This window comes from Rhinolophus ferrumequinum, chromosome 26, assembly GCF_004115265.2.
Source record: "Rhinolophus ferrumequinum isolate MPI-CBG mRhiFer1 chromosome 26, mRhiFer1_v1.p, whole genome shotgun sequence".
NCBI classification, from domain to species: Eukaryota; Metazoa; Chordata; class Mammalia; order Chiroptera; family Rhinolophidae; genus Rhinolophus; species Rhinolophus ferrumequinum.
The window spans coordinates 19,608,025-19,680,113 of record NC_046309.1 but is presented as its reverse complement, the minus strand read 5'-3'; positions in this window follow the sequence as shown (position 1 = coordinate 19,680,113).

The following is a 72,089-nucleotide window of genomic DNA, read 5'->3' as shown; positions in this document are numbered from 1 at the left end:
TCTATTCTCAAGTGAGAATGATAAAATAATTGCATAGATAATTATTATACAAAATAGTTTATAATAAATGTGTAGTAGACTTACTTTAAGCCTAAGCTAGGATCTGTACATGGTTGAGCTCATTAAATAAATGTTGACTTGAGGGACGAAGAAGCCTCCTGAAAGGTAACTCATCCCAAGTGCAATGGAAGCAGACTTGATGATTTCAACGTGATAGATAATTTAGGTTGGAAGACAACAGTGACGCTCAATACTACTGGGTATTTGTCATCTCATTCTTCCATAATAATGAGGTTTCAGGCTTCAGCATACTCTATAAATAAGTATGCTTCATAGAGCTGATTTGGGACAGTTGGTCAAAATGGAGATAATATGGCAAGATGGAGGAGAAATAATCCATTGATTGCTTCCAGATTGCTTCATCCTCATGTTTAGAGAAGAAGGGGATATTTGACAAAAAGTAAGAGCGTTGAACATATGTGAAAAAGTGGTACAATCTTTTGCTTCCATGTCTTAAATTGTTTCCCATGCAAATTACATTTTCCCAGAATTCTTATAATAGGTATGGCCAGTGAGATGGGAGCTTTCAGGAAACCTTAGAAATTATGACTATAGAAACATGAAGTAGAGTGATGGGTCGTTAGGAGATTGTTCGCTAGGGGCTGGCAACCAGAAAAAAATCTGAGTAAAAAGCAAGGATGCATACATGTAATTTAGGCATCAATGATTTAATATTTTTCTTTCTGTGCAGTTCAACACAATTAGTCTCATACATCACTGCTTCTCTTTAGCAGAGGGCCTCTATCTGCAAGGTCTTTTTGAATCAAAGTACATTAAAGTGAGGTCAAGAGTTAGGATGAGACTCTTGTCCCCAAGTTGATCACTTCCTTAAGTTTGGGGAGTACTTTGATCCTGAAGTTCACTTGTACAGAATACGTACCTCTGTGACTGTGGTTATGAGGCAGCATAGGGTAAAGACCAACGATGTTCCCACTGAAGGGAGCATTGCAGGGTGAGAATATGTATAGAGTATTGTCATTATAGAATGGGATTCTATGGTAAATTTCATTGACTTGAAGGGAAAGTTGTTCCTATAGGTTTCAGTAGATGATGCTTATTTGCCACTCGCTCCAGGGATATGAATGAAAGGAACCCAAGTGTTAGGAACCCAAGTAACAGCTGAGGATGAAGCACTATATCATAAATGTAAAGTCAATCTGTTCAGAATGCTGGAATATTCAGAAAATCTGGCCCGGACATTATGTAGTTTCCTTAGAGTTCTTCACAGAATGGTGTCTACGGGGTCATAATTCCAGAAGAGCTTTTTGGAAATGAACCAATATGTCCTACTGTGGGTCACTGTCTCTTTCATCTATCAGACTTTCCAAATGAATATCATGGGTGAATATTTTACTGCATTGGTAGTGCTTCTGGAAATCCCAAGTTGTCATCTAGCAGTAGAATGTGTGTGAATGGGAGAGGCATGGACTTTCTTCTCCCCATTCCAGTAGAAACCTGGACATTAGAGTCCCCTGGTACAATCACATGTGTAGGAGAAGGAGGGCTTGTGCCTCAGAGTCTCTAGTATATGCTCCCAAAAGATGAAACGTCTGTGTTGTTGGCCATTGGTAAATGAGAATGCTGGGTTCTGAGATTCAATTAGTTCTCCATTATCTGTACCCCACTGCTTACAGCTGGAGGTCCCCCTTACATGGAAGAGGAAGAAGCTATCACTGTGATCTCCAGTCTTGGCCCTGTAGTGTCCTGTGGGCACTATTTTTGTCTAATGCAAGATTCAGAGTGGATTGCAAGCTTTCATAACAAGGTTCTGAACCCGAGTTAATGTTCAAGGAGCAGACATAGCTCTTGTATGTGACAAATGCACTACAAATTAGCAAGCTGAAGGAAATGCTTGAGGTTACATCTGTCATGATTCCAGTTTCAAGTTAGCAGTACAAAGTATGCAGCTGAGGGAGCTGGGACCAAGACGCAGAAATCAAATGTGTAGCAATGGGAAAACAAATGCCAGGTAAAAACAACTGTTAGAGTAGATCCTCAGGAAATGATATGAAAGAAAGGAAGGGGATGGTACCTGCAAGACCTCCTTTCAAAGTGTTTGAAGGATATTTCATAATGAATGTATCCCAAAAGAGTACAGATATTGATGTTTAAATTTTTTTTAAACCCCATTTAATTAAGATTTCCAAATCTCTGCTTATATCGCCCATCTTTCTTGCATGCTAATTTACTCATTACAGTTCTTAGGATATTTATCGTAGTTATTTTGAATTCCCAGCCTGATAATTCCAACAACTCTGGTTGGAATCTCTGGTTCTGATGCTTGCTCTATCTCTTTAAATTCTGGTTGTTTGCCTTTTGGTATGCCTTGTAATATTTTCTTGATAGCCAGAAAGGATGTAACAGGTAAAAGAAATTGTAAATAGGCCTTAAAAATGTGGCAGTCAGGTGTAGGGGGAGGGGAAGCATTCTACAGTCGGTCTCTTAGTGAGTCTGTGCCTCTGGACTACGAATTTCACAAATGTTTCTCAGGGTATTTTTTTTTTCCTTTTTCTTTTCTTTTCTTTTTTTTTTCTACCCCCTCCGGTGGGGCAGGATGGCTCAAGTGGACTCCAGTTGATTATTTCCCTTCCTCAGGTCACTTAAGCTCTGATAACACCCCAGCACATTAGGATCTGGTTAACTCGTTGCCCCTGGGGGCAGGCTTGTTAAAAGCAGAGTACTCTGGGATATTTCAAAATGGTTCCTTTCCCTCTCCTTGCCAGAAGCAGAGGATTTGTGTCTGATATTTACTGGGGGAACCTCATCAAGCTCCTGTGGGTAAATCTCACAATATTGTGGTGGTTCCCCTTATGGCTGGATCCTCCGGGAGTTTTTAATTCTGAGAATTGTCCACACTGAGTCTCCAGCAATCCATCAATTACAGTTCAGGTTTTTTACTGAGATACTGGTTCCTGCAGCAGTTTCTGCTCATGGGGCTCTGCCCAGGTAAGTCGTGACTCCCTGTATGAATCTGTCTCTCTAATCTTGGGGCAGAGGTTTGCCTTCTCTTACGGATCTAAAAAGAGATGTTGATTTTTCAGTCTGTTCAGCTTTTTACTTGTTTTTAAAAGTAGCAATTTACAAGCCCTATGCATGTAGAAGTGGTAACCAGAAGTGTATGTGTATATATTTTTAGTGGTTACATGGATATATGCAATCATCACGGTTTATCCAAATGAATACTTAAGATCTGTGCATTCTTTTTATTTAATAATACCTCAGATAAATATATACATAAACATGTATACACATATAAACATGTATATGCATGCAAAACAAAAGGTATCATTACTTCCCTTAAATAAGATATGCTCCCTGATATATTCAGAAATAAGATATTTATCTGATGGGAATATCTGTAAAGAAATTTTGAGTCTGAACATGCCATTAAAAATCACGTATTAGTTATTTATTTTCCTTTTTCCGCCCCATATCCCATCACACATCTCTTCCTCCATTTGCCTCCCCTTGCATATCTCACATATAGGCACCTTTGTCCACAAGAGTGGGCAAAAAGCCTTCCCAGCCATCAACGGAGACCTTTCACATTGCCACACGCTGCCATTCCCATGCAGCAGAGCTATGAAGAGATGATTTGTAACATTTTTTTCCTCCCTCCACAAGGAGTAGACATGAGAAGAGAAAGACAGTCTGCAAGCATCTCTTTTATAAAATGACTGTTTCAGTAAGAAAGGCCAAATATTGTTCAAATCACTGTGGCCTGCAAAGCACATAAATTGGCTCTGAAATTGCAAAAAGAGAGAGAAAGGGAGAGGGAGAAAGAGAAGGGAAGAGAGAGAGAGAGAGAGAGACAGAGAGACAGAGAGACAGAGAGACAGAGAGACAGAGAGAGACAGAGACAGAGAGAGAGAGAGATAGAGAGAGAGAGATTCTTTTGCTTTTTCCTGAGTTAAAGCTATGTCTTCATTTTTGTTCCATCCAGAGAGGCTCATCATTCCTCATCCATCAAAACCAGAAGCGCCCAGCTGTAGATGGAGCATTCTTTAGTTGTCCTCTTTTCTTTAAACTTTGAGCTTCCATAGCAAAGTACAGTCAATTATTACAATTTGTAGTGGTTATGTTCTATAAAGTCACCAGGAACATGGAATTGGTGAATACCGAGCCATTGTTTCTAGAAGACACACGGAGTTCATTTCCTGTGAGCCCCTGGTTACAATATTTTCTTTGAATATTTAGAACATAATCTTGTTGTATGTGTGTTTCTGTGTAAAGACATCCTATTTAATCTATATTTAACTATAACTTGTATTTGTATATTTGATTTGTGGACATTGAGCTCATGGCCGATATCATGGATGCCTGAACAAAGCTTGTCTAACCCACACATTTTCTCTGGGAGGAACATCACGACCTTCTTGCACTTAGGGACCATTAGCACTTCAACACTATACGTGGGGACCGTTTTAAACAGGGAGACCACACACACACACACACACACACACACAAACGTGGCACTAAATAGACTGAAAAGTGTGCTTCTTTACGTGATGAAACTCAAAGCGAGTGGGTGGTGTCCTCTTGTTCTACTTCAGCTAAGAGCTTGCACATTTGGTCCTCAGAATGGTCTCGGTTCTGCGCCTGTGTACGTCCATGAACGACGAGGAAAACGTTGGGAGTGTTGATTTTGAGGTTACCCATAAATTTTAGTGAGCAGGCTGACTTAGGAATAGAGAATCCATGAATTATGAGGATCAGCTGAAGCTCTCATGGAAATAGATGGAGCACATAGAATTGTTTTTCTGATTTCTATGTTTGTGATTTAGAGTTTCTGTAGTTTCCCCAAGAAATGTGTACTATTTGTCAGAATGTACAATCTGCCTTCTCTGATCTTCCTCCTATTGTGGGAAAAGGTCTTTTCCACAATTAGTTTGTTTGTCCATTCAGTTTTCATTTTATCAAGCATCTACACTGTGCCAAGTATTATTCAAAATGAAAAAATACAAAAGCAAATTATTGTCCTTACTTCAAGCATGTAAAATTTAATTATAATGTAACATTTTATACACTTATGGAAATTGGGGCAGGGACACAAAAGGAGGGCAGAGTCAAATATAAAGTTAGCAGAAAAGGCCAATAGAGAAAGTGATATTAAAGTTGAATCTTGATGAATAAACAGAAGTTTGTCCAGTGAAGTGTCTAGAGCATTACACAAAGATAGGAATATAGTGATTTGCCTAGGTGGTTTTGATATTGTGATTTTAATCCAGTGGAAGTTTTTATTCCACTATATTTTTAATTAAAGTAGTAATATCAGGATATTATTAAATGCATTCACAAGGATATGTTTCATTTCAAGAAGAAAATTCTGAAGTTTTCTCTGGAAAAATTTCTATCATTTTTATGTACAAGACAGTTAAACATATCCATCTTTTCTGGTTTTATATTTACTTATGAGTTGGACAGGATCATATGTGGTCATATAATAGAGATGGGATGATGGTGTCTAGACATGATCCTAGAGCAACGATGTGGAGACATAAAACTGAATGTCAGGTTTCCATAGAGTTAGGAGGCTATTTCCATAGTACCTGTGGGATTTTACAGCCTATGCAAAGGCAGCAGCAGCATTGATGGGGAGGAGAGGATTAATTAAGATTTGAGAATTACGATTTATTCAGGTCATAATATTTTAGTGGATGTTGACAGAAAGACAGGGTATAGCTTAGAGAGACTCTTAGAAATATGACATTCACATCATATGTGATAATATTAATAACAATAATAACAAAACTAGATCTAATCATTGACATTAATTCTTACAACTCCCTGAAGGAGTCACTATGTTTATCTTTATTCTTTGGATGAGGAAAATCAAATGCAAAAAGATTGGGCTACTTGTCCAGGGTCACAGAGGTAACAATTGGCAGACCCAGCATTTGAATAAGTTAGGTTTGAAAGATTAATTTTCTGTGCGATGAAGCTTTCAGTTATATATATATAGTGTATATATGTAATAGGGTAGAAACAATGTTTTCTTTTGTTTTGTTTTGTAAACCCTGTTGTTATAAGAAGATTATGAACACAAAAGTTTATTCTTCTAGTATGTTCTGACATGTTCATATATTTTAAAATGACTGTCAAGAAAACATTTGGGTTTTGGAAAAGGAGTTTTAAATAATTTCTTAGTGTTGTTTGAAAGCATGTGATCTCCTGTTTATAATAATTGGTTAATTGGTCAGAAAATAAAAAGGAACTTTTTTTTTTTTAAAGTCATCAGTTAAGAATAAGACTGAACAGCAATGTCTGAGAAAACATAGCTGATTTAATTTTTCATTCGGTGAGCTGACAGAATGATCTTTAATTAGATACTAAAATAAACTAATATATTTCCATATATTTTAATTAAACATGCACATATAAATGTAATCCAAAGGCAAAACCCACACTAACCTTTATATTATTAAAAGTCATGGGCAATATAAAAATTTTGTTCTAAACCTTTTAATTATGAAAGTACAGTGCAAAAACAAGTACTGCTAATAGAAAAAAAAATAATTAACTGTAATCCCAAGGAAATTGTAGTTGCTATTTCTAAAACCAACATTTTTTATACAATACCTAAACCATTACTAATATACATTACAGTAACTTAAATAATAACAACATGTATTTTCAGTTGCTTTCCTCAGTTTCCAAATGGAAATGTCTGAATTGCACCAAGTCATCTTATCAATTTTGGTCATGAGCTTTACTTAGCAAAAAGTTCTGGTTGGTTTAGGGCAATCCATCATTTCTTATGGGAAATCAGCTTGAAACTCATCTCTTTCCAGATTTGGAGATGGGTGGGGCTGTGTCTATAGAAGATGCTTGTTGTATAAGGACAGTCAGAAAACTATATTCTAGGTACTAGGAAGTAAATCAACAGTAATATTCAAAACTGAATTCACTATCTTCTCTTCCAGTGCCCTTCTGCTTCAAACTCAGTTTTCTTTACTGGCATCACCATCTTCCTAGTCATTCCGGTCAAAGGCTCTCTAAATGTTTGACGTATTTCTCACATTTGTGGTCCATATCCAAGTAGTTGCCACATCTTGTTTATTCTGTCTTTGTGATATGTTTTAGTTGACCCATGCTGTTTATTAACAAGGTTTATAACTACATTTAGCTAAGGATCTCATACTTAGATCATTGCAGTATTGTCCCAACTGATCCTTCTGACACAGGGAATAGATTGTGCCATCCTAATATCTTCCCAACATCTTTAGAATAAATTCAAACCCCCTAATTTAGCATTCAACACTTTCCAAAATCTGATCAGAATATAACTTTCTGGACACAGTTCCTACTAGTTTCTCATGCACCCTAAAAACCAAAACAAAGTACAAATTCTTCCCTCACTGTGGCTGACTATTTTTTTCCAATTCAATTTACTTAATCTAATCATTTCACCCCTTAGCTTAACATTCTCTCTCAACTCTACATGTTAACACCCTGTGTATTCTTTAAGATCCAACCTGTATGCCATGTCATTATTGTGGATTGTATCATCTGAAACTAATCTACTCTAACCTTAAATTCACAGACTGCTTTGTTTTTCTCTTAAGGTATTTTGACCATGATCTATGTCTTATGGATTTTATATCATTGTTGTCCATCACAGAGGATTTTGCTTATTGAAGTACTCAATACATACAAGGAATGGATTTTTGTATTTCAATAGAAAAGCTCCTGGGAGAAAGGGGAAAATGTCATAATATAAGCAATGGATAATCAATAACTAAGTCCAGACAACTGTACGTACTGACAGTGTGCCTGAGGCAAGAAAGGATGGTTACACTTGTTGAACTTTAGCTTCTTCATGTATTGCTATGTATGGTATTTTCCAGATCTCCTTCGCACAGAACCATGACAATACGGTAAACACAATAATGAGACTTGTTGAAACTTGATTTATAGTAGAGCATGACTTATGAAAGGGTAGTAAGTCAGTAAGTCAGTAAACTTGAGATTCGTGACATCCAATAACAAATAACGTTATCTGACCTCTTCATACATTTTGTGAAGCATTAAAAATAAACTACAAACTGCTCTTTCAGTTTTATCAAAGTATTAATATCAGTGACTTGCACATAATAAATGTCCTGATTTAAAAATCTCTCACCCTTCTACAATGCCCTGAAATAAATAAGATGTAAACTGTCCTGTACATGCCATCCTATTACAGGCTTCTATAAAATAATCAGTAAAGGTTAAATTTGCTCATTATTGATCATTTATCTAGTCTAAGCAATTTATAAGTAGTGTAAGTAACAGTTGTAACTAATTCTAACTCAACAATAAAAATTCTAATTCTGTTTATGGATTTCCCAAATTATAAAGGTGAGGAAATATAGATATAATGCAGTTTTGTTTTTTTAAGTAAAACATGTACAAATAAGGAAAACAACATAAACGTTCATTCAGTCCTGTGAATAGATGATTCCATTCAGATGTATCATTAAATATGATACAGCCTCTTGTCCTGGGACTCAATTTTAAGATTAGCCATTGGTTCCATCATGGAGGAGAAACACCTTTAGTCTGTTACTTTGAAGTCCCTCTTCTCTTACTCATTACCTTTATTCAACTGTTGCCTTTTATTCCCTTCCTCCCAGCTTCTTGTGCCAACTATTAAAATGTTCAGTCAAAAGAAATTGGAGATTTGTTTTTTTCACAATGAAGTAAACTTTTTGTTATTTAATTAGTATCCTAAATCCTGAAGTATTTGTTTTTTTAGCCATGTTTCTCATTTGTAGAATTATAAAATTGAAAGCTGTATTTCTTTGTTGTCCTTCTTTTGTTATGTAACATTCCCCAAAATATGTTATTAATTTTGAAACAATATAAAAATTTATAGAAAATGTGCAAATACAAGTCAAAGAGTTATTTTACCTGAACCATCTGAAAGTAATTTTCCTATGTGATGCCCTATCACACTCAAACACATTAGTGCACATTCTGTGCACACAAGGGCATTCTCTTACATAACCACAATGCAAAGTAGGAAAAGAAGAAAACAGTGATGCATCACTACCCCAGGTGATACTCACACCCCAGTGAAGTTTTGTCAGGTTCTCCAGTGATGTTCTTTATAAGGAGAAGGATCTAGTGCAGAATCATGCGTTGCCTTTAGCTGCTATGCGTCTTCAGGCTCCTTCTCTCTTGAATAGATATTCAGTGTGTCCTTGATTGACAACTTTGATACTTTTGAAGATTATAGGCCTGGTATTTTATGGAATGTCCATCAGTTTGGGTTTATCTGATGTTTCTTACAATTGGGTTCACATTATGCCTCCTTGGCAGGAATATCACAGAAAGGCTACTGTGTGATTCTCACTGATTCTGATCAGGTGGAACATGATTTTGACTTGTTCCATTATTGGCGATGTTCATTTTGGTCATTTGATTAAGATGTTAATTACCATGATCTCCCCTGGTTGAAAGTTGGTTCCATTTAGTGGAAAACAATATTTGCAGTCCAATATCGGCGTATTAGATGTAACAGCTCCCAGGCCCTCTCAATGGGCAGAGCTAGAGAATATGTTTATGTTTATGCATTACAAACACACACCTATCCTTTACGTCTATATTTACAGCTATAGCTATGTTTATCAATCAATCAATGGATAGAAAGGAAACCATGAGTTTGCATCAACATTTCAACAACCAATATTTCATTTCTGTTTTCTCTATCTCATTGATTATAACTCCCTTCTCTGACAGTGAGAATCTTGCCTTCTATTTGTCTTAATATAATTATTTATTTGAATATTTCTTTATATAACCAGTCTTCTATCACTGTTATCAACTCCACCCCATGAGTTTGCTCTCCTGGACACATGGGCTCCAATACCAGGTGCTGGGCTGCCTCTCCTGTATGGACAACCTCCTTACCCTAACCAAGCTCTTACACCCCATGTGAGGTCACCCTGCAGTGTGGTTACTCTCCTCACCCTCTTGGGCTTTGATATCATTGCCTGGCTGCTCCTTCACGCAGACATATTCCTTGGGTGTTTCATAGAAGGTCATGGATACCATTCTAGGAAAATCACTATAAATGTGGACTTAGGAGCACTGATCACATATGGCTTCGTTTGGGTTTGGGGAAGCCTACAGAGGTTGTAAGACCTGAATCAATGAAAATCTGGAAACAGGTAGTCGATACATCTATCTCTCCTAGAATATTTTAATAGAAACCTTTCATTCTCTCTAGGACCTTCTTCTTGAAACACAAATAACATTCCTATTGCGCTTTCCCCCATCCTTTTACAATATTCATGTCATTCCTTCCTGCCTATTCAAATGCAACTCTTCTTCAAGAACTACTCATCTACCTTAGCTCTTACTCTTAATGCTAGGCCAGCTCCTCCCGTGTGGATGTTCTTCTCACTCTGCTTGGCCCCTTATGTAACTAAAAATTTAATTTAAATTACCCAGTCATTTAATTACTTCTCCCTGTGAACTCCTAAATCACTTATTAGTGGAATCACTTATTGGACATTTGCATACTCTGCCTATCTTTCTGGCTATTCCATAAGCTCTTTGTGAGCACAAATCCTGTATGATAATTACTTATATACCCATAGCTTTAAGTATAATGCTTTATATTCCTGAGGTCCTTGTAATACTTGTAAGTGAAAAATATCCATTATCATAATTATTTTAGTCATAAAAGAAGTCCCTGAGAGTCAGAGTGATTCTCATTCAATTGTTGTTGGAGCACATTTAAAAATTAAGATTGAACAAGAGGATATTTTAGCAAATATGGTACAGCATGAGTTTCTGCTTTGTTGTATGTAAGAGAGTACTTGGCTTGGAAACATGTTGGAAATGTGGTAAGATTTGGAGCTAGTATCCAAAAAGGCAAAGGCCACTGTTTGATGATACACCAAAAGTTATATTAAGGAAAATCAATGCTCCTTAAATTTTTGGAAGAGCTGATTTTATCTAAAAAAATCCATATATCATATTAAATTCCATGCAGTAATCAGCCTATCACAGCATCCCCAATTTAGCTATAAGCTAATTTTTTTCTAAAACAATGAAAAGGATTACAAAATAGGAAGTTCAAATTTTCAATTTATATTATATTTTGTTAATCTAAAGATTATTTTAAAAAATGAGGGCAGTCAGCTAAAGAGAGCTACTGGTATATTGCTCTTTTGGCAAATCTGTAGACTCATAGTGCTCACTTAATAACTTTTGACAAATAATTACATAGATGAGATTAAGAGAAAGAATAGAATTAAAAGACCCTGTCATCAAAATCTTTCTGGAGCAGTGTTCTGTAATCCAATGGAATGTGGTCCAGCTTGTCATTCTTCCTCAATGTCATTCAAATTTACACCCAAACTCCAGACAGAAGCTAAGGAAATAAAATCGAAGAATTCTAAAATAAACTATAAGACTTTATTGAATCTAATCCAAAAATCATGTGCTGCTTTTTAGAGAGGATTCAGAGTTAAAGTGGGGAAAATGTTTATTGATCAGAATGTAGTGGGAGAGAAAGGAATTGGAAAGGATCAATGCAGTCATTGAGTTGCTCAGTTTGACCTTGCACACAATATATTTAAACATTAAGAAATACATTTGGAGCTTTCTAGACTGGCTCCTTACAAACCAAATTGATTGCATTATTGAATGAAAATTCCAGAACCAATGTTCTCTGGTATGACAGACATATGGTAAAATGGTAATGTAAATTCAAATTACTGCTTCCCTAGGATTTCATTTGAGCTGTGTAGTTATCACTTTATCCTCTCACACCTTATCTATGTATGATCACAAAAAGAGGTGCAAAATGAAAATTAGCAAATGAGTTTGATATATAGCTGAAACGTCAGGGAGAAGAACAGCAAGTGTACTGTGGCAACAATTGAGTGTGAATGTACTGACGTGGAAAAAAATAGCATTGTAAGGAAAACATGATAGAAATTATTGCAGAGGATTGCAGATGAAGCATTAGGGCAGGTAGAAAATAGGAGAGAGCTCAGAGGAAAATGCTGTTGATGAATTAAGGCAATGAAGAAGGGGGCTCTGGCTCAGGTAAGGAGCAAAGGACCAAAAGTGCTAAAATGTAAGCAAAGATTTGTATCAAATGTAGGGAACAGAGGGAGAGTTATAGTAGCCCTTCACATATGAACTGAGGTTATAACACAACAGCATTGATTTCATAAGATGGATACAGTTCATTCAAACACAGTTGTGGAATGTGCCAAACTGTAGTGTTAGCTCTGAATATATTTCAATCAAAAAATGTTGCCCTCAAGGAAGTTATGCACTAGTGTTCCAGTAGGAAGCAGGAAAACAGTAAATAAACAAACAAACAAATAAACAACCATTAAATTAACCCAGTGATGGAAGTGCTGTGGAGAAAGATAAAGCAGAGAAAAGGGACAGTGAATGAGGGGATGGGGAAGATGTACAGAAATGTTTGCTTTGGTAGTCAGGGAAGACAATCACCAGCGATAAAAGTAAAAGAGCAAGATGAGGTACGTGGTGAAGAGAATTCCAAGATCATGGTCAGCAAGTTTAAGAGCTCCAATGAAGCACGTCTGCTGCGTTCAGAAATATCACAGAGTCCAGTGGTCAGTAGTCCAATGTTACTGAGCTGAGTGAGCTGTATATATTATATGCATGTTGTATATCTGGCTGTGAAATAATCATATCCAGAAAACAAAATATACTTATTTAGCACCAGTTCTGTACAAGAAAGAATTCTCTTTAAGATAATTGAAAACAAAATGTAATGAGTGATGAACTCATTCCTTTCTCTGTCTCTCTGTACACAGGCACACATACATACACGTGCAGCAAATAATTAATTTTATATGTGTCTCTAAAGCAGAGAAAGTTAGAACTACTTTTGCAGATAAATCATAATCCTTAAAGATTATATTAAGGGAAGTCAGTGCTCCTTAAATTTTTGGAAGAGCTGAATTGCTGATTTTATCTAAAGGAATCCATATACCATACTAAATTCCATGCAGTAATCAGCTTATCACAGCAACCTTAATTTAGCTTTAAGCTAATTTTTTTCTACAACAATGAAAAGGATTATGAAATAGGAAGTGCAAATTTTCAATTTATATTATACTTTGTTAACCTAAATTAAAAAAAAAAAAATGAGGGCAGCCAGCTAAATAGATCAAAGAACCATGAGGTGGACATGGGCACTACATTTAATCATTTGCCCTGTGTCTGGATTTTATCTTGTTCTGTCTCTCTTCTGTCAGAAGTATTTACCAAATACACCTTGTTTAGCTAGGGTATAGTCAATAGCAATGTTATTGCCTCTGATCCTGTGACTATAGCTCTTGATTGTATTCCAAATTTAGGGATTATTCAGTCAATAATTAGACAATCAGCAGTGTTTATTCTGCTGATTTATTTTTTTGTGAGAAAACACCCTAATCTCACACTTTTCTGAAACATTGAGGAAATAACTCAATTTTAAGATGACTTGAATCATTGCTGGTAAAGTCCCAGACACTTAAAAAAAACTTCCTTTCTCGTGCTGTGTGATGGTATATATTAGAGAAACTAAAATATTTGCACTGTCCTATTCTGTTTTACTGGCTTAATATTGAAATCTTATCGTGTTATATCTTCAAAGTTACAGATTGTATTAATTTATCTGGGATCTATTTTGCCACCAGATTGTTTTGACAAAAAGTTTTTGTTTTGAGATAAAATAGAGAGGTATCAATAACCCCAATTTGAATATTTTTTAAGACCTAAACAAGCACAGCTAATAATTTCTTTTGTAGTTGAAAATTGCCACTGATATGGGGATGACAAACTCTACTCATGATGTAGTTTTACAAGTGAAAATTGACATTAAGAACCAAGAATATTATGCACTTAGAACTACATAAATAATAGAAATAATTTTGTCTTATCTTTAATAAATGTTTTATTGTCACACTGATGTCTACTTCTTCTTGGAAGACTATCATATGCCTACATAATGCAGTTTTTAGCCAGTCATCAAATACTTATTGTGCACAGACTATTAGACATTTTGCTTAATATTGGATACACAGTGGCAAGACAGAAAATGTTCTTAGCCTTATGGATCTTATAGTTCTATAGTTATGGATGGATGGATGGATGGATGACTGGATGAATGAATCAAACAAACAGAAACATAGTGGTATAAAAGATGAGGAAGAAAAGGGGCTGAAAGGTGAGCTCTGTTCTCCTTGAACTCATTAGCAATTTCAGTCAATGCTATTAAATCACTGCTTGTAACTATTGCAAAACGTTGTTTTCTCATTCTAGAAGCTTTGGTCACACAATTATTTATAGTGAAAATCATATCTTTGTACTTTAATTTCCATCATCCATATGTCATATTTCTACAATTCTCACACGTGTGTATGAATTTTCAAGTTCCCAAATGGAACCTGTGAGTTACATTCCATAATTTTTCTTTTATTTGCTCACATACAATGGATGTATGTGGTTGTATAATTATGTACTTCTTAAATTCTTTATTTCAATCTCCAAATCTCTTGGAGACAAGATGTCTTGTGGTATTATTTTTATTTTTCTCCTTTCTCATAGTAGGTGCCAAGCAAATGGAGCTTCTCTGCAAGCAAGATCTCTGATGGGTGAACGATCGGGCAACTTTAATCAATTTTTAAATATACTCACTGTCTATAATCTCAGATGACACATAAGTTCACCTATAAAATCCTTTTACTTAGTAATACCGTGTTTCCCCGAAAATAAGACCTAGCAGGACAATCAGCTCTAATGTGTCTTTTGGAGCAAAAATTAATATAAAACCTGGTATTATTTTACTATAGTATATGACTGGGTCTTATATAAGACCTGGTATAATATAATAATAATAATAATATAATATAATATAATATAATATAATATAATATAATATATAATACAATATAATATAATATAATATACCGGGTCTAATCTAATCTAATACCGTGTCTTATATTAATTTTTGCTCCAAAAGACACATTAGATCTGATGGTATGGCTAGGTCTTATTTTGGGGGAAACACTGTAATGGCAAACCTTTCTAACATCTCTTTCTCTAGGCCTATGAGTGGACTGCTTTCAAATGTAGATTTTTGTCTGATGAGATTTAAAAATGAGTTATGGAAATTGAAATCTGTAACTGCTCAAGGAAGATAAGTTAATCTGGTCTAGAGCTTCTATCATGGTCAACATGACTGGTGGGGGCAGGTCATGGCTGAAATGTCATATCCTTTTACTGCTCTTACCAACCTTTAGTAGATTTTCTTAAGTAAATGTTTCCATTTACTGTATGCCCATATGGCAATTTTCAGAGACTTCAAATGTTTGGGTATTTTTATAATTTTCACCAGTTATGGTTGTTTCACTGGGGAGAGGGTCCACGAAGATGCTAACACCACTGTTCCAGAAATGAGATCCCAGGTGTGGAGTTTTGGGAACAGATCGTGAATGCTCATCCTCTGTTATAAAGCTGAGTTCTGGAAGCAGGAGCACATTTCATGTTCTGTGGGAAACATAGAGAGGGCTCCATTTGGTGGAGCAGAAAGATATCAAAGATTCTGGGGAAAAACTCTGGAATCAAAAGTCAAAACCTGAGGGATCTGTAAGAGTCTAATGAAGAATCTGGCAGGGCCCTTTCACATTCAGTTCTCTTATTTTTTTAAGGAGAAATGAAGAGGTCAACATCTATGTTCAGTACCACAGGCTTGAGTGAATTACATTGAAAAGTTCTGTTTCATAACAGAGAAAGACCAAGCCATATGCTGCCCCTACTGAGACTATATCATTTCTATAGTAACGTCTCTTTTAAAAATATCTTCTCCTGGCTTTCTGCTAAGAGTAAATGATCATCTTCCTCTTTGTGTGTGAGAAATAATCTGTCATATACTCTTGAAATTCCACCTGCAGTAAAGAACAGAAAATTAATGTTAAATACATCCCTATTACATTGTGTTAAAGAAAGAACATTAAAAATGTTTTCCTGACATTGTTTAATAATAGGAAAACATGTAGCTAAGCATGCAAAAAGTATTCTTGTCCATTACTTATGAAAACCATAGCCTCTATTCTGTTTTTCCTATCGAAAATCTGGAATCCGTTATAATTGATATAACTTAGTCATTTACTGTTGTTTCTTTTCAAACAGAAAAGACTCTGTTTACACTTTTCCTATTAAGAACCTAACTATTCAACTGCTGAATAGAAATCATTAGAACAGCTGAAGTAACAAAAACTGAGAAAAGGTTTTGGCAAGTTAATAGTCACTCAAAAATCAATGACTACAAAGGAAACCTGATTACTTTTCTTGACTTGATTTTTCTTGATTTGTGTACTTGATAATGTGCTACAGTCTTTGCTTCTGCCCAGAAATACACCATCTTTGTACAAAATTAAGATGCTGATACTAGTTTCCAAATTAGTTATTTGGCCCTTAGGAATTTGAAAACTTTCACAAATGATGGCATTTCTCATTATAAATATGTGTTGTTAAATTACATATTTAATAAAGGTCATGCCAGTAACCAGAAAATGGCTGAATTCAGTTCCTGAAGTGCCTAATTGCCTGCTGAAGATTTCTTTACTCACTGTCTACTTTGAAACTAATTTTAAAAAATAATTTTTATTCTTTAATTTAAATAAATGCCATTAGAACATAACCAGTACCCAGATGAAGAAATAGAATATTATCTGGTTCCGAAAAGCCCACCTCCTGCCTTCTTTTAGTCATAACCTACCCTCATGAGTAATTCATTTTTAACTCTAGAGATCAGTTGAGTTAATTTCTCTTTAACTTTTTTTTATAAATGCAGATATACAGGATTATCTTTATAAATATGTTTTATTCAAAAATTTTAGTGAGATTACTCTATTTTTATGTGGTTGTCCATTCTCATTCCTTCACAGTATTGTTAGTCAATAGATATTTTGTAGAGAGATAGAATAGTGCCAGTATTAATGCACTTAGAAGAAAGATTTTGGAAAAAAAAGTGACGTCTACCAGTCCAGTTCTTATATTCACTAGGAAGGTATGCATTCAAGGAGGCAGTATCTAGAGTAGTATCGCACGACATCAGTGCAATCAGGAACTTGCTAGTCACTCAGGGTTTGGGGCTCCCAGCCTGGTATCCAGGCACCTGGGAAGTGACAAGTCAGCTCACCTCATCGTGGAAGGCTGATCAAATAGGGTGCCTGTGGGTGTACCAGGGGTGCCAAAAAAATGTATACAACTGGACACTTTGGTCAACCTTGCTCAAGCAGTAGTTTGCTGTAATCAGAAGTGTCTGAACACTGATAGTAACCACTTTGAGCACGTGTTGTCATTGCACAAGTCAAACGTAACTTGTATTCATCTTTTGTTACCAGTATATATTGAATATTGCAATTTTAATACAGTGTTTTCCTTTCCTAAAATGTGTATATATGTATTTTTTGGCACCTCTGTATTTGTTGTCATAAACTTTCACAAGCAGGAGGAAGAATGGAAAATGTAAGATAATTATAAAAAAATAAGAAAAAATATGATACGACCTTCCTTAAAAATGTGGTCCTAGAATTCTCAGGGTATCTGTCTACTGTTTTTACCTAAGGAAAGGGGTTCACTTATAAAACGGGTTTCAGAATTACCTTTCTTCAGAAAATGCTGCCAGTTGGGTAGGAATTATCAGGTTGATGAAGTGACATTTGTTACGTCATGATTGGCTCCTTAGTAGTACTAGAGTTGAGAGTGAGGCAATTTCAATTATTGACAATAAACTCGCAAAGAAGAATAAAATGAAGCAATTTGAGAAGGGTCATGAGTGACTCTCTTGGGGAAAAACAGGCTAACACGGCTAATCTGCCAAACATTATGTTTTACTTTCACTAGAGAAAATAAAATTCAATTTAAATATATTATTTAAAAGCCTGCCATATGCCAAGAATAAAGGTGTATTGCTTTACGCTATTAATGTCGGCATGACTTATGGAATCTTGGCAGAAAAACTAATTTACTTACTCTTTTAGGTCATGTTTATAATCAACAAATTAAGTGTTAATGTACTATCTTAATACTATGATATAATTGCTTTAAAAACAATTACAAAACAAGATTAAAAAACATGAAGAATTAATCAACATTAAAAGTAAGAATAATATTATAGCATTGATCATAAAGGGCTCTGTCACTGTCTATTTAGGTACTTGAAACAGAATACTGAATGCAATTCTAAATTTAGTTTTTCTCAAGATAAATTTTTGGTTGTGTGTGTGTGTGTGTGTGTGTGTGTGTGTGTATGTGTGTGTATCTGTATGCGTGCACACGTGTGTACATGTACTTCTAAAGAAATAAAGGCTGTTCCAATGATGAGAGTGTAGACAAGTTTTTGCTGAGGCATCCAACTGAACCCAAAGCTTTTATTCTTCACCTTTAATAATGTCCGTAGTCTTGCCACGGATTTCTTGGACATTCCTTTCCTTTTGTTACACGGAGGGTAGGCCCTCCTGGGCATGGTGTCCAGGTTCTTGGCGTCTTGAGCAAAGAATTGAACAAGATACCAAGGTAAAGTAGTGAAAAAGCAGTTTATTAGAAGGGAATGGCTCAAGGGCCCAAGGTGGCATTATTAGGAGAAAAAGTACACTCCAAAGAGTTTGGAGGGGGTCAAGCAAAAGAAGAGGCTCAAAAGGCTCAAAGGTCCACAAGGCCAAGAGCCCAGGCTCAACAAAGGGCCTGACTGGTGAGGACTTGGAGTTTTCATCTTTTTTTCCCTCTAGAATGGGCTGTTCCTTTCTGGGCGTGGGACCACTTGATTGACACCTGTGATTAACAAGAGGCTATTACCTCATAGGTTTAATCTAGTAGTTGGGTATCTTGTACCCATTTGTTTACAATGAAAAGGGGGAAGTTTTGGACAGAGAGGGGAGGTCTTTTGGGCAGTAATGCAGAGACCCAAAGTCTATCTCTAACTGCCTGCTTTGTATTCCTCTTGAGAGACGTGATCCCCATAAAATCTTTATGGGAAGTTGAGGGAAAGAAGGTTTGTTTTTCTGTATCTGCTTTCTGTTGGGCAGAGGTGCAGAGCTGTCCCTACCTATTGGGGGATTCACAGAACTCTCGCCCTATCTGATCTCAGATGGGCGGAAGGGATCTCGAGATCCACCTGGACGACCCTGCTGGCTTCTTTGGTTGCAACTGGCAATCTTGCTGGGGTATCCTCTGTATCCCAAGTCCCCTAAATGAGGAAAAACAGATTTTAATTAATAAATCCATTAGCTCTATCGAGCCTGTGGCCATTCAATCAGTCATTTAGGGGGCGTCAATTGTCCAGGAGCTGGGCCCAGAATGGGTTGGAAAGAACATTAGGCTTCAATGATTACAATCAACAAGTACACTGGCCTGGGGTATCCGGAATGGCTTGGGGGATGTTGGGAAGTCACAGGCTTTTAAGTAGTTATCTGAGCGACATTCTGTGATTCAGGCTAGGAGCAATCTTTAGTCTAGGATTCAGAAACTGATTAGAGGAGTAATCAAAGCCAGGGGCTAAGGAGCTAAGAAACTAGGGGAAAGGAGACTTAAAATTTCTGTAGTCAGGGGCTTCCATATCACTTTCATGGTGTCAAAAGTAAGTGTATTTTAATTCTTTAAAAAGTCATATTTAATGAAAGATGAAAAGAAGAAATTAGAAAACGATCACTGTTCCCACAAAGGTGTTGGAATCTAATTTATCTAATGTGATTTATAACTTAAAAGGCAGAAAACTTGCTTGTGAATATGTTTGTCCCCTTAATGTGTGTACCCGTGTGAGTGATTGTGCCTTGGTCCTCTTTTTCATCCAGCTATCAGTATCCTTAGATATTAAACTTCAGTTGTATTTCGGTTGCATCAATCAGAAAATTCATTGGCATTTTTGTGTAATTCCCCACCATTACCAGTGACAGTTTTTTTCCCAGCGAGTACCCTTAGGGATTTTTACCAATTACTCCCTCTCGAACAGAGGCAATTTTAAAATCACTAGAACCTTTAAAGTGAAACAGTTGGCAGTTTCAGGCAGCAGTACATTTGAAGGTGGTTGTGGGGAAGTTTTCCAGAAATGCAATAAATGCCTGGGGCCAGGATCTCAGAGATTAACTAGATCACAGCTGGGATTCTGAACAGCGGAAGTGAATAATAATGGACTTTTAGGTCCTGTGATGTCTGTTACCATTTCTTCGTCTCTTAAGTCTTAAGTTTTAGCATTACAGTGTACATGATTTTTTTCCCCTTACAGAAAGTATTCTATGATAGATTAGCTTCCACAAATCATATAAATGATTTCAATAAAGAAATGGATAAGTAATTGATTTTCTTGGGTTGGATACTTTTAAAAATGCCACTATTTTTTTCAAAGTTTGCAATTTTCTCTATTAAAACCATCTTTTTTGGGGGGTCTGATGGAAAAGGTGATGAAGCACGTGTATGTGTGTGTGCCCCCTGTGTGTGTGTGTGTGTGTGTGTGTGTGTGTGTGTGTAATGGAAGATTTGGAGGGAAACGAGGCAGATATTGCCTTCAAAACGTGTTGCAAAGTATATTCACGGACTACTTGGAATTTTTATTTTCATGATCTAGTACATGGCTGTGTTTTGAACCTTAAGTGTGTATGGGGAAGGATGTGTGTTCTGCAGATTGGGTTAACTTTGTTAATCCCGTTGCCTTGCTTTCCTATCCTTACTGATGTTGTTGCTTACTTGGTCTAGCAATTGCTCCCGTCGTCTGCTATGGTTGTAAGTCTGTCTGTTATTCCTTATAGGTTCTCAATACTGATTGTATATGTTTTAAGAGTATATCTTTAGGTGCCTACAAACTTAAAATTGTTGTAGTTTGCTGATAAATTAAACTTTTGATCATTATAAAATAAACCTCTTTTCCTTTAGAAATCTTTTTAAGTCTATTTTGTCTGATATTAATAGAGGAACAACAGTTTTCTTTTGGTTAATATTAGAATGGGACATCTTTCTCATGATTTTCCTTTCAGTAGATTTGGATTTACCATGAGGATTCTAAACTCCATGTGGTCTCCTCTGCAGGCACAGGGAGGGTCTTTACCACCTTCTGTCAGAAGGGAAGTGTGGCTTGCTGGCCTGTTCTGGTCATCCTCTGATCACTGATGTGGCATTGATGTTCCCAGCCAGCGGGAGGGCTGCCACCCACAGGCACCTATTTTCCTGGTCCCCAGTGACACCCTGCCCCTAATGGACCTTATGGAGCATCGGAACCCTCAGTTTGCCCACAACAGGAAGAAATCTGAATGAGACCCTGTTAAGTCGCTGTGCGGGGACCACTAAGACCCACTACATAGGCAGCATCTGGAGAGAAGGGGATCAGGACAGGGATAGAGGGCCGGAGTTTCCTGAAGGGTTAGCCCCTGGTTAGAAGCACACCTGTGCCAGAAATGGCAAAGTTACAGATGTGGCAGTCGTGCTACATTAAGAGTCGTGAAGCTAAAAGATTTTATTTTTGAAACTGTTAATAACCACAACAGCCATGGTTGACTAAGATGAAATTATCTATTATCTGTAATACAGTGAAAATAAATTATAATCTGTAATAATAATGAAGATGTTAATATGGTACTTCCCTTGATTTATGATGTTCGTGGTATTTGCACATTTAAAATCTTTAATTTCTCACTTTATATAAGTTTGCATTTTTGCTCCTAATGCTACATTGATAATTTTATTTTTTTAAAGGTCCCCTATGTTGTATGTTTCAAGGTCCCACAAAACATGAAACCTATCTCTGCCTTCAGCTTTTGATATCATTGTATTTATAATGTATCTTTTATAAAAATACAATTAGTTGGATATTTTACATTCATTCTGACAATCTCTGGAGCATAGTTATTTAGAAGTGATATCTCTTTATTCTTCCTATACTGTATATTTTTTTAATCCATTGATATTTTTTGGATTTATGATTATTGTTCAATATTTCATTTTTCCTCTTCTACTTTTCCTGTTATGCATTTTTTTTATTCCTTCCTTTAGCAGTTGCGTTAGAAATTACAGCATGCATAATTTACTTACTGGTGTGCAAATTTAGCCATTACCATTGTCATTCTTTTAGGACATGACAAAAAGTGAAGGCAGTTTAAGTTCATCCTCTCAAATTATGTAATTTTATGTATTGTAATGTTATCTTTCAATGAATTATTAATTGATGTTAATAATTAAAAATTAAAATACCATTTGTTCAGAATAAGATAATTTTGAAGTATATCATATTTTCATTTTATACAAATACCTTATTTATATTTAAAAATCTATTGAATAATTTTAATACAGTCTTACCTCTCGGGCTTTCCATTTTAAAAACACTTTTCTCATCTGAGAAGTTTGTTTTCTAGAATTTTCTTTAATAAGTGTCTGCTGGAAGCACACTTAACCACTCTTTTTCTCAAAGTTATTTTGTTTCACACCACAATGTACTAGGTATACAAGTCAAGGTTACCAATAGTTTTCTTTCAGTACATTGAATAATTATTTGACTTTTTAAAAAGCTTTCCATTGTTTTTACTTAGAAATTGGCTACTCATTCTAAGGTGTGGATTTTTTCTTTTTTTAAACCTCCTGGATAGCCATTGAATCCATTAATGTATTTTACTAGTATTGGAAATTTTTGAACCATCACAATTTCAAATAAATTGTTACCTTGTTTTTCTCTTTTTCTTCTAGAACTCTGATTTTACATGTCACTATTCTCCGTAACATTTACTTTTATCACTCTACTCTCCATCTCTATCTCTTTTTTGATAATTAATTATACCTTTGTTAAAATTTAATAATTTTCTGTTCAACTCTATCCAACCTCCTGAATCTGTCCTTGAGTTACAATTTCAATTTGAGTTACAATTTCAATTGTTGTGTTTTCCATTCCAAAAGCACAATTCGTTCCTTTCTTCAAATCTGCTAGGTCATTAATTTTGTTGCTTGCTCCCTGTAGGTATTTTCAATCTTGTCTTTTATTTCTTAAAATGTATTAGGCATTTTTGTTTTGTCATATTGTTTGATAAGCCTATTGTTCAAAGACCTGGTGCTCTGTTTGTTATTTCTGCTTATTCTTGCTCTATTTTTGTTTATAAGGAGGCTTGCTCCCCTGTGTGATCTCATTCTAAAATAAATCCTCTATGTGATTTGGTTTGGGACTGTCAAGTCTTGGAGGCCCAGCTTGTAGTTATAATTTCCAAGGGATTTCATCAATGCTCCTCTCTTCTTAGAGCCAAAGCAACTCTCTTCATCAGTACCTGGAAGTAGAGGGTGAATGAATTAAAGATACTGCCGAAGGAACTGGTCTGAAGACCTATCAGGGTTGTCGGCAAGATGTGTCTGGGATGTCTGTTAGTGTTCCAAGGAGAGAAGTCAAGGATGCACCAGGATAAACTGATGAAGTTCCTTGGAGAGGTCAGGGCTGGAGCTAGGATATTATGGATGAAAGCAGACAGGTGGTTTTTCTCTCATATAGTTAAAATTCACCACCTCCATGGTGATCTTTTAAAAAGATAAATTAGATCATATCATTCCTTTGTTTAAGTCTCCCAAATGATTTCCTATCAGTCATAGAGCAGAACCTAAATCTTTAGTATGGTTTAAAAGACCGGAAATTTTTTAGCCCTCATCTTCCTTGTTAACCATATCTCATTTTACTCTTCCACTGATAAATTAAGGTTGAACTACTCCTGTCTTCCTTCTTTCTCTCTATCACACAAAGCTCATTCCTATCAGTGCCTTTCGGCTTGTTGTTGGCTCTTATTTCTCACTATGAGTGAGATTACTCTAGGATCTTTTTTGGATTCTTACTGTGTTTCCCTGAAAATAAGACCTCGCCGGACAATCAGCTCTAATGCATCTTTTGGAGCAAAAATTAATATAAGACCCAGTATTATATTACATTATATTACATTATTATATTATATTATATTATATTATATTATATTATATTATATTATATTATAGAACCGGTCTTATATTATAGTAAAATAAGACTGGGTCTTATATTAATTTTTGCTCCAAAAGATGCATTAGAGCTGATTGTCTGGCGAGGTCTTATTTTCAGGGAAACAGGGTAGTACAGATATTCAGATAAAGTGACCTGGGGTCTGTCCTCAGCACTGATATATTTCAGTTGCTCAGTTCATTATGATGAACTGACAGGGAAAGCTATTCTGCCTAGTATTTATGTCTCACTCATCTTTTAAAGGACTTTGCTCAAATGCCGCTTTCTATAATGTAGTCCCCTCTTATTTTTCTCAACTTCATTTTCATTCATTTATCAGTTTTATTGATTTTTTGATTATTTATTGCTTTTATCTGCTACTAGAATATGAACCTCATGAAGGTGGATTTTTTGTTTAGATCACTGATGACTGTCCAGTATGCAGATGGTATCTAAGTAATAGTGGACTCTCAATTAATACTTCTGAAGAATGAGACTAACCTTTCTCTGCCTCAGAGATCTCTGATTCCAGACATAGTTATACAAGATTTTCTTGCTATAAAAATAATGTATCAAGACTGATTTTAAAGATTTGATAGTATAGATGAGAGAAATCATTGTTATCTTTCTTTGGAACACGATTAAGCAGCATGGATTCTATTTTTCTTAAAAATAATCACTACGAGTGTTTTGGTTTTATTTTGTAATAACAAGAGGACAAAGATGAGGAGGAGTGGTCAGTTTCCAAGGCTAATTAGTGGGGAGATACTTTTTTCCTTTCCCTTTCAGTCTACGTTATTTTCTCTAAAGAAAATAAGAATTATACTACTTAATTTGTCACCTTTCGACAAGAATGTGAATGTCAAGAAATAAGTACTACCTGCACCTATAGTCATGTGTTAGTATTTGAATTTATCTGAGAGGTGGGATGAATTCTGAAGAATTCACAAGAACAATAATGGCAATTTAAATTCCATACTTCATGCAAAGACAAACTGACAGGCAGGTGATTCCACAGACTAAAATTATAGTATTCTACAATTGGCTTACTAATTAGTCTTTTTTCAGTTTCAAATTTTGAAATATAAAAATTCTCCCACCTAGTCACATAGAATCAAACAATAACTTGCTTCATAAATTACCATTTTCATGACATATTTGGTCATCCTTTCTAGAATATTTTCCATTTGTCTAACATCTTCTCTTATTGAGGCTCTTCGTAATGAATAGAGGAATCCAAGGGAATTTTTTTCAGAAGAAGATCATAAACTTTCTCCTAATATCTAGTTTCTTCTGTTCCCCCAGCTCCCATTATAATCCCATTCATTTGTTGTCCAATTGTCTTAAATATTAAGATAATCGCATATTATTGTATCAGGAAAATAAACATTCAATTTCAAACAATCTGCCATCTATGCTAACAAATTTACAATTAGATGCAATTCTTGATTCAAGTATGTTTATAAGTAATAGATGAATCCTAACCTGAGGAGAAAGTGCAAATAGTTTGCACTAGTATATGTATATGTTGAATGTATATGTTGAAACCCTAACCCCCAATGAAATAGTATTAAGCATTGGGACTTTTGAGGTATAATTAAATTCAGATGAGATCGTGAGGGTAGAGCCTCCATGATGGGATTAGTGTCCTTATAAGAAGAAAAAGAGACTCCAGTTTCCTCTGTGGGCCACATGAGGATACAGCGGAAAGTGCCTATCTTACAGGATAGGAAGTGGGTTTTCACCAGACACAGGTTTTACTGATATTTTGGTATCTTGGACTGGTATCTGGATTTCCCAGCCTCTAATACAACTATGAGAAATAAATGTTTGTTATTTAAGCAAGCCAGTTTATGCTATTTTTGTCTGTAGCCATCTGAAATAAGACAATTAATGTAGTACATAATCAATTCTGGGAAAATTCCTGAGATCTAAATAATGTTCAGAAAAATATTCCTAGAAGATGCTAATTTGCATGGAGGAGGGGCACAGAGAAATTGGAGAGTACTTCAAAAGTGGAACTTTCAGGAATGTTTAAGTATATAAAATGTCATGACAAATTTCAGAGTTACAGTGTAAGGAAAGGCTAATTAAGGAGTCCTTTGAGTAGATTTTTCTTTTGTCCTTCACTCTTTGCATTCCATTTATTGACTGTATTCTATTCTCACAGTATTCTGGTGACTGACTCATAAAAGAAACCTCACAGAACAGTTTTACCTTGAAATAATAGTAATGAACTCAAGGAACTGGAAATATTAGGTTGGTGCAAAAGTAATTGCGGTTATTGCAATCGTTTTAACCTTTTAAACCACAATTACTTTTGCACCAACCTAATACCACTTGTTGAAATTTACCCTACTATTTTGTTATCAGTGTAGTTCCATTGTGAGCTATAACCTTTAAGGAAATGTATTTCAGTTATTAGGACGATTTCTTCACATATCTCAATGTTGTCTATTAAACTTTGATTCTTGCCATATCTGTACTCTTTCTCTTTCTAAATAACGCAAACAAGTACTGGTGCTTCAATAAATGTTTTGTTTTAAAATGGCCCATACCTAATTGTAGCCAATGACTTTCAGGGCATTCTTTTTGTTGAATATGACTTAATTCGGTAAGGTTTTCATTGCTTTTTAATTTTCTACATATCTTTTAGCACTTGCTTTCACTTTTCATTTTTCTTATTAAATGTGAAATTAAAATGAGCTTAGTTACTCAGCCATCTGGGGATCAACATTGATTTCATTGCTTTTCTGCTAATTGCATCATGACTATTTCATGTCTTTTTCTTTCTCCTCTGACTTATATCTTAAAGCAATTTTTATTGTATCTGTCTTTTTTTGTTAACTGTAATGTATTCTTTTTTGTGGATATGCTAATCTTTTCCCTTAAAGCTGTAACTGATATAACAAAACCTTGCCGCCTCTCTCTCGTTCTAATTAAAGTCTATATTTTTCCTTATTTAAGGAACATTGCAAAGTTTCATCAAGTATATATTTTTTTCTATTCTGTATTATTCTATAAAGGTAGTACTATGCTATGACTTAACTGGAGTTAAATCAATTTACTTCTAAGCAGAGTTAACTCAATTATATGTAATTGGACTTGGTAGTATTTTTCCTCTGATGTATTTTACTTTCTTGAAATCTGGAAGATTTTTTTATGTCTAATTATATCAGGAGTGTCAAGAGAAATTAATAAAAAACTCAGTTTAAAAAGTAAAAATGTAAACTGAAGGATTATTCTAACAGTTTCCCTGAAAGATATACAAATAAAGGTGTAGTTGTCTATCAACTGGGTTAAGATGCCACATTAGGAAAGTGTGTCCAAATTACTAACCAAATAATTATTAATCAAATTATTTAGAGAAATAATATTTTTACACAGCTGCTAATTATGATGAAAATTACACTATAATATTAGTTATTTTCTACCGTTTTAGGTTGTCTCTAACAAATTTAAATGAATGTACACTTAATTTACCTTTATGAATACTAGTAACTTTCCATCTTTTTAAAAAAAAGTCTTACTTTGATCATTTGGTGTAGATGGTATTTGTCAGTTTTCTACAATATGGAGTTTTCCTTTGTAATTACATAAGTGTTTCATGGGAGATATTTTGAGACTATGTAAATAACTTGTTTCTCCTAAAATCTCTGACATGGATTCTATCCCTTATTCTTGCCTAAATCAATTATTTTTGTGATAGTTGCCAAGTGGTAATTTTCTATTCCCATCATTAAATTTATGTATAGTAGTTTTCTTATGTTAGAAGGAAACCCACCTTCTTTCTTTCTTTCTTTTTTGTTTATTTATGTCAGTATGGACTCATAGATTCTAATTTTATTTTAGAAGTTATAATCCATTATTACCATCAATACTGGAAAAATACATATAATTTCCCTACATATATCTTTTCTGAAAAAGATATAGCATAATTTCTGTAATATTCCTAACAAAAATATAATCATGAAAAGACATCAGACAAAACCTGAGGGATATTCTACAAAATAAGTGATCTATTCTTTTCAAGAATATCATGAAATATAAAGCAAGAATGAGAAACTTCCAATTAAAGTTTACTAAAGAAACATGATAATAAAATTAACATATCAAAATATATGAAGAACTCATACAACTCAATCACAGCAACAACAGCAACAACAAAACCCAATCCAATTAAAAAGTGGGCAGAGGACCTGATCAGACACTTCTCCCAAGAAGACATAAAAATGGCCAACAGATATAAGAAAAGATGATCAAATTCACTAGCTATTAGGGAAATGCAAATCAAAACCACGATGAGATATCACTTCACACCTGTTAGAATGGCTATTATCAACAAGTAATAACATGTTGGAGAGTCTGTGGAGAAAAAGGAACCCTCATACACTGCTGGTGGGAGTGTAAATTGGTACAGCCATTATGGAAAACAGTATGGAGGTTCCACCAAAAAATTAAGAATAGAATTACCATATGACCCAGCAATCCCTCTGCTGGGTACCTACCTGAAAATTTTGAAAACATTTACTCATAAGATATATGTACCCCTATGGTCATGGCAGCATTATTCATAGTGGCAAAGACATGGAAATGACTAAAGTGTCCTTCAGTAGATGATTGAATAAAGGAGATGTGGTAAATAGATACAATGGAATTTCTTGGCTGTAAGAAAAGATGAAATACTGCTATTTGTGACAACATGGATGGATCTTGAGATTATCATGCTAAGTCAGACAGAAATAAGTCAGGCAGGAAAAGTTGAGAACTATATAACTTCACTCATATGTGGGATATAAAACTGTAAGCAACAAATGAACAAGACAAACAAACAAAGAAATGAAAACTCATAGACACAGGCAACAGTTTAGTGGTTACCAGAGGGTAAGGTAATAGAAGAGAGTAAAGGCGGTCAAATATATGGCGACAGAAGGAGATTTGATTTCAGGTGGTGAACACACAACGCAATATACAGATGATGTATTATAGAATTGTACACTTGGAACTTATATCATTTTATTAACCAATGTCACCCCAATAAATTTAATTTAAAAAAATGAACGACAACTATAATTTAAAACTCCTGTGTGATGATCGGTATTGATCAAAAGGAGTCAGACACCAAAGTGTGTATGTTAGGATTCCATTTTTAAAAGAGAAAACTAATGTGTAGGATATTATCTTTGGAGTGGTGGAAATTAGAGGGGTCATAAGGGCGTCTTCAGAAGACAAATGGTCTAAGTCTGCTCACATGGGTGTATTTACCTAGAGAAAAGACACTGAGTTAGATTTAGTATTAACGTCTGTGAATGCTCCAATTTGTCCTACGTAGTGTTTTATCCTTTGGTCTGCATGATGGAGTCCCAAAAGATTGTTTCAAACTTTGTATACAATTGTCTAAATTAATTTTATATATCAACTAATATTTATTGCATATTTATTGTATGGTGTCTTAGCAGGTTCAACCCATTTAAATCTAATGACAGTCCTATGAGGTGGATATTATCCTAATTTGGGGATAGCTAGTTAAATGATATATATAAATGATGAAGCACATGAGTTGCAAAAGCAGAATATAGTAGTGTACACTGTATCCCTTCCTAAATACAACTTCTACAGTTCATTTCAAGAAAACAATATTAATGTGAAGTTTGTATGCTAAAATACAAGTGATGCCAAAATGCGAGTATATAAGATTAATATTGTTCCTGATTTAACATATAATAGCCATGAGAGTCCTTGCCAGTTTGTCCTGATTGATTCAGACAGAAACACAGCAGATGCAATGCCTACCCGTATGGAATTATCAATGTTGTAGGAAACACAGAAACTTTGTGCAGTAAGGAAAATACAGATTCTACATTCCCAACCTGCTCTGTCACAAAATTGTTTATTGATATTAGAGAGAGCAGTATCCAAATTTATTGAAAGTGGATGTTTTGTGAATAGACCCACATTTTTCTATGAAATAAAATTCTCACTTCAAAAGTTATGATGGGTATGCATGGGGGAGATAACTAAGTCCTAAGTCAGTCTTTTTATAATATCATAAAAGCCTGCTTTGCATTATTACTATCATTAGCATAAAGCAATGTACCATGCCTATTATCTATAGAGGAACTTTTCATATCATTTAACTCCAATGTAAAAAAAAAATAATTATTTTCGTTTTCACTTAGGATTTTGCTCCCCCAGTGTGAAAGAAAAGAGTTGAATTCATATAACAACCTTGTTGCCACCAAAAAGACTTAAGATAAAGTAAATTTAAAAATAAATTAATCAAAGCCATCTGTGGGGACAGAGCCAGGAGTGCAGTTTCCAGGCTCTCAGCCTCACGTGGAAAGGTGCTGGCTCAGGAAGTAAATGGCCATCAACTGTGATTGGATGACCATCAGCTGTGGCTAATTGGCCGACAGCTGTAACCAGTGAGCCATTGGCCACTAATATAACTACTGTGGCTATGCTAGCAAAAAAATGGGGTTGTAGACTATAGTGGTATGACTCCCCTATCTATGGCTCCGTGGGTGTTCCTTTTTGGCCTCACCATGTCCTGCATTCTTATGTGGGGAGCGGGACCAGAGACCCCGCATGCACCCTGCATGACAAATGGCGCAGTGAGCAGGGTCCCCCGCATGACACCATCTCCTCATGAATTTGTTTAAATTGTGACATTTTAGTATATATCTACCAGAGGGTGGTGGGTGGAGGGAGAATGTGGCTAGTTAGGATCCTTTCATCTTCTTTTTGTTGAAGAAGTTACTTAATCATCCGTACATATTTACGTAAAATCTGTGTTATTGGCATCTATCCAGGAACTCTGCTTACAGCTTTAAAGTGTTTATAGAGAAGTAAGCTCTTTAAAGTGGGTGAATTATGAGCAGTATAATCTCTATTTCAGACATGATGATACTCGAAGCCCTATTTTCTGACTTATTGACTCGTTTGTGAAATATTTATTGAAAAACAACTATGCACCAGGCAGAAAACAGACCGTGATCCCTGCCCTTGAAGAACTTATTTTGAAGTGAGGGAAAGTAGCAGGCAATATACACACACACACACACACACAAGTAAAGTAAGTGTATCTCAGTAGGTGATCAGTGCCATACAAAATTAGAAAATATAGATAAGAGTTGGGGGAAATCAGACATGCTGAGGGTGAGTTTTTGTTAAAATCTCATTTAAAAAGTGAGATTCGATTAAGGAACGTGAGGTATAAAACCAAGCAAATATTTGGGGAAGTTAGTTGTATTTCAACCAGAAGAAATATTTAGAACTAAGATTGTAAAGAGCATAGCCTATTAAGCCAAGCGTAAGAAGGTGAGTGTGATAGGGGCAGGGAAAAAAAGGGGATAAGTGGTAAGGGATGAAATAAAACCAAAATTATGTGAGAGAGTGGCAAATGTAGCATATGGCTGATTTGCTCATGAGCATTCTTGTCAATTAAATAAGTCTGAGGTTAAAAAAAGTTATTTCGAGCAAAACTAGTTATGCAGGTATGCAAATTATAAATATGCAATGAATCATGTTGGAATTTCATATAGGTCCAACAAATATACAGTTTAGCCAAATGCTGACTGGCAAGTGTTAAAATCATGTTATTCAGTAGGTAAATATCACCATTGTAGAATGAGGATAACAAAATAATCTATCATTTTATTAACATTCGAATGTAGTCTTACAATCATGCTTTCAGTAGTTATGTTGCTGGTGTCTTCACTCTGTCCCTTCTTTGCACAACTAGATGTGCGTTCACTTTTACCTAAGTTACCTGGAGGAGGAAGATACTGTTGCCTAGATTTGTCAGAATATGTTTCCGATGATGGTGAGGTTGATCCTATCCTCTCTAGTTGTCTCTGATTGAAGATTTATTTACTAGCTTTGAAGATTACAATGCTGACGACGACTTAATCAAAGCAGTCCTCCAAACCAAAGCTTTGATACTGGACAGAGAAAAATACTGTCTAAATACATTCAGAAGGAGATTTGAGATTTATTCTCTCATTTATTATTTCTATTTCCAATAATGTTGTGTGTATTTTCTGCTTTATCTTGTCAAATAAGAAAAAAAACGGTTTATCCTTGAATCCTAAATGTAGAAATGTGGCAATGAAATAATATAATTGGCTTACCAGATAAAGGAAATCGCCTTTGAATTTCCATCTGTATCTTAGCTTTCAATGTTTGTATTCCAATTTTATTATGTTCTATAAAGTAGGTTCTTTATACCAGAGATCATAGAGAAATACATGCAATCTCTGGAAATGTCAGTTTAATTATTTCTTTATCAGGTTCCAGCAAGCAAACTAATTGGTTGTTAGCAAATCCTGCTCCATGTTATATTGTAATCTATAAGATCTTAAGGGTTTCTTTATTCAAGTATCCCCTTTAATGTGCATGATGTCTTTTCTTATTTAAAATGTCTCATTTGAACATCTTACATAGGGATATGGCAAACTGGTCCTCTATATCATGTAGTTTGTCTTTGACTGAAGGTAAATCGAAGCCATCGATAATTTGTCTGTGTATAGCTCAGGATTTTATTACATGATACTCTTCTCATATTTACTTCGTAAAATATTTATAGCCTTTAATGGGTATATTTAAGTGGGGATTTGGCATGAAAGTGGGGAAGTACTAATTACAGTAACATTAGTGTTGAGAACAGAGGCCTTTAAAGACTTCTTCTCCAATTGATTGATAGCAAGCATGGCCCTTTCACTCTTTTCGACCAATTCAACATGTGTAAATTACTAAAGCTACTTCTGTGGAGAGGCATTAGGAACTATCTCTTGTGCTCTTTACCATCTGTCATGACGATGTCATGTCCCAGATCTGAAATACTCTTTTAGCCTCTATCTCAATATGGTTTAAATATAGGAAGCAGAACCCCTAGGAGACCTATAGGCTATAGGAACAACCCACAAGCCGATGTACAAAGGATACATGTTGTGAGCAAGTGATCACCTTTTGTTAAGACTTTTGCTTGTATTGTAATATTTTGACTTGTTACTACATTGTAACCAAGCAGAAGCTAACATAGACATAGAAGTGGAGTTTCCTTGATAAAAAAATAAAAATGTATATTATATAGCACTGGGTTTGGTAGCGGAAGTCTAAAGGATAGCAATCTGTTAATAGTGGCTAGGGGGAAAAATGACAAAACGGTAATTCACATTAATCTGTGGTAAAACATTGGGGAATATTTTTTTTTTGCCTGCAAATATTTGAATGATATCTTCTGTGCCTATGAAGTTGTAGTTTTAATAAATCAGTTAGGAAGCAGATGGTGATGGTATGTCTTGGTAAGTTATCTGTAGTGTACAAGGAATGAGAGAGAAAGAGACTCAGTAAAAATTTTCAAATTAACTATTTTTCAAATGAGAATGAAAGGGGGTTTACAGAAACCAGAAATTCTTGGACTTTCAGAGTTGTAAGATTCATCTATTTCTCATAGTCTAGTATTCAAATATAAAATCAATACATGACTTTTATAAGAAAACATGCTGAAAATATAGCTTCAATACCAAAAATAACCTCTTGATGGCCTGACTTTCAAAATCCTCGTTACAATGATTAAGTGAATTAAATTTTCTTCTTCCAGTAGGACAAATTTACTAGAGGAAAAAAATAAGGGCTTGTGTTTCTCAGGGAAGCTGGATAAACTCAAGTTGCCTTCAAATAATTTCAAAGGGAGAAGCAGTTCTCAAAAATGATTCTGTGTGAAACTATGTACTCATGGAGCTAAGTATAATGAAATAGATGTAGAAACAACTGTGTTTTTGAGAGAAAGTTACTGTCAAAAGAGTCAATATCTTGGATTAAAATAGGCTGGCTTTTGGAGACGAACTAATCCTTGAGCCTACACCCATATATTGACAAGAAAAAAAAATATAGAATCCTGCTGCTCATTTCCCATAAAAGAATGTTTTCCATTTCCCTCTTCATATGTGGCCAAGGAGACAATAGAAAAAGTATCTCCCAGAAAGAGGAGCCAAGAGCCATGGAAAACAGTCAACAATCGAATGCATTAAAGATGACTTTCGATTGACTTCTAGCTTCTCTTGTTCCTATTAAAAAGTTAGCTGACTTATTTATTTATTTTTTGCTTGGACCATAATTTTTTTTTTTTCAAGTTTCTTTTAAGATGCTTATCTTTTATCTTTGTCTTAGTTGGTCAGCAAATTTTTCATGTTGTGCCTCATTGAGGTTGTCTTTTCATTATCCTTTTTGGAATCCGTAGAGCTATTGAAGAACTTGATGTGTTTCATCAATATTTGTAAATTCTCAGAAAATATTTTCTCAAATATCAATTATGCCAATTCTCTCTTTACTGTACTTTGGGATTACAGTTGCATGTATCTAACACATTTTCATCAAGCTTTATCTGTCTCTTAAGCAATTCTTGTTCTTTTCCTTGCATTAATATAAATATTCTGTTGACTTATTGTTCAGTTTTCTAATCCCCTCTTCTATGCTATCTAAATTATTGCCAAATAATTCCATAATTTTCCACCTATAGTTTTCCAATTAAAAAAACCAAACAGCTAATTCATTATCAATAGCTTCAAGTCCGAGTTCTACCCATGTCTGCTTTTGGCTCTGCGTAGTTCTCTCTCCTGTGCTACGCTGTCAATGAATGAAGACGTGGTGCTCAGGGCAGGAGTTGAGTTACATTATGGGCAGACTAACTGTTTTTGTAAATAAAATTTTATTGTAATACAGACACACCCAATCGTTTATGTATTGTCTATGGTTGATTTTGTGCATCACAGCTGAGTCGTGGCTACTGAGCTCACATGGTCTGCACACCTATTTACTAAAATATTTACTATCTGGCCTTTAAGAAAACTTTGCGAACTCTGATTGAGTGGAGTTTTGGTGAGTTGAGGGTCCAATGAGCCAGTTGCTTTGTCATACTTAGGTGGCAGAATGGAGGTAAAGTTTCACTTGGAAGAAAAACAGAGGCCTCTGGGAGCAGGGTGGCTGCATTCTTGAGTATACCATTTCTCTGTAACAATGGAAGACTTTGGAGGCACTTCCCACTTTGTGAGTCATTGAACCTGAATGGGCCCACCCAAAAATGGGACTGTAAGGCTGGAGTTTTACAAGTCCTCCGTGGATCAGGCGTGCAGTTTTGACATGTGTTCAGTATTACACTAATAGCTGCACTTCAAAATGAGGGTACCGGTTAGTCATGACAGGGAAGCCCCAAGTCCCAATTCCTAAAGGGTGGCTCCAAGTGGAGGTTATCTTCTACTGTAGGCTGAAATTGGCAAAATCATCAATCACAGAGTTTGCACTATCTCCAGCACGTTGAGTCCAGTAGGCTCTGGTTTTCGTTTTTGGTGATAAAGGACATAAGAGTAGGTTTTCTTTGACTATCAGAATAATTGAGATATGCGAATCCATGAGAAATCTCCTAAATTTTGGTCGGGTTTATCAGCCCCTCCTGGTGGAGGTGTGACAACACAACACCAAAGATACCACTTGGGTCTGCCTGTCCCGTGGGCTCTATGGCTTTTAGCAATTTGTTAAAATGTTAGTTGATTTCATTCATATTATCACTTGTAAGTTGGCTCTGTCTTCTGTGCCCTGCTCTAGGTTATTCAGTGCTTTTGTCTCATCTCTCCTTGATGGTGCTTATCTTCCCTTAGATTTCATGTAGTTAGTTTCTGTATGACCTCAGCTATCAGGTGCGTTTAGGAAACGTTATGGTAGTGTAGATCATAGAACTTTTCAATGTCGTTAGCTTGTTCATGACATTCTTTCCAGGTTTCACTAGCTTAAGCAGAAGCTGAAAGTTAATAAGAGAGTTTTCATTAAAATACAAATCATGATTTGGAGTTTATGTATGCATTTATTAATGAGGCAAATCTGTTGTAGACATACATCTATCAGTCATTATAACAACCAAATGAGACAATTTGGTTAAACTCAATAATATAGCATAGAGGGTGGGGGTGGAAATTAAATTGATATTTATGATTCCATCAAACCTAAGAGTTAACATATAAAACTTTTAAAGATTTCTTGGCAATGAACCAGAAATATTTAAGTAAACTTTACTAAATACTACTGAATAAAACAAATTCTAGTGTTCTAATCTTTATTTCCTACAAATAAAGAGGGTGTTTTCTCCCATTGAATTTCAGTATATACTTTACCTACATGCTATATTTTCACCTGTGTTTGTAACTTTAGTTTTCCTCTTCCTGTTTTTCCCAGACTTAATTTACTAATAATTTAGTAAAATTGCATCAAGTTTGACTGAATATGAATAGTTAGCTACCTTACAAGTCAAAAAGAAAAGTGACGTATTCATCGGTAAACTCTGTAGGGCAATGTAAACCGAAGGGGTTGAAGACAAGAATGGATAGGATGTGTTATTATGCCAATATACCCCATTCCTTCTATTAGGTTCACCATCGTTAGGCCTTTATTACTGATAAAAATTGGGAGTGATCCTATTTCTATATGAAGGTTGCTATTTTAAATTTTGAATGGGATGTAAAAGATTTTGACAGAAATTAACAAAGACACTTTGACATTCATTTATCACAAAAGTCACATTGAGTCGACTCTAATAATTAGTAATGTCCAGCTGTTGCTTCATTGCCCAATACTTCAATTACTTTAATAGTTTCTCAATCATGTTACTTCACAAAACCATTACTCACTGTGGTGAAACTAAGAGCTACAGCATCATTAATATTCATACCAAAGAGGATGAATGCATAAGACATGATCATATAAATCATTTCCTCAAATATTTTGCTTACTACTTTGTACTAGATTCGCGGAAACTTATTTTCAGGAACATGCGTGTACATTGAAGCATTTGAGGAACTTACAGTTGACTTCAACACCCAGTGTATTTGATACCTTCTTAATCTCTTTATCTTAAATGATTGCAGGCCATTTGCACTAATACTTGGTGATATTATACTTATTAAAACACCAAAGTCTCTGAAAAACATACAATGTTATTGTGAATGGAAATGAAAAACATGCAATATTATTGTGAATGGAAATTGATTCAGCGAGTTCTGGTGGGCATAGGATATGGGGAGATAGCGAAATCAAATCTCAGGCCAAGCCAATAGTGTTCAAACACCACCCAGGATGATTTTTCAGTTCCTTGTGGAACTAGAGCTGTTCCATTGAGCTACTTTGATAGTACTTCATGGTGTTGTGTACCTGTAAGCAATTTGGCAAAGAAAAGGAAGTTTTGCTGGTATGAGGGAGGAGTATGAGGGGCAAAATAAATAAGTAAATAAATAATAAATAAATAAGGATTTCAATTCCAAGATATAGAGGATTTCCAAAAAATTCCTTCTATTAGTTTAGGCTCTTTGTGCAACTCTCAATGGCTTAGTTGACTTATCTGCTAAGTCAAGAATATAAATAAGAATATTTATATAATATTTTATATATTATTTTATAATATTAATATATTAATATTAATATATTGATATTAATATACTTTATATAATATTTTCTTCCTATCTTCAAGTTCTATAAGATTCTTGAAAAGAATAAAAGTTCTAAAGGATCATATTTGAGTGATAAGTGGTGGCTATAGTCTGAGCTGACTTACTCTGAAAGTGATTTCCATTCACTACAACATAACAGAATTTAACTTCACTGTAGAATAAGATTTTTAAGGAGGTATTTGTTGTTAGTATAATGTGATTTCTTCAGAAAAAAAACAACAAAAAAACAGTAACCTTCTTGAAGTTATTAAAAGTCTTTAAAGGATAAAATCTAATACTATTAAAAATTAAGTAACTTCTATGTTAATTCACTTTTTTAGTAATTTGCTGAGTTTTCAAAGATTAATTTTTCTGTAAATTTTAATAAGCATCTAAGGAGATATGCAACATACTTGCTGGATGGAGCTATTGACAATGGAGAAATTATATTAGTTTGTGACCAAACCAATGCAGGGCACTTTTAGGGGGTGGTGGGGGGCTATAAATTGGTGTTCTGTTAGATGTGTTCTGAACCTTCTCTTTCCCTATTACGTATTTCAGCTTTCAGTACATATTGATTCTCTTTGGTATGTGTGGGGTAAAATCAAATACATTATTTAGGGAAATAATAGAATTTGTAAGTTTTAAACAAACTGAGAGCCGTAAGTATTCATGATAAACAAGTTTAAAAAGTTATTATTTTTAAAAAATGTAAAATGATTTCAAATGCAATTTTTTTAAGCTGAATTGTGTCTGCTCACCGCTCCCCCATAAAAAAATTCACATATTGAAGTTCTAACCCCCAGTACCTCAGAAGGTGATTGTACTTGGAGATAAGGTCTTTAAAGAGGTGATTAAGTTATAATGGGGTCATTTGGGGGGGGCCCTGATCTAATGACTGGTGTGGTTATAATAAGAGGAAGTAGGATACAGGTGTATACGGAAGGAAGATATGTGAAGATACAGGGAGAACCAGAAAGCTGTCTTCAAGTTGAAGAGAGAGGCTTCAGAAAAAACCAAATCTGCTGATACCTTGATCTCAGATTTCTAGCTTCCACAATTGTGAGAAAATTCATTTCTGTTATTTAAGCCAAATAATGTACTTTGTTATCAAAGTCCTAGGAAGTTAATACATAACCCAAGTAAATATGCTAGGTTATGAATAAAAATGAATAAAAACAGACGGTGAGCACTAATGAAGAACTAAAAGTTAAACTGCATGCAATTTAAGCATAGCTAATAATAATAATTATTCACTTATTGAACAATTACAGATGTTCCAGACCCTATTCAAATATATAAACTATCATATTGAACACTCACCAACACTCCCTGAGGTAGTTACTTTAAATTTCTCTGCTTTACATATGAGGAAAACTGAAGAATGGGGATTTTAGGAACTTTGCCTAAATTGCAGAGTTAAATAATGATTAAGATAGATTGTGTATCTTGGCAATCAAATAATAAATTCTTGACTATTAATCCAATGGCATATTGAACCGAAGTTAAATTAGGTATTTCTGATTTTAGATTTTTATCCCAAAACATTACATATACAGCTTCTGGCAACAAGTTGTGAGGAAGTTGAGATACAAATTCAGTTAATATTAGTAAGTTCCTTTGGATCATACAGAAAATTTTTCTGTATTAAGTGGGTGTATTTGAGCATGTATTTTTAGATTACATATATATGAATTATACCTTTGTACTATTATTTTGCTTTAAGCAATTTTCTTAATAAGTCACTCAAATACCTGCTTCCTTCCCAACAAATCATTGTTAATCAGAGGTGTTGGAATTCCTAATGCTTTTTGAATACAGGATATTCTACATATTCACAATATTCTTATGCACCTCTTTGATTCTAGAGCTCTGCATTTATAGTTGTGTTGTTTTATTTCAAAATGGAATTATTTAGAAAGGAACAAAAAGAGGCTAAGAAGAGCTGAATGGTAAGGAAAAAAAAAGGAGGGGAAATATAAAGACAGGAACCTAGAATAGACATTCTCACTTAAAAAGTATGTTTACTCTGCTTCTTTTTAAAAATTAAACAAAACCTAGATACATGTAAATATACATTGGAATGAATATACTACTGCTAAACCGAACTAAAAGTATTATATGTCCCTCCTTCTTTAAAATAAAGATGCACGACCAATAGAATAAGGAAGGACTGACAAGAAAGCAATCATTTGGAACATAAGGAAGACCAAGAAAATTGCATCTCCTCTTCTCAATTATTACAAAAAAGTCTGATATGCCCCTCGTCTCATTTGGGGATAAATAATACAAGAAAATATACATGGGTCTCACAAATATATTTTTAGTACAGAAAAGCATATATAGTTTCATAATTTTAGTTATCTTAGTAACTAAATTTTAGGAGGATTCTACTTTGCATTACTAATTAAAATTTTCCAGTGGAACCAATGGAATTTGTACGTGATGAGATAAGACAGAAGAAAAAATAGACTCGTTTTGAGAAAATCACAGAATAAGGGATATTTTTGTTTTAAAGTAAACTTGTAAAAAAATACCAAGAACATTAATTGCAGATTAAAGAAAAAACTTCCTTTAAGACTAGTTTTAAATCTAGAGCGCTGATAACTGAATCATGGGTTGTTTCTTCTTAGTACACAGTTTTCATGCTATTGAAAGCCAAAGCCGCAAGGAGAGCTTCTGTGAAGGAGAAGCAAAATGCTCTGCTCCTGAGCTTCCAGCCAACAGCCAACACCGACTGTCAACTCTATGAGGAAGTCATCTTGGATGTTGCAGCTCCATTGAGCATCCAGATAACTGCAGTCATAGCTGAAGCACATGGAGCAGGAAAACCACCCAGCTGGACCCAAGTCAACCCACCAGAAAAAAGAATAGATTGTTTTTGTTGGTGGGTGGTTTGTTCCATATCAATAAACTCTGAACGTTTGCTCCATGATAGGTCTCATAAAATTGTAACCATTGTTATTGTAAAATACTAGGTGTAGTTTCCATTTCTGTTCAAGTTCTCCTATAAGGTTCGTACACGTGATAATTTATTCTCTGTATTTAATTCTAAGATTAATACAGTCTTAGTACCACAGAATAATGAAAGATGGTACTGTGTTTCAGTAGTGTGCTTCTCCACCAGATTCCTCTCTTCCACGTGTGCTTTCCACTTGTGAAAGTTCTTCCTAACGTTTCAGCCAGGATCATTGGTCTCTTTCTGCTCTTCGGATATGATTGTTTTCTTTCTCTGAATTTCTAGAGCTTGAACTGGGTTGCTGTAGTAGACTGCTTACCACATATTTGTCTAGGATTCTAGCTAACATTTATTTGAGTTGTTTTATTATCGGTTTTCAGGTAATTGACTATGTCATTTTCTCTTTTTATTAAGACAATTTTAGGTTCACAGAAAAATTGAAGGGAAGGTAAACAGATTCCCCATATATCCCTTGCCCAGACACAGACTGTGTCACTTTTATTTTGTTGTTCTTTATACTGCCTAGTGTACTCTAGTGGTCAATACGTGTAGTTGCCTATATTTTTTATACAGATCAATTATTCTCAGTGTCTAATTTGAGGATAATTAAATTTATCTTTACTCATTTACTCATCCTCTGGCGGCTATTTCAGATTCCTAACGTGTGCTATTACAGAGAACAATGAACCTATGATTAAGACACTAGGTTTCTCTCCCAGACATTAGCTAAACACAGTTTTTATTTCAATTAACTTCTTTGGACAAGGGTTTCTCATCTATAAAGTAAAGGGTCAGGCAGATTGGATGATTTTTAATAACTCTCAGCTACATATGTTTGATCGATTGTATTTAGTGAAAGCGAAGTGACTAGTTAAGCAATAAGTAATGAAACCAAAGTGGAAAAACAACCAGATAGCTTTATTTTCATAAGTAAAATGGAAAGAAGTTTATGATATAATCTCCTGTATTTTACTCTTTATTTATAACTAGATGTTACAATATAGCTTCTCATTATCTGTTATATTTTGTTTTGCTTAGTAATGAGCTATTTCTGAAATTAATGCATATATATAACTATCTTGTTGGTATACTTATATATCCATTTATATACATATATAAGTTTTGGACTTCTCTCCCAATGATGACATAATATTCCTTTCCAAGGCATTATATATAATGGCTGCCAGCATCTCTTTTCCAATACTTATTAATCCCAGAGTAATTTAAATATGATAATGGCATTTGAAAGCTAGCAATAGCAGAATCAAAATCCAATTAATAAGGAGATGCTTCAAAAAAAATGATCTTGCTTTCACAATTCTCCTGTTTCACAACTCTCCACATGTTGAACTGAAAGACAAGTAGCTGGTACTATATTGTTTAATAATAATCTGGTCCCCCTAAGGCCAAATTGACACATAAAATTAACGACCACAATTTCCAGTCTCTAACAATTGATTCTTGACAGACTTGACATTTCTTGGAACTGGATATAAACAATGTGTGAGCCTTCAACTCTAAGGAAAGTTCCAGAATGAAAAGAAGGTTAAAAAACATAATTGTGAAATCTTCTAAGTATAGCATGAAATTTTCCCGTAATTGTAGATTGTTGTAAGCATAAAATGACCATTCCCAATCAATTAATTACTTCTGTAACCCTGATTACTATGATTCTTGACCTTATGCAGGAACTCTAGCCTCAAAATGTTCCTTCAAATAGTATTTCTGAGAAACTTCAGGCAATGTGTCTGAGAAGTTCAGGAACAAAACCATTGCCATGACGTCTATGTTTATGTGTTGTCTGTTCAATCTGTTGGGCACAGCAGTTCTCCACTTTGTTATATCTCCACCTTGTCAATGGGCTATGGACAGAAGTGACATTTTGTCAATTTGGCCAAGGCATTAAGAGTTTTTGTATGCTTCTGCTTATCTGCTTGTGCTACTGTGGTCTGTAAAGAAGAAACCTGCATTAGTTATCTGCTGCTCCGAAGAGAATGTCAAAACATGTCAATCCAAAGTATAGGTCTGTATCCTGCAGTCTTGGAAGTACTTTGTTGTTATAAATTATGGCGATTTCGAGTGGTTTGTTACATATGATAATTGTGGCAATAGGTGACTAAGATCTGCCCTTATAAAAAGTTTGTTTTAAGTAGAAAATGAATACTTTCTCCTCATAAGTAGCTATGAATTATGCTACAAATTTTAAAAATAAATTTACCCTGATTAACTAAACCATAATAAGGAAACTCATTATCATGGTATTGACTCAACATTAATGTATTTAGTTTGAAAGAAAATGCTATCCCTTGTTTATATGCTGTTCCTTAAGCAGGTTTTAATGACTTTTTTTTTCAGTTTCAGGTGTACAAAACAATGTAGTAGTTACACATTTCCCCCCTCACAAAGTGATAACCCCCCTGCCCAATCTATTACCCCTCTGACATCGTATATAGTTGTTGTAGTTCCACTGACTCTATTCCCTATGCTGTATTCCACATCCTGTGAATATATATATATATATATATATATATATATATATATACACACATATATATATATTAAATTATAGTTGACATACAATATTATTCAGCTCAGCTTCAGGTGTACAGTGCAGTGGTCAGGCATCTACACCGTCCATGAAGTGTCTTAAGTTGTGTATTCCATCTCACCCAAAAGAGTCTAAATCTGTTAAGAGTAGGACTTCCTTATTGTATCCATATCTAACAGCAGGCTTTGCAAACATAATAAATATAACAAATGTTGCTGAAGGTTTTATTTAAACATATACAAGGGGGAATATATGTACATAATATTTTTTAAATATAGTATTATTTAAAATTGAAAAAATGTAGATTTCAATAATTTTTGAAGTAAAATGTTCACATGCAAGAATATTCACATGTTTTGATATTATATTATCTCTATTTCCTACATAGTCTTGGTTCAATCACATCATACTTACTAATATATATGAGTAATTAGCATATAATGATGTTTAATTAGCATATACAGACACATATATTTTAAGTGTGTTGGAAAACTCAACATGTATTTAAATTCTGATCAGACAGGGTACTATAATTAAAGACATGTCATTTTATAAAACATTATAACATTTATAAATACTCACTCATTTATTCATGCTATCTGATGAATGCAAATGCATCATTAAATCCTTAAAATTGTATTTCTAAATTAAGACATTTATTTTAAAATTTTAAACTGCAAATAAATTTGCAATGGTTTTAGAAATATAAAATTTGCCATCTCGCCAATATTATTACTATCTCTGAGCGAAACATTAAATTTATAGAGGTAAAATCAGAGTCATGACTTTAATAGAAGCATTTTTCATAGGTATAATTTGATATGAATTTATCTTAGTTGTTATAAACAAAACCAAAAAAACCTGAGGTCTAATTTTATGGCACTTTGTTATTAAGAGTGTATCTTTTTTTCATCTTGGCTAGCCTCTTGGGAGCAGACAGAAAAGCAATCTTGGTACTGGTGTAGGTGACTTTAATAATATTTTGGCCTCACTGAGGAAAATATATATATTTTTTTCCTTTTGAGTAATGTGATCTGTAGCAATTCTTTACTTCAAATATCTAAGATGAAAGCCTGGGTCTTATGTACTGTAATAGGAAAAGCTTAGAAAAAATTTGTCTCATGCTCTCAAACAGACATTCCGCAGATAATCACGGTTCATTGTCAGAAATATTGCTTTAACCCACATTTCCTATATAATATCTTACTGCTCTCAAAAATGATATTCTGTAGCAGTCAGGTCTCCAATGATTGTGGTCAGCAACAGGAAAGAAAACGCCCAAATGTATTGTCAAAAAATATGAAGTGAAGCTTTGGAAACAACATTAAATGAGTTCAACAAATACATAAAATAACATTACAAATTAAGTTTAGCCATAAAGGAAGTTGTGTATGTAATGGTTGAGAAAAAAAGTTAAAAGGTTTTATATGTAGTTTTTTTTCTTTCTTTCTTATCAGAGAAACAAAATGCCAGAAATACAAGTGAACTATAGTGAGAAAATAAATACTTAATAGCTTTGTGGGAACAAATGCTGAAAAAATCAGAGTAAAGAGATATTTTTAAAAAATGATCATTTCAAGCTAAATAAGAGTCCTTGTATGTTAAGATAGAACAAATTAATTATAAATTCATTATGATTATTTGGCATGGATGAAAATCTTATTATGAAACATGTTTTAGAATAAACAAATTTTTTCTTGAAATTATTGTTTTACTTTTTCTTACTAAGGAGAAGGATTTCACTTTATGCACTACAGCAGATCTTGTATTGTGAAGAGTGTCCTGTTACAAACACATGCACATCCTAAGTAAATTATATTAGAAAGTAAATAAATAAATGGACCTGTAAGATTAAATCAAGGACAGTACTTTGAAAAGCAAGAAAAAATGAAGAGGGAAAGGAGAGTAAAAGAAGGAGGACGCAGGCGGCCAGATGGCTCAGTTGGGTAGAGCGCGAGCTCTGAATGACAGGGTTGCCTGTTCTAGTCCCACATGGGCCCGCGAGCTGCACGCTCCACAACTAGATTGAAGACAACCACTTGCAGCTGATCAGCCCTGGAGAAACACCCTGTTCCCCAATATTCCCCAATTAAAAAACAAACAAACAAGCAAACAAACAAACACTATAAATTTCCCTTAAAAAAAAAAAAGAAAGGAAGAGAAGGGAAGGAAAAACAAGAAAAAGAAAGAGAAGGAGTGAGAAGGGTAGAAGAGAAAGAGCAACAAATAAGAAGAACAAGAAACCTAAATTTCTAAATTGAAACTGTCAGCGTGCAAAAGCAGTAAAGTGCCCTTAATTGAGCTGGCTGACCCCTGAACCATGGATAGATGAAGTACACTGAAAGGAGTATACAGATAAGACTTAAAAAACTGAAGTAAGATAGGAACTATTATTATGCATAATTGTAATCCCAGAAGGAGAACAAGATAAATCAAGGACAATATTTTAAAAAGCAAAACAGATGATAAGCCTGACTTGTTCAGTAGCCTTCTTCAAAAGTCAGTTTATTTCCTCTCTCAACTACAGTTCTCTCACCCTCTTCCATCATTAGCGCACCCATATTTTGTAATTTACTTGGTAGTGAGCGAGTTTTTGAAGAATTGTAATTACTTAAGTAAAATGTGTGTATGAGTATTGGAGATGCTTGAATATTATATACGATATTCTCTCAGGGAACTTCGAGTGTTCCAGACTGGTTGATCATTTACAGAAGCTTCTTTTGCCTGGGGGAAATTATTTGAGGTCAGTATTTTTGATGGGGAGATTGTGTCAGGTGGCTGATGAGAGATGACCCGTATGTTCAAAAATTTTGTACGTGTGGTATGGTTAGAGCTATTAGAGCTAATAGAAATGTGTAAAGTTTGTTTCACATATCCTTTTTTTTTTTTGAAGACGACTGCCTGTACATGTTCAAAGGAGGAAGCTAGGTAAACCTTTCAAGAATTTGGGTTGTAGAAGAGGAGAGGGAAAGGAGAATTGGCCGAAATGAAATCACTGTGTGTGCGCCCATATGTGAGTGTACAGACACATTTCCATAAATGAACAATATACAATTGGGAGGGACTTAATTATGTTCAAACTGATTTTAGTGATCTAGTTGATATTAGAGAGAAAAGGCAATTGATGAGGATAACTACTCACTAAGAGTGGGCTGTGAAGTGACTTTCTTCCAAGGAGAATAGCGTGGAATGGGAGTAAATAAATAGAGGAACTTCACAATGAAGAAACCAGTAGACACTACAGCAGCCCTGTGCTCAAAATTAGCATTGACAATGGTAAGTCATCTTGATAGTAGATGCCCTTGATATGATGTGATTTAAATGACATTTGACTTTGTTATCTTCCTCTCCCAAACTCACAACTCCAATCTAATCATAAGGGAAAAACATGAGCCCTCACTCAATTTAGAGGCATTCTACAATACACTTGACCTATTCCTCAAACTGTCAAGGTCATCAAAAAGCAGAAAAGTCTGAGAAAGTGTCACCACCAAGAGGAGCCTAAGGAAACATAATGGCTCAATGTCATGTGGTATTCTGGATGTGATCCTGGAACAGAAAAAGTACTTTGGGTAAAAATTAAGGAAGTTTGAATAAAGTATAATTTGAAATAAGACAGAAAAGATTGCTGTGTAAATATATAGGTAGGCTTATAATTACAATGTAATCATATGCAAGCCCAAATAATTGCTCAGCAGTTTTTGGTTATACATTCTATGGTTTGAAAGTATACATAAAGTATAAAAATTATCCTGCAGATTACAAAGGATATTTCACAACTTATGCATAACAGGTAGGTACATACAAGTATATGGTCAGCATAAGCATTATATATGATTCACAATGAAGCGGATAATAAATTCTTTACTTTTTTGTATGTATGTTGCTTTTCTAATAGCGTATATGGATAGTTAAAAAGTGAAAGTTGTTACAGAAAAATAAACTTGAGTAACAACCTTTAAGAGACAGGGGATAAGGAAAAAATATTTCCTTTTGTAAATAGATACTTCTATCTACAAATTACTAATTTACTGAAGAAAAGTTAGTCTTACGTTTTGTCATAAATTTTACAAGGTATTACCAGGATTGTTGGATATTTCAAAATGTTAAACATAAAGAATAAGGCATAATACTTCTTTTTTTGAAGCTCAAGTAATATTTTATATACTTCAGTTGGTATGATGTAATTCTCCAGCTTTTTACAAGATGTGGCAAAGATATGAAACAAAAATGAGTTACTAGATTATCTTATAATATTTTAAAAAGTACTCTCCCCTCTCTATTTTCAGTCCTCTCTAAGTTTAAAAATACCACCATAAGATTAACCAGAGCAAAAATAAAATAATAAGCTTTAAAATTAAAAGAGTGCTTACTTAAATTTAAATAAGACCATACTGAATTATTATAAAAAATAATCTTGATGATGTCTGGAATCCAACAGACCCAAGCATCTGAAATACTGCATAATCAGAAAACTTAAGAATATGATGGGCTGCCACATTTATATAATTGCATTAAATATGACAACAATAAAATATTCATCCACATCTATTTTCAAATGCTAGCTATAATTGTCATTCAACTAGTTTGCCATAAAGTCAACATATAAACCTAATTTTTAGAACTGATGGTTAACACATACATTTTACCACACTGTGTTCATAATTTCAAATCCTTTGAAGTAATTAAAAAGAATTATTGAAGAACTAAAGCATTTAAATCTTTCATACGAAGCTAGTAGCTTGAGATACGCAAGAAATAACCACATGTTATTCATCGTCTCTAATTTCTTAGAAGAAAAAAACATGAAACAGATGGATCAAAGAAATATAATTTAGCTTATTATTGATATGAAGAAATGTGTTTCATATTTTATTATGGAAGACATTTCTAAAAACATGTTTAATTGTTTCTTCTTTGATGTGCCCGACACTCTGCTAATTAGGACAGAACCGCAGATGAACACAGGTCCACTTTGTACTTGTCCTCACCTTGCTTTAGAATCTACAGAGTGGGATTAAGAGATACTAGAGGTAACGGCTCCTGTTATTGCTTCAATAAAATATGCCCAAAATGATCAGTTTACTGGGCCAATTCCATCATGGCTCAGGCATCCTTGTACTGTTCATCCCTGACTACTTCTGCTTCCTGTCCCAGCTTTAATCTTGTAATTTGCTTAGGGTTTGAGATTAATAGCATACATTGATTACAATATAGTGCTTATGAACAGGGGGATATTTTTTCATTGTCTAACAGTTTCGTTACCTTAAAAGAAAAAAGAAAACAAGTCTACTCTAAGAACTGAAAATCATTTCACTAGGGTCTGGCCAATAAAAACTTTCATAATTTAGCATACATACTTACCTACTTTCTCCAAAGAAATTTAGGGTTAAAAAAGGAATTCCCTCTGAAGACAAGGATTCAACTCCTGTCTGCATACTTTGTAGGGTGAGAGAAAGTTTACTGTCTTCACATCAAATTGTCATTACCATCCTCCAAATACCCAACAGAGTCCTGCAAAGCTACATACATACATCGTGAACAGAAAGCAAAGCACCACGACAAAATACTCCATCGAAGCCACAATATATTTGTGAAACTTTCTAGGTAAATATCTTATTTCTCTGAAAACACCTCAGTTACACTATTACTGTGACAAACTTCTTTTGTCACTTGTCTTCTGGTCAGAAGTTCATTTAGTGAGTGTTTACTCTTTCATTTTCCACTGATACATCTGCCTTGCCTTTTCTCATTTTCCATTTTTGTGTGTATAACAGAGTAGAACATAATTTTGGTTTATTAGGATGTACATGAGCTGCCCAGAAGGAAGGTGATGTATTACTTTGACAAACATATAAGTGATGTAATTATTTGTCACAAGCTGATGAACTCACCAGGTGAGTGTTCTAAACGATTTTAATAGCATACAAATTTCGAATACAGTTTTTATATTCATGATTGTAGCAAAGTCCATGAATGGTTTCTAAGTTTGGCATGTTGCCAGAAACTTAAGGGCTAGAATTACCTGGTGAAATTTGATCATCATGTCAGTAGTTGTATGACTGTGACAATTCAGATCCAGAGACTTAGCCTACTTTCAGAGAAGTTTCAATGGCTCATCAATCTGTGTTGTAGAGGTGTTAATTAGTGGCTTCTAGTCATGATGCATTACTCTCTTGTGAGCAATTGAGGAGTCAGGAGGAGAGTGAGTAGAATAATTTATTTTCTTTAAAAAATCAACAAGTAGGGAAATAATCAATATAGGCACAATCTAAAATTAGTATTAGAAAACTAAACAGGCTTTTCTTTTAAATTTTCTGAAACGTCTTAAGGCTAATTGTGTTAAAATGAAGCATCTATAACAAAACTAAGTACCTAAAGTTCTAACAGGTTACTTCAAAGTAACTCAAAGTGGAGCGATATTCATCTCTGAGAGAGAGCTTGTGAATAAAGGCAACATTTTTTTTTTTTAAAGAACATCATTCAGACATCAGAGTTAATAAAATAAGGTTTCTTTTCAGAGATGTTCTATATGAAGCGTACTATAAACTGTGTTTATTCATTCCAGGTTTTATTCAATATTAATTATGACCTTGTCCTTGGTGATGAAGACAAAAATGACTAAATTTCAGCTCAAGTGTTATCTGTCCTAGAAAGTGTTGCTTGATGTCTCAGTCATGCTCCTGTAAATCTCCACATGTTTCACTATCACAGAAATTAATGTAATTGTCTTCTTGCTACCTTTTTCTTTGGGGCAGGTGTTTTATGTCCCGGAATCTCTCAGACATGACAGAGCACTTTGGCAAATGTTGGTTGAATTCATTGACGGTGTGATACCTATCTTTAAATTCTAATCTGGGAAAATCACAATAAGAATAGTTCTGTGTTAGATAGACACTTGCACAACATGCAATGGGAACACAGAGAAAGGAATGACATAGCTAGAGTGGGCTGGAATGGAGAAAAATCATGAGAAATGTTGGCATGCTTACTGAATCGATGGAGTTTTCTGGTGGAGGAGAGGAGAGGAGAAGAAAGGAGAGGAGAGGGGAGTTGGGGACGGGAGGGGAGAAGGGCAAAAGTACAAAATCTTTTGGTAAATGTCAATTAGTTGTGAGTAACTGAATATTGAGTGTGAGGAGGGTATAAGAAAGGGAGGATGCTTCTAGATAAGTTGCCTAGGGAAAAATAGGATTTTTTTATACCTTGATAAAAAGTTTGGACATTATTTAAAAAGACAAAGGATAATTATTGAAGAGTTTTCAAGGGCATGTGGGAGATTATTATAGCATTTAGGTCTGCTGACTTTGCTGGATTTCTGTGACTGGACAGAAAATATGAATTCCTGAGAAGTCTATTTCAAATCACAAGGCAAGAGATTTTGAATGTCTGTGTTTAAGGCAGGGATAGCATATTTGTGAATTTATTTAGGTACAGAGAGTAGCTGATAAGGGATGACAAACAAAGATTGGAACTAACTTCAAGTAATGATTGAAGTTGTTAAATTTATGAACATGGGATAACACATAGAGAAGGACATGAATTCAAGGCAGAACTTACAGAAAAAGCTTGTAAGATAGTGGATAATGGAAAGAATTGCTTATACTCACTTTATACATAGATATATTTGAAAGAATCACATAAAATATTACCAAAATATAAATTACCAAAATATTTGGGAGTAGTGACAGATATTTAATTCATGACACTTATAGACCATCAAGAATTCCAAATGTTGTTTTAATACTGACACATATGAAACATAAATATTCAAGTGAGGTGATAATTTTTTAGGGATTCGTGTATCCTTATTTGTCCCAGACATCCCTACTCTTCTCCAGGGACAAAGAGAGGATGTAAACATGATGATTCAGAGCAGCAAAATAAGATTTAATTATTAGCTGAGGCTGTGACTAACTAGTTTGGACCACTTGGAGTCATTCTATTTCTCTAACTCATGACATAAGATAGGGCAAAATGATGTTGACTGTTGTCAAGAAGCCTTAGAACCTTACTCCATGGATCTCTTCACGGGGGTCTTTGAGTGCTCTCATGGCATGACTGACAGCTGGTTTTCCCAGGTTGAGTGATCCAAGAGAGAAAGGTATAAGCTGCAATGTCTTTTATGATGTTGCTTTAGAAGTCACAATTCATTGTTTCCACAATATTTTATTGAATCTGTCAACTATTCAATGTGGAAGGAAACTACACAGCAACGTTAATACCAGGAAGTGAGAATCTTTGGTTGCCATCTTAAAGACCGGCTTCCACAAGATTCCTATTTACAGATTCTATAGTAGATATTTTGGGACCAGTGGTTTATTTTGCACATGTCTAATTTTTACTCATAACTTTATATGATATCTATTCATACTCTAAAGCAAAAGATGAGGACTTGAATAATTTTTTGAATATTTTCCACTCCCACTTTCCATTCCTATCAATGACTAACACTTGAGGTTAAAATTATTTTTAATTTGTTTCCTATTACCTTTAAACTTTTAGAAAATATATTAATACTCCGATGTTTACCTTTACATTGTACTTCTCTTGATTTCCGTCTAAAATAAGAGCAACAGCAGTTCTACAGAACACTCCACTTTCAGTTCTGTATCTTACGTTACCTGCACCTTTACATTTTAAAGGTTGATATCATTTACCTACTAATCAGAAAATTACACACCAAGATATTTATGTTCTGTCCTTAGGCTAAGTAAAATAAATAAGTAAATAAAATAAAATAAAATAAAGCAACATGTAGCATTTACATTATTATTACCACGCAAAAATTATGCTAGTAGTACTCATTCTTCTATGTAGTTAGTTCCTCTTAACCAAGGACTGTCCTAAGTGGAATTAGTGTCAAATTAATTCCAAATAGATTCACTTCTCTTGACATTTCATCAGTTGCTAAGACAGGACACATTTTAATGTGCTTCTTCTTTGGTCTGTGGTTCTTTATAAAGTCCCCCTTCCTTCCTGAGTTTCCAATTGTCTTTATTTACTTATTTCCTAATAATAAGTCTTTATATCCTGAAGTCATGGTATCTACAGAGGGTGCCAAAAAAATGTATACACATTTTAAGAAAGGAAAAAACTGTTTTAAAATTGTAATATTCAATGTATACCGATAACAAAAGATGAGTGCAAGTCATCTGTATACATTTTTTTTTTTTTGGCACCCCCGGTATATATAAAACTCCACCTCGTATCCTGATTACTTGTATTACTTCCACCCTACCAACGTTCTCCATCTTCTAGTTATTATCTGGACTGATTGTACTCTAAACCTACAGAATGGTCAATCTGAAACATTTCATCACTGCTTTCCTGAGTTGGATCCACTTTTTAGTGAACTTCACCCTTGTTTACTTGATGAATTTTTAAAAGTTCGTCTACAATAATTTCTAAAAAATGTATGAGGACTGTGTAAAAATATGTTATTTTCATTATGTCCTTACATATAAACAATAATTGGTCTTAGTTTCAAATCATATTCTTCACAATACTGAAGGATTATGAAACATTCAATCTTGCTATGATGACTGTGAGAACATTCTCATTACAGTTTATTTTAAATTATTTTAGTGAATTGTTTCAATTATTTTAAATAATACTATTTACAATTAAATTATTTAATAATTGATTATCTCTTTTAATTAAAATAAATGAAAGATCACAATTGCTTCACATCTTTTCATGTGATATTTTAAAAATTTTTCATTTTTAACAAGGTGAGGAATATAAAAGGCTATCTCACTGTGGTTTTAATTTACACTTAAGATAGTTAATATTTATTTATTGTTTGTGTATTTTCTTCTGTGAAACATCTGTGTGCTTGCCTTCTTCGCCCACTATTATATTGCATTTAAAAAATATTTAAAGTATTTATTTTCCAAGGTATGTCAATTCAGAATGTCTTAAAAATCCATTCAAATTCCATTCCAATATTGATTTGCATTCCAATACTGACTTTTAGTATTTTAGAATGCTTGCAAAATCATTTTGCTTCTCTCTGTGCTAGAGTACTGGCATAACTCCAGTTCATCTCAGTAAGTTAAGGATGGACTTCTTCAGCTTGGATTCTGTATTTTCTTTTTATTCTTTTTAATCTTTCGACCCCTATTTCCGTCTTCAACTCTGAGCACCCCACCATTTCTCTTACCCTCTGGTAACCAACCACTAAACAGTTGTCTGTGTCTATGAGTTTTTGTTTATATGTTTGTTTGTCTTGTCCATTTGTTGCTTTCAGTTTTATATGCCACATATGAGTGAAGTCACATGGTTCTTGACTTTTTCGGTGTGACTTATTCCACCTAGCGTGATAATCTTAAGATCCATCCATGTTGTCACAAATGGCAGTATTTTATCTTTTCTCATGGCCAAGTAACATTCCATTGTATATATGTGACACATCTTCTTTTCCAATCATCTATCAAAGGACACTTTGGTCGTTTCCACATTTTGGGCACTGCAAATAATGCAGCAATGAACATAGTGGTACATATATCTTTAGGGATAAATGTGTTCAGATTTTTTGGGTAGATACCCAGAAGAGGAATTGCTGAGTCATATGACAATTGTATTCTTAATGTTTTGAGGAAACTCCATACTGTTTTCCATAGCAGCTGTACCAATTTACATTCCCACCAGCAATGTATGAGGGTTCCTTTTTCTCCACAGCTTCTCCAAACCTTGCTATTACTTGTCTTTTTATAGTACCCATTTTAACAGGTGTGAGGTGGTATCTCATTGTGTTTTTGGTTTGTATTTCCTTAATTGTTAGTGAAGTTGAGCATCTTGTCATATATCTGTTGGCCATTTGTATGTCTTCTTGGGAGAAGTGTCTGTTCAGGTTCTTTGCCTGGTTTTTAATTAAATTTTTTTTTTTGTTGTTGTTGAGTTGTGTGAGTTCTTTGTATCTTTTAGATATTAACTCCTTATCAGAGGTGTTGCTTGAAAATATCTTCTCTCATTCAGTTCGTTGCCTCATTGTTTTGTTGATGGTTTGTTTTGCTGTGCAGAAGCTTTTTAGTTTGATATAGTCCCATTGATTTATTTTAGCTTTTATTTTCCTTGCCTTTGAGGTCAAATTCATTAAATCCTCTCTGAACCAAAGGTCCATAAGTTTAGTACCTATGCTTTCTTCTATGCAATTTGTTGTTTCAGGTTTTATGTTTAGGTCTTTGATTCATTTTGAGTTTTTTGGTACACGGTAACAGACAGCAGTCTACTTTCATTCTTTTGCACGTGACTTTCCAATTTTCCCAGCACTAGTTATTGAAGAAGCTTTCTTTTGTCCATTGTATGTTTTTGGCTCCTTTGTCAAAATTTATCTGCTTATATATATGGGGGTTTATTTCTGAATACTCAATTCTATTCCATTGATTTATGTGTCTGTTTTTCTGCCAGTACAATGCTGTTTTGATTAATGTTGCTTTGTAAGGAGTGTGATACTTCCTGCTTTGTTCTTTTTTTCTCAGGATTGCTTTTGTTTTTCAGGGTCTATTGTGACTCCATACAAATCTGATGATTTTTTTTTGTTCTATTTCTTTAAAAAATACCATTGGGACATTGATGGGGATTGCATTAAATCTGTATATTGCTTTGCATAACATGGGCATTTTAACTATGTTGATTCTTTCAATCCATGAACATGGAATATCTTTCCATTTCTTTGTGTCTTCTTCAATTTCTTTTAATAATGTTATATAGTTTTCAGCATATAGGTCCTTCACATTCTTTGTTAAGCTTATTCCTAGGTATTTTATTCTTCTTGTTGCAATTGCAAAGGAATTGTTTTTGTTTTGTCTTGTTTTCATTTTTTTCCCCTAAAATTTCATTGTTAGTATATAAGAATGTAATGGATTTTTGTACATGGACTTTTTATCCTGCAACTTTACTGTATTTATTTATTGTTTCTAATAGGTTTTTTGGTGAATTCTTTAGGGTGTTCAATATAAAGAATCATGTCATCTGCAAAGAGTGACAATTTAGCTTTTTTATTCCCAATTTGGATGCCTTTATTTCTTTCTCTTGCCTGATTTCTCTAGCTAGGACTTCCAATACTATGTCAACATAACAGTGGTGACAAGGGGCATCTCTGTCTTTTTCTGATTTTAAAGGAAAAGATTTCAGTTTTTCACCATTAAGTATATGAGCTAAGGGTTTGTCATATATGGCCTTTATTATGTTTAAGTATTTTCCTTCTATACCCATTTTATTGTCTTAATTATAAATTGATGTTTTATCTTGTTAAATGGCTTTTTCTGCATCTATTGATATAATCATATGATTCTTTCCTTTATTTTGTTTATATGATGTAGCACATTGAGCTATTTGTGTATGTTGAATCATCCTTGTGCCACTGGAATTAACTCCACTTGGTTGTGATGTATAATATTTTTAACGTATTGTTGTATTCATTTCGCTAGTATTTTGTTTAATAGTTTTGTGTCTTTATTCACCAGAGATATTGTTCCATAGTTTCTTTCTTTGCATTAATCTTACCTGGTTTTGTATCAAGGTAATGTTGGCCTCATAAAGAGAGTTAAAAAGTGTTTCCTCTTCTTCAACATTTTGGAACAGTTTAAGGACAGGACTAAAGGGAGAAACTGACAAAACCACAAGTACGGTAGGGGACCTAAAGAGGCTATTGACAGCTATGAATAGATCATCCAAACAGATAATTCATAAAGAAATATCAACCTTAAATGACACGTTAGACCAAATAGACATATTGACATTTACAGAGCATTTCATTGTAGAACACCATACTATACATTCTTTCCTGGTGTACATGGAACATTGTCAAGGACAGATCATATGTTGGGACACAAAACTAGCCTCAGCTAATTTAAGGACATTGAAATCATACCAATCATATTCTTTGATCATAATACTTTGAAATTGGAGATCGACTGCGAAAAGAAAGTGGGGAAAACCACAGATACGTGGCGATTAAACAACATGCTACTAAAGAAGAACTGGGTCAAAGAAGAAATAAAAGGAGATATCAAAAGATACATTTTGTTTTCGAATTGTACATACTTTATATATATATATATGTATATATATATATATATTTATATATATAAGATACACATATTTTTCTGGTCATGTGTGTTATAAGTAGTTTATTCCAGTTTATAGCTTATGTTTTCATTCTCTTTATGGTGCTTTTAAATGTAAGAGATTTTTAGAGTCTCCAAATGTATAGTAAAATTGGTTTTAGCATATATACTTAAATTTTAGATAATATGACAGAAAATTTAATCATGAAGTTGAGATAATGAGGATTCTATTTTCTTATTTTCCCTGAGGAGCAGTGTCTATGATATATGTCAGCCATTCCTAATAATAAAGAATTAATACAATGAAGGAGTATATATGGTAACAGACATAATTTTCATTAGTACATCATCAAGATGGCCAAAGAGGAGTATATCCAGTGCCTTAAAAATGTTAATAAATATAGACTTTTTAAAATAATATTTATGACCAAAATGCATTATTACGGTATTGATGTAAGGAGTGATTGTACAAAATACATCAAATTTTCAGTTTGTACAATTTGACTGGGTCAGATATTAGCATTGTTATTCTATGCTATAATGCTTCCAAAACAATACAGATATGAAATCTTAGGTCATTGCATGGGAAGGCAGACGTTGAAAAAAAGGAAAAAAAAACAGTTTTATGAAATACTATAAGTTAATGCTCAATACTAGATATATTTGTATTGATCGCTATTATATACAAAAGGCTCTTGCTCTACATGTAACAGTTTTGATGAAAATAAAATAGTTGACCTTCCCAGGAGAAAGTCTGCTTACTTTAGCAATATAATTTGAATATAATTTATGAAAGTGTATTATTTAGAAATTTCATCCTTTACACATTTTAGTGAAACTTATTTGTATCTGATAAAAATGTAACTATCTATTTGAAAAACAAATCAAAGCTTTGTTCCTGGTCTGCAATAAAAGTAAAATAGGTCTCTTAGAACATGTATGTCATTGCTACTAGATCATTTAAAGGAAATGTTTTATGTGGGGTCTAGTTAATGTCACTCATTAAAGTAATGAAAGCATTTGAAAAATAATTCAAAGGATAAATATCCATTTGCAAACTCATCATAGCTTTTGTTACAAGCTAACTGAACTGAATTATTCATAACAATATTGGTTTCTTATCCATTGTTTATGCTATAGCAAAATTGTTTGCTCTGTTATTTCTGTTTATAATTTTATCGTGAGCACATTTTTTTCTGTTTTTCACACAACTTATAGTAATATGGTCTCTGAATCTCATGCAAAGTCCAGCAGGTCTTGGCCACTCTCCATGACAGCTATCCTCCAATGTGGACCCTGTGGCCCTACTACCCAATACAAGACCTTTTTGTGCCACGTGGGGTGGTGTTGGGAGAGCCTGTGCATCATACAGGGGGTGTTCACAGCCTCCCCTGCAAGTGACACACGACACTTTGATCAAGTTTCAATGGACAAAAGCAGTCACTTATACTCACCTACGTAACTGCCAAGGTGTTTGAGAAATACGGTTTTCTAAGTGTTCATGAAAATGTATTGAACACATTGCATTATCTCTGCTACAAGCTATTCAAAAATACAAAAAACAACAAAAAAACCCTGCCTTGCAATATTAGAATTTACCAGGAAATGAAGTATAAATTATAAGACTAATTAATTAATGTAGTGAGTTTTTTCCAGTGAGCAAATTATTTACTTGTATATCTGACGGTTCATCTTTTCCTCTACCAGGGCAAGATGTAAAATAAGTAAAAAGTATACAACTACTTGTGCCTGGTCTCAGGAAAAGTAGAGGCAAACATCCCTGAGAAGTATCTGGGAATATTGAAGCTGATGGGTGATGCTGTGATTCACCAACTGTGACAGGGTCTGCTCTGTTCAGTGTTTGGGAGACACTGCCAAATTCTTGCTCTTTGGGCTTCCTTCTTCAGAACACCTTGCAAACCCTTTTCTTTAGAGATTTGTTCTCTGTGTTTATGTCAGTGAAGATAATTGATTCCATTCACATGCAAGCATGTCATCCTGCCATTCCTAATCCTGTTTTTCATTGTGTGAACAATCTGCTTTGTAATATGATTTCTACAAATAAGATTCTGTAGATTTGATTGTTCTTTTACTCTAGTGATGCCTGATTTCCCTCATTTCATTTGTTGTTGTTGTTTTACAAATTATTATCAAATTTTATTATCACCTCCACATTTTTATTCCAAGGCTCCCTTTTATTTCTACAACCATGATGGAGTGTAGGAAAAGCAGTCACCTAAGTGAATACTTTCCCATCTATAGCAGAATGAAGTTACTTTTGTGATAGAGTTTTACATGCAGTCACTGGTTTGTGGTACTGGAGACACACAACATAAACCAGCTTGAGGACGTTAAGTATTCCTGATAGTAACTTAACCCAAGGATGAGTTTCTCAAAAACATTTTCCATGAAAAGCATTTTCTAAACCATGAAAATGAGAAGATAAAAATGCTGATTAAGTGAGTGGGGACCTATAAATAGGAATGTCTTAAGAAAACTTTCATTGCTTTTATTTTAGCCTTTTATTTAAAAGGTGAACTGACTTTCAGGCTGTTAACCTGTCTTCTTCAAGCTCCTTTCTCCCTTCACACAAAAGAACAGAAGTACATGACCTTAGGTATTTATTCCTTTATTCTGACATCTCAACATCCATTTGATGGATCAATGGGGAAATCTGATTTCTTTCTTCCATGACTTTTGGCACAAGCCAAAACAAGAAAACAAATTTCCATTGTGTACGTCACCTAATCTATTTGTTATGGTAGCCCCAGCTGACTAAGACACCCCATAGGCATTTCACAACAAGGATGTTTGCTTGCTTCCTGGCTATCCAGAGAACATCTGCCAGACTGCCTCTTCTGCGACCAGATGGAGGAAATAAAGGGTTTAGGTAATTACGTTGAGCCCACTCTGATCATCTTCCTATCATAAGGTCAACAGGTTGGTGGCTCTAATTACACCTGCAAAATCCCTTCACAACAACATCTGGAAAATTGTTTAAATGGGTAACTTGGAGAAGGTGTATATATACCAGAGGCTAGGATCTTGCAGGCTGTCTTAGAATTCAGCCTACCAGACTACATCTATTTTTAAAATTTAAATTTTCTAATAGCCACATTAAAAAGTAAAAAGAAAGAGATAAACTTCCATTCAATATATATTTTATATAACCAAATATATCTGAAATATTATTTCACACCTAATAAGTATAACATTACTAATGATATCATTTATATTCCTTTTTTCATGCAAAATGTTTGAAATCCAGTGTGTATTTCCCAGTTATAGCACATCTGGACTCTGACTATTCTTATGTCAATAGCCACTCGATAGCCACAAAGGACTAGTGGCTACCAACGCAACACAGCAATTTAGGTGTAATCTAGGTCCATGTATAAGTACAATTACAGGTTAACTACCTTAAGAATTTTAAGAAAGCAGAGTGACATTCCAACATCTTCTGAGACTGAAAGATTGATTACATTGAAAGAAAACTGTGGGAATAACAGCAAACATCCATAATACCAGACGTATTTTTCTTTAGGCTTGAAATTAGGCTTTAGTAACAAAGTAAAATAAAATAAATTTTAAGAGAGAAAATGTAAGTTAGAAAATTCAAGTAGAAAGTAACATTTTGTTACATCTCTTAAAATGCCATTTCTTCTCATATTTAAATGCTTAGTTTTGAATAATACTAGATTTCAATTTATGCAGCTTTAAATTTCATCCAAATGATGCTATGTTCATAGCACCATTTCAGTAAATACAAAATTTACTATAAATATGAATATAGAGTGGCCATTATTTAACATGAACTCTAGTAAACAGGGAATTGTTTCTTGAACTTGGAGAAAGAGTACTGAAGCATCTATCTTTGTAAATTTTAGTGGTTTAATGATATTTAAGTTTTTAATTTTATTCAAGCAATTTATATGTTATTATTTCCTATTTTGCAAACAGCATAAAGGCTGAGTCAATAAATAACATGCATTTGTGCTGACATCTCTTCAACAAATAGAGTTGTGATGATAAAAAAATAGAGATAAGTCTGATTATGTTATCGACGCTACATTCTTTTCTACATTATGTTTCATATAATAATAATAATAATAACACTTATTTTTCTGAAGAAGAAAATTATTACACACTTGATCGTAGCCAAATGGCTGAGAAGCAATGGAGAAAATTATCCTAACCAACTCTAGAACACTCCATTGCCTGTATTAATAGACACCACATGGTACTTCTTACCAGTGAACTTTAAATGCTATTAAATAGTGTAATGATTATGTAAACATGTGAACATGGTCTTTGTTCATTAAAAACACATTACTGAATTGAGCACATTATCTTTCAAGTGGAAATAACAATACCAACCAGCTTCTTGCTGTCATTGACAGAAATAGTCATTAATATTCATAGAGATGTAACAGTCTCACTTGATAAATTTAAAGTGTTGAAATGGTTTTGCAAAGCATGTTGTTTAATTGTTTCCATGTACTCATTGTTTCTTTGATCACGTGTATGGAATAGCATGGGCACTTTGCCTCACAGTGTTCTCGTATAGTCTGCTGAGGGATTCTTTTTTGTTGATCTCACTCCACACTCTACACCACACTGTGTTGACTGGAAATTATGTTGTTTCTATTGGTTTTGTTTGTTCTTTTGTTTATATGTCATTGTGAGAGACTGGAGCCCCGCCATTCTAGGTTGTTTACATATATGCCAACCTTAAAATATGGAGAGAAAAAAAAAAAAAGAAGAAAACGCTTTTATTCACATAATTGCCCTTTTGGCTTGAGATTGGGGAGGGATGTTAAGTGGTAAAAGAAAAAAATGTTCCAGGAAAGGAAAAGCAAGTGGAAGGGAGAAAGAAAAAAACAAACAAAAACAGTGATGAATGGAAGGACTGAAACCCTGAACATTTTGAAGTGTAGTCTATTTTGAATGCCAAACATGTACAACCAGTACGCTTCAACCAGGTTTGTATTCCTGTAGTCACGAGTTTTAGTTTTTACGTACAATACTAAGTTTAACTCATTAGCTATGTGACAATTGACTTAGAAAGGTATTAATAAAACATTTTTTATTGACTCCACATCCTCCTCTAGCTACCAACACATTTTCACCGCCTTTTACTACATAACCCCTTGAAAAAGGTTTTGGTTTTTTTTGGTTTATTTTTTGGTTTCCTTCCTTTTCTCATGTCCTATTATTCTAGTCTCAATCCTCAATTTACATATCTAGCAGCGGCATTTGACTATTTTTAAAACTAGCCCTTTCTTGATTTGTTTTCTTTACTTGCCTTTCAAGATACCACCCATTCTGGGTTCTCTTTATTTAACTGGTGGTTCCTTTTCAGTCTTTTTTACTGTTCTTCCATACTTTTCCAACTTCCATATACTGGGAATATCCACATGCTTCAAGGCAGCGAGTTCTCGAATTCTGTTTAGTCCTTAAAGAGAGTCTTTCCCCATCTTACGATGTAGATTTGTATAACATCTGTAATAAGCACATCTCCAGTGTCGTGCGCCATGTTCCTTCAGGCCACCTCTGATTTCACATTACCTATTGTGCATAGTTCCATGCAAGCTCCCAACTATCTCCCAGGGACAGTGCTTCCACTTTAGTCGTGCTCGAAGCATATTTCAGTTTTCTTCCTTGGATCTTCAGGAATAGATTTGACCCAGGGAAACAGTAGCTGGGATGTTCTAAAAGCTCCTAACAGTGACTCTCAAATAATGATCTAGAACTGGAGATCGAAAGGTAAATCCCTCAGCCTTCCATTATTCAGGTGGAAAATTCCGGGAGATCTGTACATTTCTCTAGAGGTTCCTATGGAATCGAACTCCCAAAACTTGCAACAACAACCTCAGTAATGCACGTTATGTTGGAGTGTTCTCCTCTGTCTCAAGATGCCTGCTTTCTTACTGCTACCTCTACTTCTAGAGATGCTCTCATAGGTGAATTACTGCAAATAATCTGCTTCCATCCCAATCCAAATTAAGATACTATCCCTACTCTAAAACCGTCCAAATTACTTCTCTAGCATGAGCCTCTATTACAAACGCCAGAATTTTCACCAACAAAGCTAACTGCCTATTCAGGCTCTACACTGGGCTATACAATAAGCATTTAAAACACAATGTGTAATCATCATGTCGAACTCTATTACCAGTCTGGTTCTAGCCACTGTCACATATTGCTTGAACTATTGGAATAGACTATTAACTTTTCTTCATGCTGCACCTTTTACCCATTCTTATAATTTTCCAATGCCAGAATAATGTTTGTTTTGTGTGTTGTTTACCAATGTCAATTTTTGAATTTAAAATGATCCAATGATTTATCGTCTTGTTTAAGGCAAAATTCAAAGTTCTTATCCTAACTTACAAAACTCTAAGTCATTTAGCCCTTGACTCTCCCACCTACCCCATTCTCATTCATACTGCTCAAATTGCGATGGTTTTATTGCTATTTCTCTTCCCCTAGATGTTCACTTGGATAGTGTCACATTCTTCAGGTTTCTGTTCTGTATCACCTAACCAAAGAGATCTTTCCAGATTATATTTAATAAAACAGCACACTCATATCTGACCGCTCTTATTCTCTTATCCTGTTTTGTTGTCTTCATAGAGCTAATCACATCCTGACATATTAGATTCTTTGTATTTCTATTTACTTATTGTTTATTGTAAGGTCCATAAGGGCAAAGATTGTCTGTTTCTTGATTTTTTTCATTGCCAAGTCACTCTACAGTAGCCAGCACAATGCTTAGTACTCAATGCTTGGCAAGATTTATTTTTGTTTCCATGTGTTACCTGCTGTTTCCTCTCTCTCTCTTTCTCTCTCTCTCTCTATATAGATATATATTATATATCTATCTAGCTATCTATATATATATCTTTATATATTATATATATATATCTATATATATATATATATATATATTTAATCTTACATAAAGAAGTTAAATTTTCCACAATATGTTTTTTCTGAACTGCAGTGAGTAATCACAAGAATTCATTTATTCTAGGTTGGTGCAAAAGTAATTGTGTTTTTTGCAATTATTTTTAACCTTTCAAGCCACAATTACTTTTGCACCAACCTAATACTTTCTGGGCTGAGCGTGTCAGTTATTAATACTGTAAGTTTCTTGTTACTCCCAGTGGTGCAGTGGTAATCCCTGTGCAGCGTGATAGCTGTTATTGGGACGGAGCCATGAAATCGCTCCAAGCAAGCATATCCTGTAGTGGCTCGGTTGATGCCTTCACAATCTCTGGGAATGGAAAGCCAGGGAACCTGGGAGAATTTAATCAAACTGCATGCACATTTATTATCATCGTCTATTAATTTATTAGGCAATTGGTCAAAATTTTCCTTAAACTGTAATTGCTCTTCTGAATATTGAAATGATGGTGACTTGAGAATGGGTCAATTGGGATTTTGAAATTATGAGTGGGGTTGGAAGAAAGTAAAGAGGACAGAGTTCCCCTTTTTGCCACAATTGATCATTGCACGAGTTGACTTCATTAAAGAACTAAACATTTATAAATGGGCATCAATTAGCTGTAATTTTGGATATCAAAATATTTAATTTTAATACTAAAATGTTTAATTTTAAGGCTGAAATACATATTTATTATGCCATATGTTACATACAATTAGTAGATATTATATGTTGTATACTGATGTAACATGTAAAATATATATATATTTTAAATTTTAATGCTAAAAATAAATCTCCTAAAATAGTAAATAAAAAGTCATTCTAAAATATATGAGGAAAAAAGATATCACCTTAAAATACATTTATTTGGATTAAAAGGCCTATTTAATATAATAATTACTTCGTTCTACTTTCACTCACAGAGTTATGTTATTTGGAGAGGATTCTGTTCACATAAGTCTTACCTCAACAATCAATATAGGATTGTACTTATCCACCGAAGACCTAAGGGATTAGAATAACATATGTTATACTAAGTCTTAATATTAGTAAAATATTAACGTGTTATTAATCATATGCTGTTCTAACAAACAAATTAACAGTTTCATTCTTCTTAAATATAACACTAATTGAGTTAAAAGCTGTGAAGGAAAAACGTATCTTTGCTTGCCACAGGTTGTGATTTAATTTTAGGACCCATGGATGTGCATGTCATTGTTGAATTATAATTTTGTATCTGTTCTCTGATCTTTTTCCTATGTCCTCCTGCTTCCCTTGTGCAGTAGTTGACACAGTCCATAAGCCAAGTAAAATCTTTCAATCATGATAACTTTTTTTGTAGTTATTTGATTTATTAAATTCTTACCCTTAATATATTGTAGCACAATGTAATATTACATATTATGATTATGTAAAATAATTTTAAGAAATGCATATATTTTTAAACTAAATATTTTAATATGTTACATTAAGGTGAAATCTTGCAATACATATACCTTTAAAGATAAAGATAGTTCTTTAAGCTACACCATTGCAAACTATATAATATATTTGTATATATCTTTGTAAATATTTTAGAATTTCCAAATTTATTTAAAATTAAATTTAAATTATATTCAAGAAAACAATGTTTTAAAATCTATTGCTTGTCACTGTAAATATTTATTATAAATAAAATATTTGTGTGTGCATTAGGTAGTTATGATTTCATTGGCTGGAGGGTTTATGGAGAAAATCACACCAACTGATTTTGAGGAAATAGAAACAGCTACATAGCATAGAGATGGAGCTCATTACATCTCATGCAGTTCTCATAGCTAGCATTTCTCTTACACATTGCTTTTTCCCCAAAATAACATAATAATCATATAAGTAGAAATCAAAATAATAAGAAAACTCATTCTTATCTCCAGCAAAAGATTCCGTTCTCATTTTCCTTGCTGTCCTTTCAGTCTTTGTCCAAATGTTAATAAAAATTTTATAAAACCATAACTATAGCTTATATCATTATAATGATAAATTTATGAAATATTCCATATTTTGTTTTTTCACATCATATATTTGATAATTCTACATTCATTCAACACTCTGCAAACATTTACTGGGTGCCTACTATGTTCTATAAATTGTTGTAAATGAAGTGATCAAAGATTAATAAATTAAGTTTTTGGTTTTGTTTTGTTTTGTTTTTCTTAAACTAACTCCCAGCATAAACAGGAAACTGACATGTAAATGACATGCACATTTATTATAAAAAAGATTATATTGTAATATACGTATTGCAAAGGTGATAAAAACTAGAGAATAACCAACTCTCACATTTATAACTCAGTATTTTTAAAGAATGCTGGTTATGTTACTGAACACAAATAAATAAGAAAGTAGGTCATTTCACAGGAAATAAATTGAATCACCATGATCTAATAATTAATATCCTTATACAAAATAAATTATATATGTTAAATACTCATGTCAGTATTTAAGAGATGACTAGTTTAAAATAAGGTGTGGGTACTATAGACCGAATGTTTATAATCCCCCCCAAATCCATATGTTGAAACCCTAACCCCCAATGTGATATTAGGAGGTGTGTGGGGGTCTTTGGAAGGTAATTAGGTTTACATGAGGTCATGAAGATGGAATTAGTGTCCTCACAAGAAAACAAGAGATAGAGCTGTCTGTCCACCATGTAGAAGGTAGGTGGTCATCTGTAAACCAGGAGGAGGGCTCTCAGCAGGAACCGAATCAGCTGGCACCTTAATCTTGGTCTTCCCAGCCTCCAAAACTCTGAGGAATAAGTGTCTCTTATTTAAGCCACCCAGTCTACGGTACGCTGAGACAGGGGTTTAATAATGGGATGAGTTTGAGAAGATTCTTTTATATGTACAGTGTATAACAGTATGCTCAATATTCTGGAATCCAGAGAACCCATTTAGATCTGCCTACTGGTTAAGTGCTGATCTAAGCCAGGAGTGGTTGGAGTTACAATCTGTTCAAGCAACAAGCCAGAATGGAGTGGCAATAGTTAAGCGTAACAGTTCTGTGTCATGGTCTCCCCTTTATTCATGGCCAAAGAAAGCCCCTTATCCCTATGTGCCTAGAAGCTGAGCTAAATGACACAGAAGAGGACAGCTCCAGTGTCTGTCTGCCTGTCAGAGACTGACAGGCATAAATTGGCGAGGTTCCCACCATTCTCAACCCTGATGCAGAATTCCTGTCAAGCCAGGGAACAGAAACAAGATATACTGACAGGTATCACCAACAGGAGGCTATGAGCAAGCCCCCACAGGCCAACTGTGTCTGTCACAGTTCCTTGTGGGAAAGCAAAAATGGAACGAAAAGGCATGGCAGATCTATTCCACTTTAGTTATTAAGAAATGGTCACCTGGGCAAACTATTCGTGTCCGGAGAACTCCGGAGTTATCTTTGCCAGGAGAGGTTCCCATCTCGTTTCTCTTCACTCACCTAACAAATGTTTTCTCTAATTGGCAATACCTATGTCAAAATCACTGACTGCAGTGACGATATATTAAATATATAAGAAACAGAAGGATTTTACTTTTCCAAGTGCAAATTGAGCTTAGTTTATATTTCAAACCATGTAAAACCATTTACAATTTAAAAATTGTTAATTAAAAATATTTTAAACACAAATTTAAACAATGGGCTATAGAAAACAGTCTCAAGGAGAAGTTCAGAAATGCTAATAACATATTGTAATTTGTTCTTTTGTACTCTGACTGGTTTAAAGATTTATCCCTCCTTCTGCTATCCTTTAGTACAGAAGGATTTTTTTTTTTTTTTTGGTGAAAATGAAGTGTGTGAAATTAACAATGCAATAGATTTCATTATTTTTATAGAACAATAATGTGTTCCTAAATGATATTCTGTATCTGCATTTGCTATTCTCTATTGAAAAAACTTTTCAATCCTAGATACTTTATATGAAAGTCTATGACCTCTTGTAATAATTCCACCAGTGTACACTTAAAAAAGAATTACAAAAAGTGGATATTAGAATAACTGTGATTTAGTTATAATTTATTTAATACTTTGATTTTCTTTATCTGATTGCTTTACTGCAGGATAATAGTCTCTTCAGAGAGCATTGTTCAACTTCCCTTCATGTATGGAGATATAAATGACCTAAAACCAAAACACTAAATGACTTTTCATTTGATAGTTTTTTCTTTTTTATATAATAGAATGGTGTGTGTGTGTGTTTGTGTGTGTGTGTGTGTGTGTGTGTGTTTGCATCCTCCAACATCTAAAAATAATAAAGGGAAAGACAGTGGAATTTAGAATCAGTAAAAAATGTTAAATTGGGATAGCTTCCTATTATTTATATATTTTTATATTTATATATAAATATATATGTGTATATATGTATTTATAGCTATATTTAGGTATAAATATATATATATGTATGTGTATGTGTGTATATATATATATGTATATATATATATGAAATATTGCTGAATAGATATAAAATAAAGAACCCAATCACTGGTTTTGATAAGTGTAATGCACTACGTTTTGCAACTGATAATTTATTCATCACTTAATATACTTGGAACTCATTTTAAATTCTATATAATTTAACTTATTAGAATAAAGTTTAATATTTATTAAGAACACTATCTCTGACCCTCTACAATTTTCACAGTTTTGTGCTTTTTTGGGTTTTTTTTTGTTTGTTTGTTTTTTTCTGTCAGGAAAACAAAGTCAATGGGAAGAAATTATTGTAATAGTACTTTATTAGTGGAATGGTAGTGGTAATGTCACTTACAGGAGATAAGATTTAATTTGAGAGTTTCTGCTTTTCACATTTTTCTTTTTAGTTCTTCAAGATAATTATTGATGCATTGCTAGTCTATAGGAAATTTGAAAGATAAAACTAACTTAATACATGTGCATGCAAAAATACCCTGATTTTATTATATGTATTTTATTTCTATATCTATTTCTATACCTAATCCCATGTTTCCCCGAAAATAAGACCTAGCCAAACAATTAGCTCTAATACATCTTTTGAAGCAAAAATTAATGTAAGACCCAGTCCTATTTTACTGTAATATAAAACTGGGTATATAATATAGTATAATATAATATAATGTAATATAATACCGGGTCTTATATAATATAAGACCAGGTCTTATATAATACAATATAATAAGACTAGGTCTTATATTAATTTTTGCTCCAAAAGACGCATTAGAGCTGATTGTCTGGCTAGGTCTTATTTTCAGGGAAACAGGGTCATTTCTATACCTAAACATCATTTGTATGCCTCTTAGTATGAATCTTTTCTAAGCCTCCATTCCCATTTCCCTTTTTTATAGTTTCACCTACAGATGGCAAGTTAAAACTTTGGTAATATATTTTCCACTACCAGACTTTTATATGGTCTTCTTACTTTAACTATTCAATTAGAGGAAATGGGTGAAACTAAACAACGAGATCTGATTTAACTAGGTTCCTACACCACTTAGGAGTGACCTGGGAACAAATAGTCTCAGTTTTCAAGGTTTCTGCATAATTTCAAGTAGTCTCAGCTTTCAAGGTTTCTGCATAATTTTCACTATTATGTGAAATGTATGATGTGTGTAAAACTTCAGGTGCTTTTTCTAGGTCAATAAACAAGGAAGTAAATTAGGTGGGAAAGGGTGATATCTTATAGTACAGCACCCATTCGGGATGCAGAATTATTTTTAAGGGTGTTCTAACACGCTTTCCTTCTCAGTCAAAGCTCTATTAATGATTTTCCAGAATATTAGGGCACACTAGCTTTGTCATTTAATTAACTTTTATCAAAAAACAATATGCATAACATATTTGGCATTAAAGTATGAAGACCAAATTATCCCTAAAACTAAACATATCAACCTATGTGAAAACCATTTTTTTTTTTTTAAGGATATCACTCTCATTTTTCCTCCCTTGCATAGAAATTATCCTCATCTAAAACTGTATAGCTACTTCATGGGTTTCTTTCTTTTTTGTCTTACCTCTACAGAACTTCAGTTCTATAAAAACAAAGACTAATACGTATTTTGTAACTTTTTATTTTCATAAGATTTAACACGTAAAAAAATTGCAACATAATAATGAACTTTTGTATAGTCTTTATTTAACTTAGCCAATTGCTAACATGTCACCCCATTTTTAAAAATCATTTATGTGTTCTTCTCTTTAGATTCTATCTTTATTTTTGTCAGGAAAATCACATAAGTTTCCTTGATGTTATATCATTCTTCGTGTATCATATCAGATGACATATGATGTCGGTTAATGTAGATGTATTTAGTTATGTTAACTTTGGCTGATGAAGTTGGCATCCACCAATTTTCTTTATAATCAAATATATTTTCCCCCTTTGCAATTAATAGTAATTTTTACAAAGATTCCTTAAGACTATATGAGATATTCTGTCTTCTTAAATTTCACCCAAGAATTTTTAGCTTCCTTAGATCAATATTATAACTTCATCATTCCAGCTGTATATTTTAAGTAGCATCTTGCCGAGTTTTCCCTTCTCCTCCATTTATTTATTCACTCATTAATTCATGACAGCCTGAGCTTTCAGATTCTTATTTTATGTAGTGTTATAATTCACTGCTATCATTATTTATTTTCATGCTCAGAATGACCTAGTTTTGGCCTACTTTTAGCCAGCTTAGTCCCCCTAAATTGATTCTTATGTCCTTTTTATGTACCCCTCACTCTCGGAGCACATCCTTATTTTCTTATATGACGAGACGTTCCTGGTTCCAGTCCTGGAATCAGCCACTTATCCAAGGAGCCTATTTCTTATAATAAAGGATAATATTTAGAAACCAAGATCTTGGTGCTAGGTGTGGTCATTTTTTCTGCTGGCTATCTGTTTCTGGGCAAATTCTGCAGACAAAGCTAGAACTTAAAAATAAACACACACACACACACACACACACACACACACACCATTCCTATATCTGCTTTTTAGTGAACCCACCATAAATATCGTTGATTTTAATCCATTTCACATGGTACAATCTAGTCTTCTTGAAAACCAGATAACTCTCTCATTTTGAGTAATGAGAAATCTGGCTTCCACTACCCATAATATATTTGTACATTTTTTCAACTCAGAATATACAGAAAGTGTTCCAGAATTCATAACAAATAGAACTTTGAAAAGCATGCCTATTAATTAGAGTTCAATGTTTGCTCACACATTTTCTTTGACATAAAATTTAAGTACATTAAAATACAAATATCTCCAGTGTATAGCTTTGTTCTTTTTCACAGACCTGTATAACCCCCTGTTTTCCCAAATAGACTTGTATAACTCCTATCCAGATACAGAATATTTGATCACTCAAGAAAATTCCCTTATTTTATGTCTCCATCAAGCATATCCTTAGAGGTGATCATTTTCAAATTCTTTCTTCACCACAGATCAATTTTATCTCTTCTAGAATTTCATCTAAATGAAAATATACATTCTATTCTTCTTGGTTTCCAGCTGTTATTATTTGGTTTCCAGTTAATATTTCACACATCATAAAGTCTTTTAAAATCATCCGTTTTGTTTCATGTTCCAGTAGTCTGCTAATTTTTATTATTAAGTAATACCCCATTGTATGAATACAGCATAATTAGCTATCCATTCTTCTGTGGATGGACATGTGTGTATTATTAATTTTAGGAAGATTATAATACTAGATAAAACTGTTATCAACTTTCATGCATGTCTTTTTGTGGACACCTATCTTTATTTCTCTTGGGTGAATATTTATGAGAGTTCTTTCTAGATAATACGGTAATTTTCTGTTTACTTTTATTAAAAACAGCTCTCCACCAATCAGGAGAGTTAGAGTTGTGTCACATTCATACCAACTTTTAATATCAGTCTTTTTAATTCTTACTTTTCTAGTGTTTGCGTAGTGATATCTCATTATTGTTTTAATTCATACTTTCCTGATTTAATTATTGTGTAATTATTAGCCCTTCATTAATATAACTTTGGGAAGCATATAGTCAAGTCTTTTGGTCATTTCCTTATTGGATTTTTTTTTTTTTTGGTCATTAAATCATTGAATTGAGAGGTTTTGGTTGTATATATGTTAAATATTCCTCATCAGATATATATTTTACAATTTTTTTTCTATCAGTTCATGCCTTGCCTCATTAGTTTTGCATTGGTGTCTTTTTGATGATAGGAAGTATTCAGTATTTATAAAATTTACCTTATAATGGTCCAACTTAAACTAACTTTTCTGTAAGATATGAGGTAGGGGTTGTAGTTTATTTCTTGTGTGTTTTTGCAAATGGATACCCAAGTTAAGAAACTTTCATTTCCCATTGAATTTCGTTAACACTTTTTTAAAAAGTGAACTGACTATATATATAGGTGAGTCTATTTTTGCTATATCTCTATTTGCTTACTTTATTGCATATTATACTATTTTGATTACTGTAATTTTACTATATATTTGGTGTCCAACATTGTTCTCTTATTAAAGCATATTTTAGGTTCTTTGCATTTCTATATAAATTTGGGAGTCAATTTGTCTGTTTCTATTGAAAAACATTCTGGAAATATGATTTAGATAGATCATGTTGGGAAGAATAGACATTTTGATAATGCAGGGTATTTTAATGATGAGTGTAATATATTTTTTAATTTACTTAAAACTTTAATTTTTCTCATAGATATGTTTTCTATTCCATTGATTTTATTTTTCAATGTAGACATTTTGTATATGTCTTATTAAAATTGCTCCTACGTATTTTAACAATATTTTAATGATTCATTTTCCAATTGTTTAATGCTAATACAGGAAGCCTGTGATTGATTTTTTTTCATAAATTGTGTGCCTTATCAATCACACTTACTAACTCTGAAAGTTTTTTGTACGTTTCTTAACGATTGTTTTTAACTAAACAATCATGTCATTTGTGAAGAGGTAGTTTTACCACTTCCTTTCCAACAATATCCTTTTATATTTTATTGCTTTATTTTACTGGCTAGGCATCGAGCAAATGTTATATAGAACTGATGAGAGAAGACATCCTTGTATTTGATCCTAATCT